General features: G+C 40.0%; 2 protein-coding genes across 2 annotated transcripts; both read left to right on the plus strand.

Annotated features, from left to right (window-relative positions):
• The first annotated feature begins 10,744 nt into the window (after window positions 1-10,744).
• Window positions 10,745-19,681, plus strand: LOC104487665 (cysteine-rich venom protein TEL1). Its single transcript, XM_086743469.1, has 8 exons — window positions 10,745-10,919; window positions 13,809-13,870; window positions 15,140-15,259; window positions 15,734-15,821; window positions 16,657-16,802; window positions 17,661-17,755; window positions 19,248-19,336; window positions 19,626-19,681. Exons 1-8 carry the CDS (start codon window positions 10,745-10,747, stop codon window positions 19,679-19,681), a joined length of 831 nt encoding a protein of 276 aa, XP_086599595.1.
• A 32,126-nt stretch (window positions 19,682-51,807) lies between these two features.
• CRISP2 (cysteine rich secretory protein 2) lies at window positions 51,808-59,374 on the plus strand. The gene is made up of 8 exons (XM_010123642.2): window positions 51,808-51,859; window positions 53,919-53,980; window positions 55,182-55,313; window positions 56,486-56,576; window positions 57,076-57,221; window positions 57,750-57,844; window positions 58,503-58,591; window positions 59,247-59,374. The coding sequence occupies exons 2-8, from the start codon at window positions 53,921-53,923 to the stop codon at window positions 59,372-59,374; spliced, it is 741 nt and encodes a 246-aa protein (XP_010121944.2). The 5' UTR covers window positions 51,808-51,859; window positions 53,919-53,920.
• The last annotated feature ends 12,715 nt before the right edge of the window (window positions 59,375-72,089 follow it).

A 72,089-nucleotide genomic window follows, 5' to 3' on the forward strand; every position in this document is an offset into this window, starting at 1 on the left:
TATTGCTTCCTAAGACAAACCACTGACTATTACATTGCAGCTGAATGACACAAGGATGTGCAACTACTGAAGTGTAAAAGAAAGTGCCAGGAACCTCAGAAGAAAATAAGACATTTATCATTCCTAGCAGTTCATGGAGATGGGTGAAGACAGTGATTAGCAAAATGGCAAAAGTGTAAAATGCCACCTGTAAATAACTATTAAAACAGTTGGTATGAATACTTAATATGAGTTGGGGAGGGTTTTCTTTGTTTCTTTGTTTCTAGATTTTTACATAGCCTTGTTTAAAGTTTTACTTAATTACTCCAAAATTTAAAAAAAAAAATAAAATTACACTTGGTTTCAAAAAAAAAAAAAAACCCAACCAAAAAAAAAAGTAAGTAGAAAGAAAAATCAAGATCTTGATTAAAACATCAAAATTTTTTGAGTGTTCAGAAGGAATTAAGATCCTTTGTTTAGTAATCTGTAAGGCAGATAACTGTGTCAAAGATCTCTGTAATCAATGAAACAGTGCATGCATTTCCAGAATGCATCTTGTCCTAAGTTGTTCAAGTGGGTTAAATCATGCTCCATTGACATCTTTTTCAGTGTAAGCTCTACAGGACATCTATTTCATTAGCTTAAACCAGACATCAGACTTTAACATATGAAAACTTTGTTAAAAAATAATCTCGCCATTCATACCTAAATATGGTTATGTTATTCTCTGATATATAAAAAAATACCATCTGTTTTGTGTAACTCTGATCAATAATAGGCCCTTGTTTAGTGAAAACTAATATGAAGAAACATTTGCAAGGCAACTGTAACTTATTTCAAGTAAGGTAATTTTGAGTTTCATGTGCAGATCTAGTGAATACAATGAAGCTATTGAACAATGAGACAATGGCAACTTCTTGAGATTACAAAAATATAGTAGAGAAAGCCCACCTTTGACTACAATTTAATTCCCAGATGTACTGTCATGTAGTAGCATTAGGGCATAAAGAATCTGCTCTGTTATTTGCTTTGCTGTGGGCTTTGAGCCAGGGAGTCATTCTGCCCAAGAGACAAAAGACGCTCTGTCTGTGCAGAGATCCCTGCATCTTCCCAACACGTTTCCTCATACATTTTGTGAACTGTCTTTCCCCTCCCCTCTCCCTCTGTTATGTTAGCTGTGAACTGCAGTGAAAATCTGTCTGTGACAGACACTTGCAGTACTTGGTCAGCTGTCAGACAAGCATGAGGTGAAAGACTTCAAATATGGCATCAGGCTCACAAACACACATACACACACAGAGAGAGAAACAGCCATCACTGGCTACTGCTTAGGTTCAAACAGGAAAATAAAAACAAAACACAGAAAAAAACCCCAAGGAAGAGAGTGCTCCTATATAAGTCTGAGATCTTGCAAACAAAGAAAGTGTGTTTAATGGTTTAATTAAAATCAAACACATAAGGTCTAAACTCTAACTGTAGGGTTAGTAATGACTTTATTCTATACCCAGAACTCATCTGTGGCAGCATCTACTGGAGGTGATCTCCACTTTGAAAGTTGTTTCCATTAACGCCAATGTCAAGACAACTAGAAGGGAAAAATACTCGATGAGAAGAAACCTGTGAACAGATGAATGGCCTAGGCTGACTCACAGAGTATGAACTATAAATCAGGTACTTACTTCACAACTGGCAATGCATTTTCATAAGTCTAGCACTGTTAGGGCCATGCTGTTAGGATGCTGTAACCTTCCCATCTTAGTTTAAGGTATGTTGCAGTGAAGTCACAGTGTTTATCTAATATGCTGGGGCTCCAAATGAAATATCCTCTTTGAGTCTTGTACGGTGACAAAAAACTGTTGTCTTCTCCTACTGCACCAGCTGCATCCTGTCTGTAAATGCAATGCAGCATGCAGGGAAATCAAAAGAAGCATCTCAACTGGATCCAGACTGAAATCAGGTCATGAAAGTCTTGTTTGTTCAAGATCTGACCAAATAAAGCATCTAGGCTAGAGTACACAAAGGCTACAAGAAGTTCCTTGATTTTCCTGTGACTCTGAGACATATTTTAGATTCATTAGGCTGCATCACTCTTTTAATGTAATCTGTAAACCTAAACCAACAACATGGCCCACACGAATATCTAATATTCCAAGGCATTACTAATGTCTCTTGATGCCTGTGGACAGCTGATTCTTACTGCCAGTGATTAGAGCAAGAGGCAGGACATGCAGGGCAAGTGTAGATGTGTGAACTTGAATCCTTCCATAGGCTCACTCCTAGTCACTGGAGAGATATAGGCACCTGTAGAGGGTGGTTAACCCTTTTCTAAGGTTGAGAAAGGATCTATTAAAGATAAATTGGATAAAATATATGATTTTTTTATTTTTATTAAGTATGGATTGAGTCTTAAGTTGGAGTAAATCCCTAACATTGAGACAGCTGCTCTCCATTTATTTCCCTGACCTTAGCTATTCTTGGCTGTGTAAGATGCCCTAGAATATCTGAAACAGCCACTCAGGGCTGTCAGATATTTCAAAACATTGATGGGAAGCTCCAACTTTCTGAACCAGTAGCTAATGCTAAGGCTATCTTACAGCATGTCAAGACAGTGTCAGGCACTGAAGCTGAGGTAACTGAATTCAACATCTAAAGAAAAGTGACGGAAGCAGACAGTGGGCTATATTCAGCTGCTCAAACTTTGCTTTAGTGTCATTTTAGAAAACATGCAGATACGACTTTCCCAGAAAACTTCTGGGAAATTCCCAGAGTTTTGAAGTGTAGCTGAGGCCAGGCAAGATAATTCATGGTGCCTGAAACAAGGATTTACCTTATACCACAATTATCATAAGTGATTCACTTGCCTACACACAGACATTTAGGATTATTTTAAATTCTGAAAGATGTCCTACCTGGCCTCCATCTGACACCTGGCTGTCTCCCATAAGTGCTGTATAATATCTGTTAGTACCATGCACATCTCAAATATGCTATGGCAAAATTGGCAACATACATCCATTGTTTCAGCAACAAAATCCTCTCTTGTATGTCTGCACTTCCCTAAGCATGTGGAGATCCAGCCTTATAAGTTGTCACCAGCCTACTATTGAACCACAAGTATCAACCAGCCAAGGCACAGAGCAATACAGTGCAGTATGGTGTGTAATCCAAGGCCGATAACCCTCATCCCCAGGCAGTGCTCATGGCTCCATGAAATGAGACATTTTTTCCTTCTTGCAAATGCTCCAAACTTGCTCAGCTTTGTCTACACTTACTACTGAGGACATACCCAATGAGGTTGCACAGACCATTTTGGTGGATGTATAGCACACAAGTTAAGATCTACATCATGCAGATCTCTCTTAATGACATTTTTTGTAAGGGAATGAGAAAGGAAGGACTGACTTTGTATACAGAAATTAAGTTCCACTTGTGACTGAGCCACAAACTTCCTGCATTTGACAAGTAACAGTTTTCCTCTTATTTTCTCCTATCATATCCTGCAAATAATATTACTTCCTCTTTTCTGAGATAATTGGGTGGACACATTCATTGATACTTATCAAACATGTCGAGAAATATCTTTACAACTGAAATGTTTAGAATCCTCAGGGCTTCATGCCAATGAGATAACAATCAGTTATCTCTTGACAATACTGAACTTTTTCACTTCTCTTCAACCTCTTTGGTCCTTCTTGTTTTCTTTATTATGAGCTCCAAAAAGCTCCTCTTAATCTCCACAAATTCAGTCTTCATCTAACGTCACTTCCTCTTCCACATTTTGGCATTTGTCATTCTCTTCCCCTTGCCCTGACTCTGAGTGGATCCTGCCTTTTCTTAATCTGTCTTCACAAAAGTGACTTTCCTCAGCATGAGAAACTGTAGAAAGTCACACACAAATGAGAGAGAAGCTATAGAAACTGCTAATAAACAGAAGAAAAGAACAGGAAAGACATCTCCAGAGATGTGCACGAACTTTGCACATGCTATTCCCTTCCTTCACTCATTCCCCTCAGCTTCTGCTACACCTGTTTATCGTAATAATGAGGCTAACTTTTAGTATGTCTTTCATTAATTAACTAAATACAAATAATGAAAAAAAGTAGGAAGAATGAAAAAATATGAAACTTTAATATGGCCATCCAATAATCAAAAGATAAACAGGTCCTTCTAGGACACAGCATGATTTTGTTTAGGCGTTAACTTCAGGATTAAATGGAACACGTCCCAAAGTTGCCTGTTAATTTCCAAAGCCTATGGAAGGAGTCTTGCTCCTTGTGCTAAATTTGCCCCTTAAAAAGGGCCTACACTTGTTCATAGAGATGATGGAAAGGTCCACAGAAGCTCTTTTTGCTCTTGGAGCTCTTTGCTCTCTTTCTCCTACATATTAATGAAGGGCATAATAAAGAGCAAATCATATGTTGGGATTCAGGTTTGAGTGGACAGTCTGGCTTTGCCTGTAAAAGGAGATGGAATACTTTAGGTCTCAGTTCCATTCATGTGATAACACATGCACCACCACAACCGGTGAAATTGGAATTCCAACTGAATTTTGGAATACACCTTTAGACGTTCTGTTTCCTTAAACAATCCTTGTTCAACAAGAGGTCAGAAATATATAACGGACATTTATACAAATCCACAGAATGCTCCTTTTCTGCCATGTTTTCCAGACCCAAAATGGTTATCACAGGTGTTCCCTTCCATGACATCTAACATGTTCTTCCTGACATTTTAAAACTGATAAGAGCAGGTATGCTGGGAATTAAGTGTACAAAAGACCTGAATAAGGCATTAGAGAAAAATATGGTATGGTAGAAGCATATTATACAGCCTTGTTACACTGCTAAAATAGTGGCAAGCAACACCTAACCCTAAACATGAAACACTTTTTTCAAATAGACTATGGGAATTTAATTTTATTTTCAGTTGTGTTTTTCCATGTGATCGCCTTAATAGAGTAGATCCTTGAAACATAATCCTTCTAAATAAAGGTACTGTTGCTAAATGCATTTGCTATGGCAGAACTCTGAAGTTACTAAATAAAGGAGTTGTTTAACCTTCTTCTACATCATCCGTGATTAGAGTTACTGGCTTTTGTACTCTGGCAGTACAGAAGAGCCTGGGTTTTGTGCTCTGCATGGCAGAGTTGAGGATAATGGAGAGGGAAGAAACAGCCATTAACTCTTGAAAGAATGAGTATTGTCTTTAGGATGGAAGCACTGTGCCTCCATGATAGACTTTGCAACCAGTCTGTTCCTAGAGATACTTAGTGGAGCCTTCAGGCTGAAGTTTTCCAAATGTTGTGCTTACTGGCACAATAATTCCGTATGTTTACTGGTAAAACTGAGGCCTTGGGAAACAAAAATGAGGTGAAAATGAAAACGGAGGCATCAAGTTTCTTTCAGGATTATTAATATAGTTCAGAATCTCAATAATGGACTCAAACTATTTATCAAGCATGTAATCTGAGGTTACACTGTTCGCAAAGGAATTACCTCCCTGAGATAAATGAAGATGATACACAGAAAAGAGCACACTTTTGTTCAGGGTAATAAAAAAAAATGATATGCTTGACTAACCGAGAACATTTTCATCATATGGAGTATGAGAAAAGAATGTCACTGATTATGTCTAAATACCAGTGGGAAAGCTGCCAGAAAGTCTCTTTGGCCTTTAAAAGCAATGCGTTTATTGACTGTTCCATTTGTGTAACAGGCATGAAACTCCAGATGAGCATTTGGGCAGTTTGTAGACGGCAGAAAATGAGTCAGCTTTACAGGACTGCTGAACAGAAGTGACTTTATGGTTGGAAAGGTGAAACTTCTCTCTCAAATGTTTTGAGATCTCTAATTCAGGTGTCTGTTTTAATCAGTGAACAGGAATATCACCCAAGGTTGGTCTCTAAGTGGGATCAACCTGGAGGTTACCTGGCACTTTAAAGACTAAAAATGAATTTTTAGATTGATAAACTTAGCTAAGATTAATCCTAATCTATGATAACAGTTATCTAATTCTTTCTACCTCTGATTTTCATCTAGTTCTTTCCACAGCCATGAAGTGGAACAAAACCAGGAACATCTAGATATTTTGAGACTGTCCCCCACATACAGGAATGTTTTAGCAGAGTGGAGTTTCGGAGGCTTTTGTGGCATCTAGACTAGGTCAGGCTCTCTTTGTAGCCAACATGAGCAGAACAATACTTTTAGAAACTAGTTTTCTTAAAACAGGTGTCTAAGGAAAAGAGAAAAGTGTCTTTTAATCTCTCTTGACTATTGAGACACTAGACAAATAGACACCTATTTTGTGCTAGATATGCATCATCTGGATGTCTAATGAGGGGTGAGAGGAATTTGAACTATGATTGTATAGTTTATAAGTGCTTTTTCTTCTCATTGTGGCCTCTAGGATGCTGTTCTGTGCTAAGAAACTATTTTAGAAGATGCTGTACAATTAAGAATAAATGGATGCTTTTCCTCCTAGAAGGTATATAGCTAGCTGCCAGATGAAATAAAAGAGGGGTACAGATAAGGGAATACAGATACAGAGCGACCTGGACAAGCTCAAGAAGTGAGCCCATGTGAGTCTCATGAAGTTCAACCAGGCAAGGTCCTGTACATGGATCAGCGAAATCCCAGGCACAAACACAGGCTGAGCGGAGAATGGATTGAGAGCAGCCCTGAGGAGAAGGACTTGGGGGTACGGAAAGCTCAACAGGAGCTGCCGATTCATGCTTCTAGCCCAGAAAGCCAACCGGAAGTTTGCATAATATACAAAACAGAAAGGAGTAGCTCATACACCAAGTGGTTGTGCTGCCATTCAGAGGAACCTCAACAGGATGGAGAAATGGACCAACAGGAACCTCATAAATTTAAGCAAACACCAAGTCCTGCCCGTGGGGAAGAATAGCCCTATACACTAGTACATGCTGAGGATCTTCTGGCTGGAAAGCAGCTTTGCAGAGAAAGACCTGGAGGTCCTGCTAGACAACAAGATGAATCTAAGCCAACAATGTACCTTTGTGGCAAAGGTGACAAACCGCACTGTGGTCTGCAGAAAGCAGAGCATTGCCAGCAGGTCAAGGGAGGTGATAATTCCCCTTTGCTCAGCAGTAACTGAAGTGCCATGTCCAGTACTGGGCTCCCCGGTACAAGAGAGAAATGAACATACTGGAGCAAATCTAGAGAAGAGCCACTAAAATGATTAAGAGATTGGAGCATCTCTCATACGAGGAAAGGCTGAGAGAGCTGGGTCTGTTCAGCCTGGTGAGGAGAAGGCTCAGGGTAGATCTTATTAGTAAGTAGAAACATCTGATGGGAAGACAATAGAACCAAACTCTTCTCAGTGGTATTCAGGGAAAGGATGAGAGACAGTGCACACAAACTGAAATACAAGAAATTCTTTTTAAACTTGAGAATTTTTTTTTTTTTTTTTTTTTACATTGAGGGTGATCAAACACTGGAATAGATTACCTAGACCCAACTGGACACAGCCCTGAGCAGCATGCTCTGTGATCCTGGCCTGAGCAGGAAGATTGAGCTAGATGATCTCCAGAGGTCCCATGTCAACCTCAAGTATTCTGTGATCCTGAAATCAACATAACTAAGGCCTCCAGCAAGAACAAAATTATGTGGGAGGGAAAATTTCATCTGAAGATAAATTAGGTCTGAAGTCTAGAAATGAAAGGCATGGGAATTCAGGCTAGAAGTACTTTATGAAAACAGACGTATAGTATCATTGGCGTCTAATAGCAGATGGATTTCTAGAGTCAAGGAGGCCATTTCTAAGTCTATGTTTATGCAATGCATTGTTTTGACATCAAGACAAAACCACTTGATATAGCCACCTTTTGTCATCCCTGATACACATTTTAGCAGTTAGTTTTTCTTCAGAATCTTGGGGGGAGGAGGAGGGCAGGGGGTGGGATGGTGTTAAGTCCCCTGTGCACAAGGAGGCAGTGGCCCTTCCACTAGAAAAGCTTTAGTAGTTTATATGCAAGTTTATAGTCTTTTATATACAAGTTTATAGTCATTTCTATAAAAGTTAAAGCCAAAAAAACCAGAAGGAACAGGAGCTCCATGCCCAGTCTGAGAGTTATGATATCATATCATAACCAAAAAGCCCAGTATAGGCTAGGATTTGTGTGGCTGGGGAGCAGCCTTGCTGAAAGGGACATGGGAGTCCTGGTGGCTAACATGACTTAGCAGTGCATCACTGTAGCAACAAAAGCAGATTGGTTCCTGGGCTGCATCCTCAGATCCTCGCAGAGATAAAGATGTCATCATCCCACCCTACTCACTGCTTCTCAGGCCACACCTGGAGTACAGTGTCCAGTTCTGGCACCTGCAGTTCAAGAAAGATGCAGACACACTGGAGAGGGTCCAAAGAAGTGCCACAAAGATGATCAATGGGCTGGAGAACCTGCCCTCTGAAGAAAGACTAAAGAAGTTAGGTCTTTTCTCCCTAGAGAAGGGAAGCCTCAGGAAGGACCTCATCACAGTATTCCAGGACTTAAAGGGTGGCTACAAAGAAGATGGAGGCTGTCTCTTCACAAGGAGTCACAGAGAAGACAGAGGACAAAAAGTACAAATTGTACTGGGAGAGATTTAATCTAAACATAAGAAATAAAATTTTCACAGTGAAAACATGCATTCATTGGAACAACCTCCCCAGGGATATGGTAGAGTCCCAGTCACTCGAGATTTTCAACATGCCATTGGCCAGGATGCTAGATAATCTCATCTAGGTTCCCTTTCCCATGGAAAGTTGGACCAGCTAATCTTTCGAAGTCCCTTCCAACCTGCACTGTTCTAGGATTCTATGATTCTTTGATAACAAACTATAGGAACAATTTATGAAGTGTCATGACAGAATCTCTATTTGCAGAAATGTTTTTAAGGGACAGAATGTTGTTCTGAATCACTCACTTGGGTTTTCAAACAGGTCTTTTGTTTGAATGGGGAGTTGATTCAAGAGGTCTCAGTGTATATTAGGCAAAGAGATGAACAACATGAGCATAATAGGACCAAGTCTTTACCTTAGGAACTATGGTTCACTGATCACTTGAATGCAAACTTTTTTTGTTAGTAACAGTTATAATGATTATTCTAGTAACGCTTTCTTATATAACAGTTAGAAGTTCCCACTGTAGTTAATTAAATTGTTGTACCTGTCAACAAGAAAATTAAGACAAATCTCATTTGGTGCCTTTCCAGTGTGAACAATAGAGAAGTCACACAACCTTAGAATAATTTTGGTTGTATAGGACCTTTGAAGGTCATCTGTTCTAACACTATGTTAAAAGCATCGCCAGCTTGAAAGTTAGATCAGATTGCTCAGCACGTTGTCCAGTTTTCTGTCTCTCCAAGTATGCAAAATCTACCAGCTCCTTAGTCAATCTGCTTCAGTGCTTAACAAGCCTCACTGTAAAAAAATATTTTTCTTTATATCTAGTCAGGGTTGGAATCTGTGACCCTTACCTCATGTCCATGTTGTAGGAGTCCATCTCTCCCTTTTCTCTTGCCAACATAGTGACTCTTTTCTAGGCTCAGTCCAATTTGTTAACATCTTTCTTGTACTGGGGACTCCACAACTGGACACTATTTCAGAAGTGCTGAAAAAAAAAGGGATATAATCACTGTTTTCGGTACTCTTGCTACGTAGTGGCTAACGCAGTGCAGCACATCGCTAGCCCTCTGTTGCAAAGGTGCACTCATGTTGACTCATGTGCAACTTGTCGTCCAACAACAACTCTTAAGTGCTTTTTGTTAGAGCTGCTCCCTGGGCAATTGGTCTCTCCCAGTTGTTTACTTTCAGATCACTTCTGTCAAATCACTTCTCCATCTTTTTGAGATTCCTCTGAACAGCAGTCTTATTATCCAACTTATTGACTGCTCCCTGCAATTTGGTGTCAACCACAAACTCGCTGACAGTGTGCTCCTTTCCATGTAATTACAAACCAACAAATCACACCACTACCATTTTGTCTGGTAGAGCCAATATACTAGTTTGCCAGATAATGAAAAGCAAAAGATTGTTTGGAAGGAACACTTCAGAAGGGACTGGGGTAGGAGCTGAGTGACTATGAGGAAGGAAAATCTGAATTTACGCAGAAAAATAGCAATGTTTTATATAAAAGTAGACAATAACAGCTGCTCTGGTCAATAGTTACTTAAGACTAAATGTGGATGGAAACAGTCAATGTGCACACAAATGTTCTTCTGATCTGCAGTGTTTCCACCCATTCTCATCTTACTCCATGTCAGCCCAATGTCAGCCCAAACTACTATATGCATTTTAATGACAGTGCACACAACTATCCTTTAATCTTTATCCAATAGTGAGTAAAAGTATCAATATCAGAAATATCCTTCTCTTCTTCTTTGACTTTTATACTACAGGATTGATGCAAAAGAGTCATAGCATGAACAGGAACTTGGCCCAAGACTTTTTTTACCCCCATGGAAAAATCAATAGGCAAGATTCCATCTTGGTTACCACCAAGTCAGTGTGGAGACACCTCAGTAGCCAGCTGAGTTATTTGCATTGCTGGAGATTAAGATCAAGTCTCACTACAACTGGATGCGTCAATCATTAGCAGAGAGCCTTTGTACCTGGCGTTCACATGACTGCACATTTCACATGCAAGGAGCAAGACATACAAAACCCATTTGGGAGTATTTAATTTCTTCCAACACAAAAAGTAAGAGGAAATAAAAATGGAACACAAGCAAACATCCTCCTTCTTGGAAGAATGTGCACTTGACGAATGCGCTGTTCTATCTGGTCACTATTGGAATTTTACAATCCCTGTGACCCTGAGTCACCTTGTCCTATCAGGAAACAGAAGAGCTATAAATCACCCTCCGGTGAACAACTCTGGTCACTTCCACAACCACCTGAAGAAGGACAGAAGAAACTTCCAACCTTCCTGGAAACAAAAGGTAGGATTTAGATTTATTTATTTGCTTAAAGTATTGCAATTTTTTTTTCATGTATTAAAATGCAGCTTGTTGTCAGAAGCTTTCTTGAACAATTTAGGACAGTGACAGAAAGAGGATTTTATTCAGTGTGAAATAAGGATTACATAGGCAGTAGTGTAACACAGCCCAAAGAAATGGGAGAGAAAATTAATGAACAATCAAAAACAGATGAAAACCACCTGTATGCAAGAAAGCAATATCTTGACAGATTATATGTACATGGAGAATGAGATAGAGACAGACTGAATGTATTGAATCGGATATATATTCAGTTCAGTATATTCTATTGCTATATATAGCTATCACCACTTACTTTCAGAGTGGCAAAATTACCACCTTGTGCAACTTACTGCTCTTGTGCAAGGTGGCTGCTAAGTAGGACTTTGTGCAACAATGCCGTACAAGTGAAATGACAGCTTGTATTATTCCACTTCAGGTCTTTTACAAGGATAATAAAAAATAATTGGAATGCTCTTTTGTAATAGATATTCAATTGTATGAATCATTTAGGATACACTTTTTTTTTTTTTTTAGGCGGAGGGATAAAAAAAAAAGTATTCACACAAGTTTTCTAAGCTCATACAAACAAGGGAAGATAAAGCACCATCTTTCAGTGGCAGATCCCTGTACACAGATGGAGTTATAGGAAAGTCAGTAAGACTTGGCACATGTCCTGATTTGTGTTTGATTGAGGGGGAACAGGGGAGGGGGACAGAGAGACTGATTTTAGGACCAGTGCCTAGAAATTAATGCAGAGCAATTAAATTTACATCTCATAAACTATAAGCATTTGGTTGAAATCAGTGGGATTGCCAAAAGTATGTTAATACCTTGGAGCAGGAAACCCACTGGGTCTTAAAAAGCATTCCAATGGCATTTTGAAACTTGTACTGTGTATTAAATTACCAATTATATTTAATTGTAAGTTAATACATAGAAAATATTACAGTAAATTAATACTTTGTGCATGTCTTTAAGTTAGCTTCTTCAGTCTGGTTTGCAAAATAGAAAGCTTCACAATTTCAATGAAGAGTTATTTTTCCATTGAAACTGAGAATTTGTTTTTACATGTTTTAGGTGCAAAAAGCATTATTTTCTATTTGCATATCATCACATTTTGCACTCAAGAGATGTATTTTTGCTTGTAACTTTAGTACAGCTAAAAATAACTCCCACCTCTATTTACTTTCTAGTTAGAAATGAAGTGAAAATAATAATTTTTCATGTTACTGGGAGCATTATCTTTTATTCCTAAACACCTAGGTCATATACACTGCAAAGTTTTGTAGTGGCTCTGAGAAATAAGTGGTAGAAAAGTTAGTAAGAAAAAACTTACATGGTCCTAAAGCACTTGAAGGAGGCATAGATGATGTTAAAATTAAACATAATTCACATAAGCAAATATCAAGAGCAAGAAATAAATGGCTTATACTGTAAATTATCAGAATAGTTCCCAGTATGATTTTCGCCTATATGAACTAGATTTTTCTTAAACTATAAGTGCTTGGAGGAAGCCACCCTATTTTCAAGACTCTGAGAGTTTAATTGTACAGATGTGGCCAATCTGTCCATTTTTTTTGCGTCTGAGCTACAACTGCCCATCATCCCAGTCCATTTCAAACGGCTTTGCTCTTTAGGAGAGTTGGAGCAGCATCCCTGCCTACAGGTGGCCACTGTACGTCACCTCCAGTGCAATGTAAGAAAGCTGGTGAGGAAAATAGGTCGTTCTGTACTATTTCTTACCCACATGTTCTCCATGAGCCGAAGCACCTTGTGTTTCATATAAACTGGTTGCCACAAGGTAAAGGGGCTTTGCCGAATATCGAAAGATTAGCAAATCCTATAGGCTTTTCCCTAGGAATAAACTAAAACTAAAACCAGCAAACCCTCAAAACCAAATAAGAAATTAAGCTAATAATATATCTCTGTGGCAACATGCCCATAAATTCCCTTGGCATGGGAGGCTGGGAAAAATGCCAAAATAAGGAAATTCCACTCTAGTCACCTGCTTGCCTGCCCAAGGTAGCTGAGCAGAAACAAGATGAATGTAACTCCTATGACTGATTGCAATCAGACACCTGAACTTTGAAGTGACCTACATTACCTCCTGGATCACTGTGGTGGGATGGTATGGTGCTTTGAATCTCCTAAGCAAGTAGAGTCTTGAAGTCCAGGATATGGTGGTTGCTTTTTTAATTAGAGAAGGCTCTCATTTCTGTTGCCACTCCACACTACCTGTAATATAATCAAGAGATGCCTTCAAAAAAATGAAAACAAAAAATACTTTCTGAAACAAACAAAGCCTGTACTGGTCCATTTCTGGTCCAGCCTGTTTTGCCCCATCTCACGTGCAAGGCTTTGTAGTGCTGGTCGTTAAGTAAGGGATGCCTAAACGTAGAGGTCTGCACGTGGGCTAGTGACTAATTCCCCTTTCAAACAATGCAGTCCATTCAAAGCAGGCAAAGGGGACTAGGGGAAGTTTCAGAATAACAGGTACAGAAACAAGCTAAAAGCAGCATTCTACCCCAGCCGTTCCACAGTGTGGCAACAAACAGAAAGCTTCCTACAGGAAGGGAGGCGCAAATGTCCTCCTGTGCTGTGAATTCAGATATTCAGCCAGGATTACAGCAGGAAGTATGAGATGTACAAAGCAGTTGATTCACAGAAATTTGGAAATGCAGAGGGGAATTAATTTTACTTTTTTACTTCTAAAAATGAGAGAAGGAGGAAAAGAAATCATCACCTTGCCACTTGAGAAAGAGTCAGGAAAAATACAGAAGATACATTACACGTTCAGAGAAATGAAAGCTCTCTCAAAAACAAATTAAATCCTCATTCTCCCCTTTTCAGAGATGATTTTACCAGTGGTGTTCCTGTGTCTCACAACTGTGCTGACTCCGTCCACTGGAGAGGTAGGACTCATGTTTTGTACTCAGAAACTCTGGGTGGGACCTGAGGCACTCGCGGTCTGACTGAATATGGCTTTTCCTGTGCACACTGAGCATAAGCAGAAAGAGTCTGATTAGGTATCTAGGATCTGCGAAGTATTTATCCTTGAAGTCTGTTTAATTTCAGAGCGGGAGACTGGTTCTACACATGCACATTAAACCATCTATAGGCTCAGTGTTTCTTATGAGTTGGATCAGAGATGACGATATTTTCCAGAAGCTCCCATCCACAGCAATCTGGATGTCCCAAAGATCCAGCCTTCTTTCTGTTAATTCCCCACAGTTTAGCAGGGAGTAGTTATCTAACTCTCTCCCTTTCTCATCCTGTAGGTCCTGAGCTATGTACCTCTCCCTTTGCTCACAGTCCCATCCTCTCAACATGTATCACTAATTTCCCTCAAAAAATGAGCTAACTTACTCAACACAAACTTAGAGTGGTTCCTCCCAACATATACTTAGTCTGAAGTTTGAAATTTGTTACTTCTGCTTCAGAAACACCAATGTGACTAAAGGCTTGACTACATTTCCCCCTAGTTTTTCAATTTCTGCTCTCCATGCCGCAGTCCAGAAGACTGATGAGAATGGTTGTAAAGGAGATGCTGAGTTCTGCATAAGGCTATTTTTTAATTAGAAAATACATGAAAAGTTTGAGAAAGGCTATCAGTTACAGCAGGAGTGGAAGAAAATCTACGGCATGAAAAACATAGGCACACTTTTTTGGTCAGTGGGATGTCCTGATGAAGAGGTCTGTGACAATTCTGTCATTAAACAGGTTCCTTCAATTAAAATAAAACATTGATAAGCAAGTTTAAAATGCTGAAGAAGGGGAACACCACATAAGTACATTCACGTCTTCAGCTGATTTTCAGATCCTGTTTCCCCAAACATCATGAATAGTAAATTAAGTCTGATTCAGTTGCCTAAATTTAAGAGTCTACAGGCACATGAGATGTTGCAGGATAATTCAACCTTCCACAGAGAGTTGGCAGATAAGATGCAGGAACCAGTGTTATTACTGCTAAGTTCTACACTATGGAACCACTGAAAGTGCTATTCCACATGGAAGCATCCCTAGAGATACTTAGGAGACAAAGTATCACAGTACCTCCTCCGTAACAAGGATACCTTGGTTGATATTAGTATTTTGCTATTTTAATATTTCCTAGACAGGATTCAGGATTTAGTCACATTCAAATAAAAAGAAAAAAAAAGAAATATGTTCTTTCCATTTAGGAGCCTCAAGGTTTCAATGCTCTGTCAACTAGCAAAGCAGACCAGCAGCAGCTGATTGTTGACAGACATAATGCCCTCAGGAGGGGAGTAAAACCAACTGCCAGCAACATGTTGAAGATGGTAAGTTGCGTGCTGCAAATCTCTTTTTAGTGAATAAGGGACCCTATGAGACATAGAGGACCGTATGCAAGATCACATTATTTTTTTTTAGCCACAAATTCACCCTCCAGACCTTTCCTAAGGATTAAGCATGGTTAGCACCAAGAGAAGCATAAAGCTGAGCAAGTGGGAAAAAAAAAGTCTGCAAAATTTGTGGTGTGTGAATTTCTTTTGGAGGAAAAAGAAAAGGAAAAGAGGAGCCACAGCAGTGTTCATTTCTTTCTGATGTATTCTTTATCAGTCATCAAAATTTCAGTTCTTCTCCTTGGTGTGTAGTAACTTTCTTCCTCCTCCCCCTACCCCACAAAAGGGGAAGAAAAGGATTTTGTATATGATTGTTTCTAATTTGAAGTGTAATTTCCAAATGTTGTTCCTTAACAAGGGGTTATTAATTGGTATATATCTGAATGACTAATATTTTCTTCTTTCATTAAGGAATGGAGCCCTGCAGCTGCAAGGAATGCCCAAAAATGGGCCAATAGTTGTACTTTAAGTCACAGTCCTGCTAACATGAGGACAACCAGTAAGTGAGGCATGAGTAGTAACTGAATAATATCATGTTATTGATGTGACCAGTTTGGTTTTTGTTTTGGGGTTGTTTTTTGAGACGTCATTTCTATTCAACGTGCATGAGACAAAGGTAAAATTCTAGATATAGATCTGTCCAATAAGTGAGAAAAGTTCACTCATTCTCATCCCAATAACTATATAACTATCTTGGAGGTTCATGTAAACACTTCAGTCTTTGGATACTAAAGTCACAACTGTACTACGTTAACACACATTGACCTCTGTCTATACTGTATGTAAGGTGCGGATTGTCCTTCAGTCCTCATACTTTTTTTGCTAAAAACCAAATCCTCTGGTTCTTGCTAAAGTGAACCCCAGATAAGAACTAATGCATACACAATAGGGCTGATCAGGGCACTAGACTTGAATAAAAACAGTACGTGAATTCATGTAATGGTGTAGACACCTTCCTGTGTACCAGAAATAAGCTTTGAATTATTGGGATTTTCCCAAGATTACTGAGTTGTGACCTGAATCATGACTGGGTTGTTATTTTCAAATAGCAAAATCATAGTCATGAATCTGTGGTGCACATGTGCAGGTGTATCTACAGACATGCAGAAGGTCTGTCAACAACCAAACTACCAGCCAAACAGGCTGGCCATGCTGCAAACTGGTCAAGTTACACCTTCAGTATTGACAAAGGGTGATGTCACTGAACCAGAAAAAAAAGAATACCCTGTTACCCCATCTGGGGTGAGAACTACCCTGGAAACCATACTACCTCTTGCTGTCTTTTTCTCACACATGTAGTTTTTATGCATTTCTCAGTACCTTTCTCTTTTCAGCTGTACCATGTGGTGAAAATATCTTCATGTCATCCGCCCCTTTCCCTTGGTCAAATGCTATTCAGGCCTGGTACAATGAGGAGAAAGATTTCGAATACGGAACTGGAGCAAAAACCCAAGGTGCTGTGATTGGCCATTACACTCAGGTAGATATAACTTTTTTATATTTCAGGTTGAATAAATAAATATTTATGTGTTAGCTAAGCAACATTTACCCTCTCATTATATTTAAAGGGAATGAGCACAATGAAGACATGAAAGTTGTTCTGACAAAACAAGATGAACACTTTCAAAATAACAGATTCTGAGCAACCTGATCTGGTTGGAGATGTCCCTGCTCCTTGAAGGGGGATTGGACCAGATGACCTTTAAAGGTCCCTTGCAACCCTAATGATTCTATGATTCTAACAGTATTAAAATGAAAATAATAGGTTAAGTGTCTTTACAGAGTAAAGAATAAATATACTGGTATTACAAAACTTCAGGAAGAAACAAAGGGAAGAAACCTATTTGTTTGTTTAACGTACGAAAATTGCTCAGACACTGGAAGAACAGGGTTATTAAAGTATTAGGAAGGAAATGTAAATAGGTTTGTTACTGTCTACAGAGTTCCATTGACTCAGAGATTTTCTAGTTGGAAAATGGCTTATGATAACTTCCTCTTCACCTGCATGAAACACAGGATATAAAATTGTACATCATGATTCCTACGTCCTCTTCAACAGTTTTAACTGAACAGAAACATATATAATTGAGACAGTTTAACTCAAATGTTTTATATACATTTGTGAAAACTATCATTATACCCTAAATGTTATTTTATTCAGGGGTGAAAGCAAGAAAAAAAAAGCTTTTACTGCAAGGTGGAACTTATATTTTATTATAAAGAGTAAATAAAGTGACTTAACTTGGTTGCAAATGTTTCCTTAATGCATATTGTACTTAAGAGATTTTTCAAATGTTTATTTTTAATTCTGCCATTATTTTTATTCTTCTCTCTACAGGTGGTTTGGCACAATTCTCATCAAATTGGTTGTGCTGTTGCTTTCTGTCCCAACAGTAGATACAAATACTTTTATGTCTGCCAGTACTGCCCTGCGTATGTATTGATTCTGATTCTAGAATTTCTTATTACATTATCAAAATTAGTCAGGAGACGGTGACATTTGTAACAGGGCACATCACCCATAGCTGAGGAATAGATTCAAAGAGTATCCTAGGAATAGGAAAAGATAGAAACATAGTCATCAAAAGAACTGTCAAACATGCAAAAGTATAAAATACATAAAAGTGACTCTTATTTTCAGATAAAATTTAATTTGCCTTAAAATCCTAATTTTTGCAATAGTTAATGACAAATAAATGTCCACATTCTACTTGAAACCTGAGTTCAGAAAGGCATATCAATATGTACAGTACAGTGAAAACTGCCAGTAATACCAAAAATTTAGTGGGAATTTTAAGGAAGAGTGATGATTTCATAACTGCCTAAAATTAATTTTCACATTCACATTGTAATATATTGCAGTGGGTTGACCTTGCCTGACTGTCAATAGCCCACCAAGTTGCTCTATCACCCCCACTCCTCAACAAGACAGAGGGAGAAAAAATATGACAAAAATCTCACGGGTCAAGATAAGGACCGGGATATCACTCACACAGGGAAAACAGACTTGACTTGGGGAAATTAACTTAATATTTTTGCCAGTCAAACAGAGCAGGTTAATGAGAAATAGAAACAAATCTAAAAACACCTTCTTTTTATTTCTCCTTTCTTCTCAAGCTCAACTTCTCTCCTGATTTCTCTGTCTCCGCCCCACAAGCACCCCAGGGGGATGGGGAATGGGAGTTGCAATCAGTTCATGACACATTGTCTCTGCTGTTTCTTCCTCCTCATATGCCCCTCCTGCTCCAGCATAGGATCTCACCCATGAGAGGCAGTCCTTACAAACTTCTCCAACGTAGGTCCTTCCCACAGGCTGCAGTTCTTGACAAACTGCTCCAGCGTGGGGTCTATTCCAAGGGGTGCAGTTTTTCAGGAATAGACTGCTTCAGCGTGGGCCCCCCATGGGGTCACAGTTCCTACCAGCAAACCTGCTCCAGTGTGGGCTCCTTTTCGTGGCATCATAGCCTCCTTCAGGAGCATCCACCTGCTCTGGCATGGGGTCCTCCAAGGGCTGCAGGGGAATCTCTGTGCTGGTGCTTGAAGCACCTCCTCCTCCTCCTTCTTCACTGATCTTGGAGTCTGCAGGGCTGTTTCTCTCACATATTCTCAGTCATCTCTTCTGGTTGCTATACCACAGCAGTTTTTACCCTTTCCTAAACATGTTATCCCACGGTCAGTACCGTTGCCACTAACTGGCTTAGTTTCAGCCATCAGCAGGTCCCACTTGGAGCCAGCTGGCACTGGCTCTGCAAATTCCCCCCCACCTCACTGCCAAAACCTTTCCAGATAAACCCAACACATCTATAGAAATTGACATATAACCAAAGACTGAGTGTAAATTAATTTATGTATGCGTCCATATCATTAAGTGTTATTCTCAGCTATAGTGACTTTATAGGTTATGTTGGTAATGTTGATGTTTCAGGGGGAATCTAAGAAGTTCAATTCGGACACCCTACAAAAAAGGAGAGCCCTGTGGTGATTGTCCCAATGCTTGTGATAATGGATTATGCAGTAAGTTTTAAACATTTTAATTATGACTCGGGTAAGGGTGATGCTTTAAAAAAATCCCCATTAATTTATGCAAATGGAAAGATTTTGAAATTATTTATTCAAATACTGGGCCAAGAGTACTATTACAAAGCCACACTTCAGCATGCTGGGTGCTTTACCTAGGTGGGATGAGTTGCAGAGTGAAATCAAGGAGGAAGGAGTTTATGACAAGGATTGGCAAATATTAGACAGTAGTTGGTGTACCTTGGGACACGGATACCCTCCACTTCGAAATGTTCATATGCCCTAGATACCTTCATTAAAGATGATGATGATGTCTGGGTCTGTATATGGAAACTCTCATGAATACTCCCTAGTATAAGAAGATGCATTGACAGCAGTGAGGTTAAAGATATGTTTATACTAATGGTACCACAGAAATCTCAGGTCAAGGTTTCCAGCTGCAGTTCATATGCTTTTCCATATCTAGGAGAGGCAATTCTCATCCTTGAATCTAGAAAATGTCAGGGAAGAAGGGAACTTCCTTATCTTTTTTTCGTCTTCTTTTTTTGAACAATGGTAGCTGATCAAGTGGCAGTAGCAACACACTTGATAGCAAGCAGCAAATCTGTGTTTTAAGAATTCAAGCATGAAATAAAAACATATAGGCTGAGTTTCATAACGCAAGACTTAACTTCAAGTCTAACTTCTGTTACACAATTAGCCTAATTCTCATCATAAGCTGCAGTATAAAGGAAGAAAGCTCCAAAACACCTTGCCAGTTCAGTAAGAAACCTCCTTGAAAGAGCTAAGGATTTTGTATGTGTAGTCAAAGGTTTCAGATGCTGCTGTGGAGTAAATGGCAACAAAGAGGAAAGAATTACAGAGGAAGGAAATATTGATGAAAAATTATTCTGAAAGGAAGTGCTGCAGGTTCCCGTTTACCATATATTAATTTTGTGTTTCCTTTTCAGTCAAGCTTTGAAAGTCTGAAGATGTTTATTCCAGCTGCTTGGCAAAGTCTCCTGGATGTACCCATAGCTTCGTCAAGTTCACTGCTCTGCTTCCTGCCAATACAAAACAGAAATCAAATAAGAGGCTCAGCTTTTCCCTTCCTGAACATCCATCTCCTCAGTGACTTCTTTCACAAAAACAGATTCCATCCTGCCTTTCCCACATATGCAGAAGGACTAACTTCAGTCCAGTGACTCACAGGAGAAAAAGCTGTAGAAGGATATAAATATTCTATTTGTATAATGGTCTAGAACATAGTGGAGACCTTAACGGGAATTTGGCATTTGGATATCAGATATATTTAATGGTTAGCTTCTCACATCTTTATTTTCCCAAAATGTTATCTACGGAGCATTATTTACAATTCTGTGGGTCCATATGTTTCGTATGTTCTTATTATAGATGTATAGTCCTTGGTCATACAACTAGCCTTAACTTGACCAACACTGTGAACTACTGTACTGCTAACAGGACCAGAAAATTAACAGGATTACCTGAAATATGTAGTTCTCAAAAGGAATTAGGAGAGTAGCGCAGTTTCTGCTAGAACTGTTCTGGTTTAGACTCTATATCTTTTGCTGACATACATTCTACTGTAAAATGCTCAGTAGTATTCAAATGTAAAAAAAAAAAAAAAAAAAAGGTGTACTTCATTTAAAGTAGTTGTCCTACTTATAGTACAAGACTGCACTTAGCATAAATACAGGTAACCAAACCTGCCCTTTAATGGAAAAGAACTGAGAACATTACTTAGTTCAGAAAAATAGATAGCCTTTGGAAACTTTGCTTTCAATAACAAGCAAGGTTGTCTTATAAAATTATTTTTTTAATATTTGCTTTTGCTATATCAATCATTAAATTACTCATTCTTCACTGACCAATTCATTGTACTTCTTCTTTCTTATTATCATGAAATACAGTTCACTTAACTTCCACTGAGTGACTTTATTAGCATTAGGTCTTGAAGGGAGCCTGACTCTTTAGCAGTGTAAGCAGAAACAGTTCATATGAGAAACTAAAGATTTCCTAGGCAAAAACAGAAGTCAGGCAAACAATTTTTCTTCAGATTGTTTTTCAAAGAGAATGACCATTAGCATAAATAATATGCAATACTTACTTCTGTGACCTTTGGGAAGCAAGTGTTCTACTGTGCAGTCAACAGTGGGACTAAATATTATTTCAGTCTTACCTTACAATGGTTTCACATTCCAGCCCTCTTTTAGTAAGGAAGCTACTGTCATAATTGAGATTCCAAGTCCCAAAGTCTTTGGCATAGAATTATTTCAGCACACACTTCTGACTCATTCATTTCAGTAGCAATTTCAACACACATTTCTGACTCACTCATTTTGGTGGCATTTCTTCTAGTATAAAAGATGAGCATTAAGTTAAAAGCCTGGTTTCACAATTCAAAGTGCTTATTGTTTGGCTTTTTTTTTTTTTTTCTCATTCATCTCCACCACAATTTCCCTCCATGGAATACTGACCTCTCATTTGAGTACATCTCTACTAGTAAATTAAGCAATGCCAGGACGTAGATGTGGGCACTGGCACATGACTTACTATACTCTTAAATAGGTAGCACAGATCCAAGTAAGAATGATGGTAATGCAATAGCTAATCCAGCGATGTTATTATCTAGGCATTGGCCAGGGAGGTGGTGGATGTCCCATTCCTGGAAACATTCTAGGCCAGGTTGGACGAGGCTCTGAGCAACCTGATGTGGTTGGAGATGTCCCTGCTCCTTGCAGGGGGGTTGGACTGGATGGCCTTGAAAGGTCCCTTACCCCCTACTCCTAAAAAAGTCCATTTACTATCAGTGATGGATCTAGAAATCTGTTTCTTTCCATCGTAACTCAACACAAGAACTGATTTCTCAGTCACTGACAAGAAGAAAGAAGTAGTGTATTGAGGTAAAAATCAGCCCTCATACACCTCAGCCATGAGGACCCAGGAAACTAAAGGTCAATAAGCTTAATTTATTGATATCTAGGAAGACAATGGAGCAAATTGTTTACCAGTCATTGTGTAATCAGTAGAGTATAAAACACCAGCATGGATTCGTCATAAGCTGATCTTGCCAAACTAAATTTTCTTCTTCACTGAGTGATCTGGACAAGTGGATGTTGTTTTGGCTTTGGCAGCGTGTTTGACAAAGCTGCAAAAGACATTTGCAAACTAGGGACACTGCTGTTCAGATGAAAGTAACAAGACACTGCACATACACGCTGTTGAACACACATGTCCGTGATGCTCCTGTGCAGGGGGTAGAGACAGAGGCCTTTGGCAATGCAGGTAGGTGTCTGCACAGAGGGACAGTGTCCACATTCAGAGCTAGTTGCACAGTTCTCACATGTGATGTCCATGATTTTCCCCAGCCACATGTCACAGTCACAGTTGAAGGCAGCTTTTGCCAATAATAAGGAAGATCTTCACTGAATACTTTTCTTGGGTAAAGGAGGGTCAGATCCATATTCCTATTTGCAGTAAGCACATTTAGGGGGTTTTCTTGGACAAAACCAAGTTCTAGGTTCCCAGATTACTTCCAACGAACATTAAGAGCCAATTCTCTTCTAAGAAATAGGCCAGAATTTTAATCCATTACAGTTTACTATAAAATGAATAACTGATACTTCGGAGAGACAAGATCTGAAGATGTATAACAATTGATAGGTCGATGATGGTATGAACAACCCTTGGAGCAGGAAACCCAGGGTATCTTGTGCTGTACTAATGATAAATGAAGTTACTTCTGTTTGCTTCAAGGTGTTTCATATTATTTTTCTCTCCAAAGGGAGATCTCTTTGATGGGTGAAATACAGAATGTTTTCCTTACCTATTCCAAACAGCATTTAACTTGGCGCTCACAGTGTCTTCTTCACAAGCTTTGACTTTGTTGCAGACTGGTATTGTATCAGGTCTCCTGTTCTGATGCATTCTCTCACTACAAAGTAAACTGGCAAAAAGTAGACCTCCACCAACACCTGGCATGACCACTTTTTTATGTGGGGTTCAGCTACAGGTTTTTTTTGGGCATGAGAAAGGTTTAGTGACTGACTCTGGTACCAAACGTTCCTGCTGCAGTCAGGCAGGTAAAAGACACCAAAGTTGTTATAACAAGGCCAGGTTGGACGGGGCTCTGAGCAACTTGATCTGATTGGAGATGTCCCGGCTCCTTGCAGCGGGGTTGGACTGGATGGCCTTTGAAGGTCCCTTCCAACCCAAACCACTCTATGATTCTATGATTCTATATATTTCATAACATATTGCAAGGCAATGTGCCTTGTCCCTGATAGCTCCCTGGTCACTGGGGTCCCCACATCAGATTGTGCGTTCCTCCTAGCACATCCTGTTCCTGGATTGATTCACCTTTCAAGGTGAACACCTTGCAAACCCTTCCCACCTTTACCAAGGATCCAGAGCAGACAAGGAGCTGCCATGGGAGGCCCTCACAGAAAGGGGTTGTTTCCCATTCCTCCTTCTCATCTGCTTCTAGTGGAGCTCCCTGGTTCACTATGGAGAGGAGAGGAGAGGAGAGGAGAGGAGAGGAGAGGAGAGGAGAGGAGAGGAGAGGAGAGGAGAGGAGAGGAGAGGAGAGATGCAGTTGGAAGGGGCCTACAACGATCATCTAGTTCAACTGCCTAACCACAAACTGCTTTAGAACTAGTTTCTCTCTAAACTGCAGGAATACTCCCACTAGTGTAATGGTGTAACAGGAACAGTGAGACTTTATCATATGCACACTTCAGCTAAGACAGTATCCCATCTCACCATTACAAAAGCAATGTCTTTTAATGGCAGGTAGAAAATTCCTGTGGCAGGTAGAACTGAGTTTACTCTTTCCCCAGATTTTTTCCAACAGTCACATCATCATTTCAGTGCTGAAACAGAAACTTTAATGTCATTTTGAAAACGTATTGTTGTTAGTTATGAAATTTCTGGATGTTCTTATAAGGTATGCAACCTTCTGAAAGCTGTAAGACAGATATATTTTAGACACTTCTCATGCTGTAGGCCTTGGTTCACTTATTTTTCCAGAATTTGAAGAAATGTTCTTGAATTCTGCAACGTAAAAGCACACAGTAGACTTTTAAATGTGTGCCTAGAGCCTTGATTATTTGACACCTCAAAGTGTTACAACAATGTTTCGGGGGTGAGGATGGAAAAATGGTAAAGTCTTGTTAAGTGTGGTGGGTTTGAAAATTCCCTCCTGAAATTGTGGGTTGCTTCTAACTTAGACTATCTCCTTGCTGCACGACGCAACAACTTTCCCAAAATTCAAATAAAAGATATCACGCATGCTTTATAGTAATGTTTGTTCTCTGTGAAAGGGAGTTGAATGAAACAAAGTGTACATCAGTCTGAACAAAATAACGGCAAGAAGGATCTCTGATTTTTAAATAACATCCTCCTCACAGAGCTAACTTTCCTTAAGCCAATGAATGCTTTGCATTTGTTGGCATGTGGCAGGACAGTGATGTTTAACAGTGCATCTGTACAGCAAAAGAATTAAAAGCAAAGGGTAAGGAAGGCAGTGGCTATGGGTGGGAAGTGGCCATCTCATCCACTGTTTATTCAGCCTGCAGTGCAGATCAGAGAGGGACACGTTCAACTTTTCTTATTTATTTAAGGAATGTAGTCCTACTGCTGCAAGAAGTCCTCAGTGCTGTGCAAATCAGTGCATTTAATCCCACAGTCTTCAATACAGGAAAACAAGTAAGTCAAAGAGTTGGGATGGTCCGTCTATATGCATTCACAGTGCTGCATTGAAATAATTCTTTGAGTTTTCCAGGGCTTGTTGTGATCCTCCATTCACATCCAGTTGTGTGCCACACCTCATTCCGGTGATTCTTACCAACACTCACATCCCTATGGATAGGACTCTTACTTCTACCTGAAATCAGGCTCAGTTCAGAGACGAAATTTTCTTCTTTGAATAACTGCTCTTTATCACTTGCAGAGTGGTCAAGTGTTTCACATAAGGGTGTGAAAATAAAGTGCTTAACCCCATTCTGGCTCTGTCAGCTCTATTGTTAAATTCTGAGGATAATTTATATCTATATCTCTGATTGGTTGCATTGCTTGTTCTGCCTAGTTAAGGAATAATTATTCTCTGAACATTAGACAGGAGTTTGTGCAGCACCCTTCAAGCCAAGCTGTAAAACGAGTTTCCATCCCCTCAATACACCCTTTGTTATGAGAGTCAGTACACCAATCAAGTACACAGTCAGTACACAGATCAAGTCTGGCCTTCGTTTTCTGTATGTCTTGTACTCTAGAAATCAATTTCATAATCTACAACAAATCAGACCCTTCAAAAAGAAGTTTAAATCAATCTCATGGAAAGCAAGTACCTTCCACAGACTTAAATATAAATGCTTAGATGTGTCCATTCTGGAAGGTGGTTGGAAATATTTAATGGAAAGGATCTAATTTCCTAGTCAGTCTTTGTCTTTTGAGAGTAATTTCTCACGGTACTTCTCAGTATGAATAAAGACCTGAGCGAATAAAGGTAAGGGAAACCTATTGCAATAGTCTTGCGACATCAAGTATTCTGTAATAACTGTCCATCAACATGCTCTTGTCCTGTAATAAACATGGGATAACAAAACACACAGTGAAAAAGGAATATATTGCCTCCTGTTTTCCACTGTGCATGTGGAGAAAGAGCAGACATTTGAGGAGTCATAGTGGGTAGATATTCATCGCCACCTCTAGCTTATCCTGAGATAATTTGATTTAGATGCTTGCATGCTCAGGACCTAGACTTTTAATGTTATTTTTGGGGGACTTCATCTTTTTTACTTTTCTATGGCTATACCTTGTGCTGAAGATCTTTTCCTATCAACCGTGGTTCACTCTGGCTAGCGGGTGAAGGAGAGACCGTGCAGTCACAGGACAGACTCACACCATGACCATCTAGTACTAACAAGGACCTGCATTTCCCTAATCCACCCCTTCTTCTCCCTCCTCACCAAATCCAGATCTGGTTGCCATAAGAAGTAACCAAGATAGATTTAGGTGCCTTCAATGGAAGAGTCCTGCTGCTTGATTAATTGAGTTAAATCAGCACACTAACCCAGCAAAAAACCTATTCTTCTAGTTAGTTTTCTCTTAGATGGGATGACTCCTCTCCTCTCATCACAGCATCAAAGCTAATACAAACCAGAAGCTCAAGCAACCGAACGGATCTGACTTGCCTACAACCTGTGCCTGTCCTGAGCTGCTAGCATTAAACGCCCACATCCACACAAAGACAGAAAACTTCCTGAGGCGTGGGGAACGGCGAAACAAGAATTTGTTTCTAGTTTAAATAAGTCTTAAGATCCGCTGCTGCAACACTCTAACAAAACAGAAAACAGGTCAAAAGAAGCACTCGTTAGATGAAACCCTTCTGCAGTGTTAGTGCTACCATTTCAGTGCCGGGGGAATACATCGTAGAGTCTGTCATGTATTTATCGCTCAGCTTATCAGAGGATTGTGTCAAAGAAAATGATAAGTAAAAGATAAGTTAGTCTGAGACTGACAAGACCATGTTGTCTAGGTTGCTTGAACAGCAACGCAGCAACATGTTAACCAGCATCATTAGCAAAATTGTGAATAGGAATCGCGTGCCTGATGGCACTTGTGAGGAGCAGCCACCATCTAATGAGTGCCACGGGTCTTTGGTTAGTGCCGCGTACTGCCAGCTACATCTGTGAAACAAGGTGAAGATAAAAGATAAGGAATAATAAAGTAGGATGTCATTGATCAGCTTCTACAAAAGTAGCATATCAGTAGATAGCATTTAATAATACATCGCCCCAAGCAGCTCTGTGTCTGAGCCTGATCTCATCTTCTGCATAAAGCATCTCCCTTGGGCCCAAGCTGCCTTTGTTCACTTTATGAACTGCAGTGTCGGACCTGCTTTGCCATTAGTGGGTGGTAGCAGGAGGCCCATCCTGCCAGGAGGTGATACACAGATTACTTTTTTGCTGCATTTAAGGAACTAACAACACATAACAAGGCCATTCGAGTTAACCCATCACTTATTGAGGTGTAACATTGGCAGCCAGTCCACCTGTTACCCATTAATAAGAAACATGATTACACAGGTTAGGCACTGAAGACATCTGTTAGCCAAAAGATACCACACAGCTCCTGGGTCAACCAAAGCAAGTGAGCTTACCCATTAAAACGTCAGGAATACCAATATGGGCGGTGGGCTCGATCTTGGATTACTTTAGCCATCTACAGCCAGTTTAGTCACACTGACAGTATGACTTAATGGGGACAAGGGAGGAAATTGGTAATTTTGTGGAACAATGTACAGGAAAGTCAACATTTCTTCTTCAACAGGGGCATTATGTGTTACTCTGGGTTGGCAAAGATCTACACATAGGGCTGCTGGGTACTCTATAGGATCTACAGAAAAGCAAAGAGATATTTTTAGACTATCCAGGGCAGCTGACTTCAACTGACCAGAGGGATATCCCATACCATATGATGTCATGCTCAGCAATAAAAGCTGTAGGGAAGAAGGAGGAAGGAAGGGATGTTTGGAGTGATGGTGTTTGTCTTCCCAAGTAACAGTTAGATGTGATAGGGCCCTGCTTTCCAGGAGATGGCTGAACACCTGCCTGCTGATAGAAAGCAGTGAATGAATTCATTATTTTCCTTTGGTTTTGCGTGCAGCTTTTGCTGTACCTGTTAAACTGTCTTTATCTCAACCCATGAGTTTTGTCACTTTTACGCTTCTGATTGTCTCCCCCATCCTACTGAGGGGGAGTGAGCGAGTGGTTGCATAGGGCTTAGCTCCCTACCATGGCTAAACTACAAAAGCCATAAAAACTTATCAGGGTAGGAGGGTTGAAAGTAGATGATCTTTAAAGGTTCCTTCTAGCTCAAACTATTCTATGACTCTATGAGATGTATTGTTTCACGTGAAAATAAGGTTTTTTTTCATACCATTATTTACAGTAAGTGTGTCATGTAAGTGCACCGTACAGATGAATCAGTGTACGAACTCAGTTCTGGGGAAGCAGTAGGCATGTTTTGAAGACAAAACAGTGGTTGTGCAGCACGCCTGGATATTTCATATATACGGAATACATACGGTATGTGTAGTACTGTGCATCCTCACAAACAGGTGTTGTGTGACTGTGCAACTGGGAAACATGTCAACAACTGCACTGCACTCTAAAAACAGCCCTCAGATCTAGGGCAGGAATGAGTGATGTGTGTAGACACCAGAGCTATGAAGGTAGTTACGATTAGCTAAGCAGCTGAAGAATTGGAGAGGTGCAATTTTGTGTTGCTTCTCACAGAAGAAACACAACACATTTCAGTTATTCTTACAGACCATACAGAAACATCATCAAGCAGATTCCAAAAGTAACACACTGAAGAGAACATTAATCAGTTGTGAGTAGATTTTCCTTCTGATGACTTTGCACTGCTGTTTCCAATAAATGTGAACCATCTCAAGTGTGTCTTCCTTACACCTGTCTGTTGCAGTCTAACACATTCTACACATTCTGTTGCAGTCTACTACACATGTATTTTAGAGGATACATGCATAGCACTGTTGGTCAATCACTGATGATATTCTACAGTAGGAAGAGTAAATACTGCCCCCATGGCATGACTTGAATTTATTCCTAGTTTTAGACCTTTTTCTAGATTTTCCTCCAAACCCTTTCCATCCAATCTTTTTTGCTTGTCTCTATCTATATGATAGGCTACAGAGATCCAGAACACAGGTTTAAGCACAGATGTGATATTCTGTATCTTTATAATCTAGCTAGATGAACTAGCTAGACATTCTTTGAATTTGAATCCTGAATCTGTCTCCTCCTGAAGCAAAATTGCAGATTTGTAGGAAACCTCATCTTCTTGATCTCCCTTTGATTACGTTATGGATTATGAGTTTGGCCCAGAACAGGCAGTGACTGACTCATTTGCTGGAGCACAGTAACAGGGTGGAGAGGTGTCATCACAAAACGATGCAGGCAAAGAAGTAATCTTATAACAAAGTGCATTTGTATCTAAAAGCTGCCTAGCTTTTTTTTCTGTGATTTCCTCTGTTTCCAATGAGACCAGCGGGTCGCAGCCACGTGACATCTGTAGGGCCAGTGAAGACCAGTGATTTTGTGAGCACCTCTTCCAGAGATACAACCAGATGGGAAAAACTGAGACAAAACCCATGCCAAATGTGTCCAAAGGAAAAAACACAACTGAGGGGAAAGGATTGCAAAAATGCGTGTTTACACCTGTGTTAGCCCAGCCTGGCTCTCCCTTGTTCTCTCAGCTGGGTTCAGGTTAACATAGATGCTTCCTTGGTGCAGACTTGAGTGTGACTGTCTGATTTCAGACTGTTCCGTCTCAGTGACTTCATAAGAAGGGAAAAATATTTACCTGTTCAGTTTTAGAGTTGCTGTGAGAATTTGACATGATGCCAGAATATGTAAAGCATTTGATGTGTCATATTTCCAATGTCTACTGACTCTGTTCATATATATTTTGGTCAAATTACCAAAAGAATTTATTTCCTCTTTAAACTGCCTTTGCCGAGTATTTCAGTAACTAAAGAATGAGACTATCTTTAATAAATCCTTAGGAGGTAATTCAGCCTTGACAGAGCCTGTTAAGGAATGTGTTTTAGCCTTATATGCCTAGATAAAACAAAACTCTAATTTTCTCCAGCATTTTTCTTCAAAAAGCTTTGGCTTCCTCATGTGGATTCCCTAAAAACTACAATTTTTCTTCTGTCATCAAAGAACAAACTACATAGATTCTCTTCAATGAAATATATTACCTTAACTACAGTGACATATTTCCAAAAATTGAGGAAAAAAGATGAAAAGGGCTCAAAATCCCTATAATACATGACTCGTGATAGGGACAGAGTCCAGCTAAGCTAACAGGCTCTTCAGTGTCTATAGATTTGACTACAGATATTTGAAGTTTATTGTATATTTACATAAACTCCCAAGCATCAAAGCTACAGAATCCACCCAAGGTACATCAACTGTCAAAGCGATTTGATTTTTATATCCATGAACTAAGATAAAATCACTGGACAGTGTGCAGAGGGTAGAATACTCCATAGAAAATGCTGAAAACTGGTATCAGCCCCAGTGACACAGGTGGCCTCCTTCCTCCTCAGGAGGAAGGCACAGTTCCCTTCAATCCCAGGTTAAACCGGGTCATACCCTGGCCACATCAGATGCTCTGTGTATGAACTGATTGACCATTTATTTTACGTGCGTAAGCCTGACACATCTGGCATGCTGAAGGTTTGCTGTGCATGATCAGGTAGCAGTGGAGGGTGCCAGACGATGCACATTGTTGACAGACGTGTGACGGGGTGAATCCAATCCTGCGTTTTTCCGCTTGCCGCCTCGCAGCTGGAATTGTACCGTGCACACCAAGCTATGCAAACCTGCTCGGAAACTTGCCTTCATTAAAAATATAGGAGTGCCCTCTGGTGGAAAACTGAACATCTGAAGCTGAAATTTCAGTGTCACTAAAAATTACCTTTTTCCTCACCTGCAAAAGCATGCAATTTGTTGCTGATAAACCAAAGGAAACTGCAAGTTTGTGACAGTTCTCACTTACATCACCTGGAAATAAGAGAGTTTACTAAAACATTGCCCCTGGTCAGGCAACCTGGAGGTTTTGGTTTTTTATTCTTAAAAAACCCCTTGATTTAGTTTTCATCTTCTTTCCTGCTTTAATAAAAGCCTGGGGACATAGCTTGTCTTGGTGTACTAGGGATTGATGTTTCGTCTCCCAAAACTTAAAAGGACTGTCTGCTTAACACTTACCAAGCGTAACACATTTTATGTTGAATATATAATTTTGGTGGAATTGTAACATTCTGATTTAGATAACTAAACTTTCTCTATAGGTATGGGAGAGTTAGGCACCACCAAAAGAGCATCCTTCATTGTCAATATACCACAAAAACTACTCTTGCAACTACTCTTCTGCTCCTCTCCATGTTTTTTGGACTTTGGTAAGCATCCTGTGCACATATGTCCACAGTCATAAAGGAGGTCTAGACCTAAACAGGCAACTTTCAGACCTCCACATCAGGGTAGAAGAATGTCCTCTGTTGGTGACAAGGGAATGTCTGTGCTTGTTTAATAGCTCTAGATTCCTCACGCTCGATGAAGAGCACTGTAAGAGCAGGGAGAAAAACCTCTCCTCACCCTAACTGACTACTGTCAGCTTAGCCTTGTGATAGAGAAACGGTTTCCATCTAGCAGGATCTCTCTCTGTTGAAATTATTTATTTAAAGCTAACAGTCACACACGTAGAGTTTGATTCTCCAAGACGCTCAGTCTTTGGTTTGAAAATAAAAATTTATGTGCTTAAACTTACATGTATGCTTAAGCATTTTTCTGGATCAGGGCCCAAAGCTATCAACCACTTCTGTCAAAATTGTACTGAGAAACCAGTTCAGATACAGTGAAGCACTTGCACAGTTACGATCCTTCCCTCAGTCTTAGTCATCATTACCATAGCAGAACAAATTACTCAAATGCATGGTATCATGGAGTACAGATATACTGCTAGCATACCCAGAATGAGGTCATTCCAGAAAAGAAATAACACCCCATTTGAATATCTTGTAAGTATAGCAACAGGGCTTTATGTATCCTAAGATATATTTTATATATATATATATGTAAAAAATAGATCTTAGGATGTTTGGAATAATGCAGCACAAAGTAGACCGAAACAAGAATTCAGTTCCCATTTTTCAGGTTTATGCAAATAGAGGTGGGGGTTTTTTTTTGCTAATTTCTACTGAAAAGGGAGTTGGAGGATGTCCATGCAAAAGCACTATGACAGGTTTCAAAAGCCAGAAGACTGTAAAACCTGATTGTTATGTTTGGTAAGGGCTTGGTACCTGTTTTTCTGTAGATGGTAATGACAACTGCAGCACTATTTTAAAATAGTTCTCCTTGCTTTACTTGTATGTAATTTCCTTCTTAAAACTCATTGCATTTTTTCAAAATGTTGTACTTTCAAAGGTTGTTAGGCCAACTCATGGAAGAAAAATCTGTCAAAGACATTAAATATAGGTACATTCTCTCTAATTCAAGGAATCCAGCAGAGGCTGGGAGATAGCCTGGAAAGCATCATAACTTTATCTTGCCCTCCAGTTCTTCCTAACAGTTTGCTTCCGGCCTTTCCTTCAGAAAGACAGTGGGATTAGGCTGACTTTTGGCTTGACACACTGGTGTCTTTTTCATATTTTTATTAATTTATCTACCTAAGCTCAGAATCACTAGGACAGTAAGACAGCTGAAAGAGCTCTGTGAAAAAATAATGTCAGCTCTACCTCAAAGAGCAAAATTATTGCTTGTCTTTAACTTCAGGGCTCTGAAGACTTCCTTGCAGACTCACAAGGCTCAAGACCAGTTTGAGGTTACAGCAGAGCTTTCCCTGTGGCTGGGATGCTGAGAGAGACAGCTGGTTTGGAGAAACTGCAGACCTTTCACCTTCAGAGAGCAGGATAAGCAGGCAGGTGCCATTTAATTCTAATTCTCAGAGTGGGCTTATGTGTTACATGATATGTACATATGACTTCCAGTACCTAAAGGACCCCTACAGGAAAGATGGGGAGAAACTCTTCAGCAGGGCCTGTTGTGACAGGACAAGGGGTAATGGTTTCAAAATAGAGGAAGGTAGATTCAGATTAGACATTAGAAAACATTTTTTACACTGAGGGTGGTAGAACACAGGAACAGGTTGCCCAGAGAGGTGGTGGATGCCCCATCCCTGGAAACATTCCAGTCCAGGTTGGCTGGGGCTCTGAGCAACCTGATCTGGTTGGAGATGTCCCTGCTTCTTGCAGGGGGGTTGGATTGGATGGTCTTTAATGGTCCCTTCCAACCCTAACAATTATATGATTCTATATAGTAAAGAGATTTGGTATTATAAATAGCAGATGAGTAAGTATAAACAACTGCTGACAGTACATGTTCAGTGCAGCTTTTATAATGTTTGTAGAGAATAATATAACAATACATCAAAGATAAGAAAACTCGGAAGAAAGAAATGAGTCAAGGTTTTCCCTGAAGAATACAACCGAGCTATAAAGCAATCACTGTTTGCATAGAATAAGATAACTGTGTATTATCAACAAAGACTGTGTAGTGCTAATGATATCCAATCAATTTCCACAGAGGAAGAAAAAAAATTAATTAGTGATAAAATAATAAAACAAATATTCTTCTGTGACAGGACTCTTTTTTTTTTTTTCCTGGCACTGAGCCTGTCTTCAAGCAGGGATTTCCATTCCCTCAGACCCAACAATTTTTTTTAATTTTGTCTCTGAAGGAACAAAATCTTAAATGTTAGTCGTTTCTTCATGTTAATTTAAGGCTATGCGTATAATCATAGAATCATAGAATGGTTAGAGTTGGAAGGGACCTTCAAAGGTCATCTAGTCAAACCCCCCTGCAAGAAGCAGGGACATCCCCGACTAGATCAGGTTGCTCAGGGCCTCATCCAGTCTGGCCTTGAACGTTTCCAGGGATGGGGCATCAACCACCTCTCTGGGCAACCTGGGACAGTGTCCTACAACCCTCAGTGCAAAAAATTTTTTCCTAATATACAATCTAAATCTACCTCCCTCTATTTTAAAACCATTACCCCTTGTCCTATCACAACAGGCCCTGCTGAACAGCCTCTCCCCATCTTTCTTGTAGGCCCCCTTGAGGTACTGGAAGACCGCTATCAGGTCTCCCCAGAGCCTCCTTTTCTCCAGGCTGAACAGCCCCAACTCTCTCAGCCTGTCCTCATAAGAGAGGTGTTCCAGCCCTCTTAATCATCTTTGTGGCCCTCCTCTGGACCCTCTCCAACAGCTCCATGTCCTGATGTTGGAGGATCCCAAGCTGGATGCAGTACTGGTGATGGGGTCTCACCAGAACAGAGTAGAGGGGCAGAATCACCTTCCTCGACCTGCTGGCCATGCTTCTCTTGATGCAGCCCATGATGCGGTTGGCCTTCTGGGCAAACTGAATGAGAAAGAAAATATCATACAGTTCATCACACTGTAACGCATGAACAACTGGAACTATATTGGTTTTTATTTAATATATAATATTGTGTTTAAAGTTTTATTTTATGTTATTTTATTATTTACTCTGAGAGACAAGGGAGGGAGTGGGGGCTGCAACTGTCTCCCAAAGCCAGTTCAGCAGAGACTAAATTCAGCAGAGGCAAAGCCAATTTAGTCCAACAGCTGTCTGGAATGCTTTTGGTCTATTGCATTCGGCATTTGGGCTTTTCAAAGTTTCTTCCAATTCTATTTTTCATTTGAGCAAGTACCTTCAAAGTGAAGTGTAAGTTACTTTTCATTGCTCACCATTTGTTTCTAAGTCTTAAAGGAAAAATGAAAAGCATCTTCTATAAGGAAAAACTACTAAGTGGGGTACAAAAATGACAAATCTCCAGGGGCTCATGGGATATTGTCATCATCCCATGAAAAAATAAAGCAGCACAAGCCAAGACTGTAATTTTAGTTGCATTGACATGAAATTGTCCTATAGCGATATCACTGTCCCTACTGGGAGTAGGTCTGTATTAACACAGTAAATCTGTGTCACTATAAAGCCTTTCTATCTGTATGTCAATGTGTACAGATTTAAAGTTGCCATCAGATATCACACCCTCAGTAAATCTACTGAACTCACACAAAAGCTTGCAGACTTGGGCTTGCAAGGAGGTGGGAAAACCTCTGTCATGAAACCCATGCGGTTGTATCCGCAGATTAGCCATCCTACGTGCTACAATTAACGGTCAGTGCAAAATCTCTGCTTAGTGGAAACGGTCTCCTAAATCATTTTGGGGATGCACCACATTGAACTAAAGCATCTATCACAACTGGCTACGCTTTGGACAGGGACGGGTCAGGGAAGGATCTCATATTTGCTGCCCTATGGTGCCCTGCGGAGAAACATGTCTCTGCAGATGGAGTCTGGGATGGCTTACTGGGAATGTTAGGCACAGATGGTAGAATCATAGAATCATAGAATCACATGGTTGGATGGGACCTATAAGATCATCTAGTCCAACCGTCTTCCCACTACCATTGCTGCCACAGCTACTAAACCATATCCTGTAGCTTCTCATCAAGCCGCCTCTTGAACACTGCCAGGGACGGAGACTCCACCACCTCCCTGGGCAGGCCGTTCCAGTGCCTTACCACTCTTTGAGAGAAAAAGTTTTTCCTCAAGTCCAATCTAAACCTCCTCTGGTACAACTTGTGGCCATTTCCTCGGGTCCTGCTTGTTGCCTGGAAGAAGAGGCCAAACCCCTGCTCATCACAACCTGCCTTCAGGAAGCTATAGAGTGCAATGAGGTCTCCCCTGAGCCTCCTCTTCTCCAGACTAAACAATCCCAACTCTCTCAGCCGCTCCTCGTAAGACTTGTGCTCCAGACCCCTCACCAGCTTTGTTGCCCTTCTCTGGACACGTTCCAGGGCTTCAATGTCTTTCTTGTAGTGAGGGGCCCAAAACTGAACACAATACTCAAGGTGCGGCCTCACCAGTGCCGAATACAGGGGGATGATTACCTCCCTGCTCCTGCTGGCCACACTATTTCTAATGCAGGCCAGGATGCCGTTGGCCCTCTTGGCCACCTGGGCACACTGTCGGCTCATGTTCAGCTGAGCATCAACCAACACCCCCAGGTCCCTTTCCTCTTCACAGTCCTCCAGCCACTCAGCTCCGAGCCTATAGCGCTGCATGGGGTTATTGTGGCCAAAGTGCAGGACCCGACACTTGGCCTTGTTGAACCTCATGCCATTCAGCTCAGCCCAGTGATCCAGCCTATCCAGATCCCTCTGAAGGGCCTCCCTACCCTCAGGCAGATCAACACCGCCACCCAACTTGGTGTCATCTGCAAACTTACTGAGGGTACACTCAATCCCCTCGTCTAGGTCATCAATAAAGATATTGAACAAGATGGGCCCAAGTACCGACCCCTGGGGGACACCACTTGTAACAGGCTGCCAGCTGGACTTGACTCCATTAACCACCACCCGCTGGGCACGGCCCCCTAGCCAATTCTTTATCCAAAGAAGGGTATACCTACCCAGTCCACAGGTATGAATATCTCCTCTCATTTGCCCCTTTGTTTTAAACAAGGGGAAGACAAAAGGGACACCTTAAAACAGTATTACTCTACAGGTTTACCAAATCAGTCTCCTCATCCACTTCACAAGAAACTTCAGCTGTCCTTGCATATCTGACTTGTGTCCAGCAGGTTGAGGGAGGGGATTCTGCCCCTCTACTCCACCCTGGTGAGACCCCACCTGCAGTACTGCGTCCAGCTCTGGAGCCCGCAACATCAGAAGGACATGGACCTGTTGGACCAAGTCCAGAGGAGGCCATGAAGATGATCAGAGGGCTGGAGCACCTTTCCTATGAGGCCAGGCTGAGAGAGCTGGGGCTGTTCAACCTGGAAAAGAGAAGGCTCCAGGGAGATCTTATAGCGGTCTTCCAGTGCCTAAAGGATAAAATAAGAAAGATGGGGAGAAACTCTTTAGCAGGACCTGTTGTGATAGGACAAGGGATAATCGTTTTAAAATAGAAGGAAGAATAATCAGACTGGACATAAGGGAATTTTTTTTTTTTTATAACGAGGGTGGTGGAACACTGGAACAGGTTGCCCAGAGAGGTGGTGGATGCCCCATCCCTGGAAACATTCAAGACCCGGTTGAACAGGCCTCTGAGCAACCAGATCTGTTTGAAGATGTCCCTGCTCCTTGCAGGGGGGTTGGACTAGGCTTGTAATAGAAAAGTACACATACAAATATGTATGTAAATAGTTTAAGCTTTGGATTTTACACCGAGAATGAGTGTAATCGTGTTGCTTTGCAATCCCAGCTGTGAGCTCACCCTAGACACATGCCAGGGTTCAGCTGCCTGTGTTCCTGGTGTCCATGGCCCAAGTGTGGACTCTTAACTCCTATTGCCGGGAAAGAGTAGAGAGAAAGTCTGTAAAAAGACAGCAAACTAAAAATAGAGAGGTAAGACAGTTGAGACAGGATTGTTACTAGCTTAATGGTTCAAAAACGAAAATATCAACATGGAAATGTGTAAAATCCTAAAAGTAAAAAAACAAACAAACAAAACAAAACAAAACAAAAAAAACAGCCAGGGAGGCAAGTCAGGAGATAATTGGGAATAAACAGGCTTTTGGATGAGTCATCAGAGCCATTGGTTTCCACAGAGCTGGTAGACACTGGTATCTCAGCACCACTGGAAATCCACTCTAACGAGCCAGAGAGGCCCTGGGTGCCTGCCCCACAAGCAAAGATCTGCAGGGTTGTGAGCCTAATAGCGTCAAAGCTTGTCAGACCATAGCCACCTTTGCATATGATAAAAGTCATATAAACCAATAAATAATTGCTTCATATTTTGTAACCCTTGCTTGAACAGTTTGTACCTGACTAAAGATACCGGAGCAAATGGACCCAGGAAAAATGTCATAGCACAAGAGGTGACTGAACAAAGAATGGAGCAGCTGGAAGCATCCACTGAACCTCCCTCCAAACTACCTGACCTTCACCCTAGGCCACACATTTGACCAACGTTGTTGTCACTAGTTGTCAGTATGCATGGTTTTCACTGTGTTTGCTCAGGCCTTTCACAAAGGAGTAAGGGACAAAGAAAGAAAAAGAACATTTAGGAAGGAAAATCAATGAAAGGAGCTGTAATTTGCTCTTAAACTCAGACTTTCAGATGGTGACGTTCTTTTAAGGTAAATATACATTAACTTGTTTATTTGATAGGCTGAACAGAGCTTGTGATTCATTGCTTGGCATGAAAAGTATTCTTAGAGCAGATGAAGAAATGTCCTGGTTGTACAACATGGAATATTAAAGAAAAATTACTTTGGCAAACAGAAAGTTTCCTGGTAAACACTCTCCAGCTCTGTGGGTGTGGTACTTCACTGACCCAAAGTGTTTGCTTTCCACAGAGCAAAGGACAAGCAAGACAAAAGTCTGTGAGGCTGTAATCTGCAGATCTGTTATACGAGAATGTCATGATGTAAGATTTTTTTTCAGTTTCTTTCCTAAAGCTGCACAGATATGGGGATGCCCCAGGTAGCTAAGTTTAAACATCTAGACATACAGGGGGGGAATGCAGTAAATCTTCATGTAGATTATATTCACTACAACAGAAGACAGGACAAATCTATCTGCAAGCTTGAAGACAACAATGAGATAGCAGAGATGTACTCAGGTCTGATGAAATCCAGCACCAATACTTAAGGAACTAAGTGAACAAATCTTTGAACTGTGAACAACCAACTTCACAAAGGCAACCATCTCATGGAAGAAGTGATTTAGAGTTTTTGGAAGATGAATATGGAACTTCTGTCTAAAAAGGGAACTAAAGGGATATTTGAATTGTTGTAACTTAGGACCAGGTTGGTCTGGTTTGATTCAGGGAAATTTCCAGACAAAATTTTTTGAAAAAGCAATGCATAAATCCGTAAAGGCTTTGTTGAGAACAAAACACATCTAATATTTCAAAATTCAATCAAGCCAGCCTGCAGATGAAGAGGACTCATGGTAGCTAAGTCCTTAAAAGGGAACATTTACATTTCCTTTTATGTACATAAAGCAGAAATGTGAAACAATTTACTCTGCTGCTCTGGTATGCAAAGCATTAGTATATAAGATAAGAACCTGCTTGTGTTCAACTGGAGAGAGGCAGAAGAATCAAGGCTAAAGCACAATAATTACATCAAGTGACTGGATATGGTAGAGTAAATACAATCAGTATGAACTGGAAAAATGATGGGTGTTTTAGCTTGCAATGGCACTGTCAGGTTCTGATTTCAGATGAGAGGAAGGCCCCCTTGTGTTCTAGCCGACCTCAGACGAGTCTGGGAGGCTAGGGGTGGCTAGACCAACCTCTCACACACCGGAGCGTGGTGTTGTTCGTATTCTCGGGAACAGAATTAAGACTCAAAACGGAGTCAAGCGCCAGGTAACTTTATTAACCCGACAAGAAGTTTGTAAATGCAAGAGAAAAAGGAGAAAGAAAGGAAGGAGGGAAAAGAAAAGAGTTTCAATTACAATAGCTACCACCACCGAGCTGCAGTGTCCCAACCGTCCAGTTCACTCCATGGGGGAATGATCCGTCCGATGTTGGTCGTTTCAATGTTGATTCTGTGGATGTTGGCTCCGTCAATGTTTATTCCGTCAATGTGTATTCCAGCGAAAAATGAAAATTCCGTCGATGTGTATTCCCTTTTTATGTTGGTTGTTTTCATTGTATTCCAAGAGCTGGTTTTCCTATCCACACCCCTCACCTGGCTGTGATATGTATGCCCATTACCGGGTGATATGCATGCCCATCACCGAGTGATATGCATGCCCATTATCGTCTCTGGGCGCATGCTGGGGGGGGCGGGAGGGTAGGGCTAAATTTCTCAGAATCAGCTCTGCATTCAGGTTCGCAGGACAACAGGAGTTGGCTTGCAAGATAACTGGAAGCCATTGTTCGGGTGGTGGTTTGATGTTTTGACAATGTTGAGACAAGTATTCGACACAGTCTTTTACAGGCACTCATACCTACCATATCAGTAATACCATATAAGGGCAAGAGTACCTAGGGAATGTTATCAGAAATATCAAGTATTTGGATAACTCGAAGCAAAACTAGGATCAATTGGGGAAATGCAATTAGAAAAGAGCTGCTTATCTGAGAGGAGTCTGAGCAGAGAAAATGGGGTGCAAAGGCAGTAAAAAGATGCACTCAATCTCAGAAAAATTGAAACAGAGGAATAAAATCAAAGAACAGTAGTCAGGGAGTCTTCTGGCAGCAAGAGTGTGGACACCTACAGACATCAGTGATGCCAATCTGTTGTTGTGAGTCCACCAGCACAATTGAGGGTCTCCCATTGGACAACGCCTTGTACTTTGCATCAGGTCAACATCTGATATGAGAGGAACAGCATTGCATCACAGTATTTATGGAATTGTAACTTAGTAGTGGATCTACATGATTAGTTAGATTCAAGAATTATAATTAACAGTTGCATAGTTGCACATAAACACCTGCATAGGTATATAGCAGTCCATCAGTATTAGTAGCTTATTGTTTTGTTAGTTGGATTATGGATTGGTTTTGGTTTCTTAGAGTACTGATTGAGATGAATGACTGCTCTGCTTATTACTTTGAAGTGTGTTCACTAATCAAAAATACCTTAATCAGTTTGCATAAGTTACATCTATAGAGTCCGATCCAAAGGCAGAATATCAACACTCAGATGGATGATTGACAAATTGAATAAACCGAAAGCAAAAGAGGAGATATAGTTTGACTTTAACAAGACTTTTGATAATGATTTGTATGTCATTACGTATAAAGAAAGAAACTGTTTTGTACGTTAAATATCCATGGATCACAGAATCATAGAATGGTTTGGGTTGGAAGGGACCTTTAAAGGTCATCTAGTCCAACCCCCCTGCAAGGAGCGGGGACATCTTCGCATCTTCAACTAGATCAGGTTGCTCAGAGCCTCATCCAGCCTGGCCTTGGGAGGACACAATTGAAGGGAACGCACAGTTAAAACTCGGAAAAGTTTCAATTAATATTTCAGTTTGACATGAAGAATTGACATCAGGTAAGGACCCTGAGGGCTCCCATGCTGCATGAGCCAATCACTATTTTCATTGTTTACTCACACAGTTGAACAGGGAGATCAATTCATAAGAATTTTTATAACTGATCTTGGTTGAGTTTCCACATCATGTATAGTGTGGGACTGGAATTCAAAAAAGAACCTAATAAATTAGAAATGTTATCTGGGCTAACAAAAGATGAGACAACACAATAACAAGATATATGAATGCAAATTGGAGGATAATGAGCTAGAACACCTGGCAGAAATTGACCTAGAGGTTTAAAAATTATGAGACATGAAAACCAGTATGATTTGTTCTGGGATGTATTAACCACCATCCTTTTAGCAAGACCTGGAAATTAATAATTTCATTCTATTTACTACCAGTAAGTCCTAAGTTGATGTACTGGTATTTCAAAGACATTTATAATATATCGTTACGTAAATATTAGTGCAATGTTGACTCAATACATAACAACTATACTGCACTTTCTGGAATTCCTAGCACAGTTTGTTAGAACAGCAATGTGTGAGTTCAACTTTATGTTGGGCTAAGTAATTTACATGATAACTTAAAATATTACATGGCTGCAGTAAGCAAGAAAGTTACTTCTTTCTTGTAGATATTTGAAATTTGCTCTTTGGTGGTTTTTTGTTGTTGCTGTTGTTGTTTTTTTTCTCCTAGAAATTTACAGCTGTAATAATCCCAGCAGCATCATTTCTCCATCTAGAGCAACACTTTACCACAGGCAATGGGAATTTTAGTGAAAATACATTTGGCCCACGCAATATATCAAGACCTTCCTCACTTTCTCAAAATGGTTGTGAGACTGATAACTTTCAGAAAAAAAAAAAATAGCAGGAAGCAGTCTGAGCAACTAGAAAAAAAAAAAAAGGATTTATTTATTCTTTCTTTCAAAGGGAGAAGAAGGAACCAGAGCTTTAAGATTTAACCAAAATACTTTGAATGGCAGGGTTATAAATTTAATTGCACTTGAAATAAGAAGCCTGAAAAGTCACCATTCTGGCATTCCCATATACACTTTCTCTATTTTTTTGCATCCAGTGCATTATTTCTCCAAGATTATGAGATGGTTCTTATACAAAGTGCTTAAAATAATTGACTGGAGGTTATTTTTCAGATCTAGATACAGACTATTTCTTTCTTCTACCAGATCTTTACAAATGTTGACATCAACCCTATTCCCACACCTCCCTCGCCACAGAGGAACTGAAAGATGTCCAGCGTTGTACTATAATAAAGTATCCTCAAAGAGAAATACGAATGTGAAGCATTATTGGAAAAGAGCACTCAAATGTTTTGCGGCGACTTCTCATTGCCAGCAGCGGATGTGAGGAAAAAAAACTTGTCTGCTGGTCTAGGAGCTGATTGTCAAATTGCTTGTTTAGCTGCTCAATGTGTGGCCAATGCATAAAATAGAGCAGAATTTAGTGCTAACCACCTGAGCAGCTCACTGTCAAGATTTCTCCACAAACCATAACTGCAGGTGAGAACAAATTCAACAGTCGTTGAGCCCCGTTTCATAGTTGACTTTGCTTTGAGTGTACCTGTGTCTTACTTTTGCATGGTTCTCTTTTTACACCCCATTTCTTTCTGCTCCTCCTCACTGATTCCTGCTTGCTATGTTTTGTTCTACCATGTCCAACATATACTAGGTAAACCAAATAGAAAGGTAGTCCTTGTTCCAGTTTTGATAGCAATAAAATACTGCAAAATGTCAGAACATGGGACAAAGGCAGCTACTTAAATGAGACATGGTCAGTAAATGCACTTGAATTTGGAACAGTGGGTGAAACAAAACCATCAGACTCACATCTCTGAAAACAATTGTTATGAGCCAGACGAATTTATTAATATAGACATGATTTATGAGACATTAGTCACATAAGGAAAGCAGAAGTTTGGGAGTATTTGTTTATTATGCTTCTAAAATTATTTCTGGCTGCTGCAAGTTGAATTTTGCATTATTTTTTCCTCTCTGCAGATTAATTCTGGCATGACTGGTCCAACCTAAACTTCCTCATAGATGGCAGATACTTCCCGTTCATTACACTTCATTGCCGAAGAGTGAGAGGTGAGATTCAGTTCTCCTGGATTGATATATCTATAATGCAGACCAAATGCTACAAATTTCTTTTACTGTTAGCTGACAAAAAAAAAGTGCTTTCAATCCCAGATTTATGTGGTCTGGTTTAGGATGAGACATTCAGGCAGTACACATCACATCTCAGAAGTGATTGTTTTTCTCCAGTGACTATGAAGGGAACTAATTTTAAATGAAGACAGCTACACTACAGATATATACAATTTAGTAAGTTGAATTCTACCCCAGTTATCAAAAGACTACGATTGGTACATGTAATTATAACAACAGTATTGCAAGCCATGAAATAAAAGGTACAGACATACATACTTAAAAAAACAGGGATGCTTTGAGTGCTACTGATCTCATCTGCTTCTCACCTGGAGATTGATCTCAATCTACAAGTTTGGTTTTTAAAAAAAAAAACTATTCTGGGTTCCTCTCCTTGATGGAACTAGGTCAACAAAGATGAGAGAACTTCCAACACAGTAAACTTGCTGAAATGTAGACATCTTAGCATGACCCAAGACACCCCTCGTTGTCTTATGTAAGTGTTTAATTCAGTTGGATATCCAGAACCTGCTGAGATGCCCCAGAGTGTCCTGCCAGACCTGCAGCTATGATTTGGAAGCGTGTAGGTCTTGCATATGTCTTTTGTAACATCCTTAGCACTTCAAAGGTGTCTTGGACATCTGGTTGTATACGAAATGGTGCCAAGTGCTTCCCTGTAGGCTGCTGCATTTAGATTTAGGTCTCCACTTAACCTAGAAGATCTCCTTCCCACTGTTGGGATACCTAACCTACATTTTAGGTACCCTCTTTTAGTTAGACACAACTGTATTTTATGACTTCTTTCAAAAGACTCTATTAATTGATTTATGAAGAAATGTATGTATTTGCTTTTCCCTGCCTTGATCATAGGAAAGCACTAACGTAAGCACGTGTGCTTAGATATCGTTGATACTAGTGTAAATAATTGGATATTTTCCAATATCAGAAACTTGTAAAAGACGTGTATGAGTTTCAGCCAGGAAATACTTATTTTCTCACCAATTATTTTTCTGCAGTTCATTACAGAACAGAATGTTCCAGGCTCTGCTTCCTGGACTTTGTGTACATTTTCTATGAGATCATGTCTTTCTAAAATGGAAAAAAAACATTACAGGGTGCAGAACCCAGAAATCTATGCCTCATTTTACAGCATTTTTTCTCAGGGCCTTTTTTATATGATTAAATACTCCCTCTTGCTTTTTTTTTTTTCCATCTAGCCCTATTATTCCTGCATGTCAGACTGTGGAACGGCTCAGCTTCAGCAAGGTATGTGGAGACCCCTCTCAGTCAATAGGTATGTAATATGCCCTCTGGTTATATAGGTTAGATCCATCTTTTATCAAGTAGTTTCCCATTTCAGAGTGTTATAACTTCTATGCTGTTACAAAAAAAATAAAAAAGGTGAGAAGTTGCTCCACGCACAAGCTTGGCTGTGGCCAAATGCAGGTGGTTCACTAATTACTATGAGTCAAACTGCAATTAATCAGCAATATCATTTCCAAACGATTCTTCATGCTGGGATACTGTGATTTCAAATGGAGATTATCTTAATACTTCTTTTCACTGCTCCAAGTGTTTCTCATTTGCTTACTGCAACCAATCCAATAGTATCATCCATGCAGGACTTACTGACTAGCAAATCAGATTTTCCTGTTTTCTTCTATGTTTTAACATGTTTGCAGTCCCAGCAAGTTGAAGACATCTTTTACTAACTGATTACTGTTACAAAAATACCAACCTTCTTTCCATGCCATCTACAATGAAGTTTTGGTATACTCCTATGCCAAGTTTGTGAGAAGGCTAAAATTCTTACATATGGAATGAATTTAGGGCTGATACTTCTTCAAATAATTCAGAGCAAGAGTCTCCACAGTCATCACTATTGTTAGATTAGAGAAATACCTCTTCCCAGTAAATACATGCAGCAAACAAAAAGACATTAATGAAAACTTTCACTATTAGTTAGAAGGAAAGGGTTATATTTTCACTTTCCTTTTTTTAAAAAAAAAAATCACTCAATAATTCACCTATATCAAAAGTCAGTTTGGATTCTGAGAACGTTGTTATTTGTCTGCTTTGTTTCCTGTTGGTCAAATTTATTCCAGAAAATGGAATTGTTCTAAAACAGCCGGACATAAGTTTTGTTTCGTTTGGTTACATCAAACTCTCACAGAGGAAGACATGTCTGAAAAAGAAGTTTTGATCCACATGAGGTTTCCATACAGAAGTCTCCTGTGTTCACCTTCTTTATATCCTTCCATATTGTTGTTAACATTCACTTACAACAGGCATTGGTTTATTTACTTTATGGGAGAAACGTGATTGAAGGGATGTAGCTTATCTGTGTCATTGACCTCTACCTGACAGTTTCACTTATTCTAATCTAACATTTTAAATGCTTTAGATATATTGCTTCCCAAAGGTTACTTTAAAAGAGTTTTTTTAGCTATTCACAACAAATGGTGATGAAAAAGATTAGCTCAAATGCAAATGATTTCACAATTGAGTTGTCCCAGGAGTTGGAATGAATTTTATCCCAGATTTCTTTCCTGGAGCCAGATCCTTGATGTCCCATAGTATAGATTTAGAAAATCTTTCTAATTAATTATTAGATCTAAACTGTAGCTGAAGTGCCCATCTGTATGCAGTTAAAAAAGAATAATGTTACATTTTTACATTGCCCAGCTTTGCCACATTTCAGCAGAGAAGATTGAAAAGAGCATGAACACATGCACATATTGAACTTTGATATGAAACGTGTATGATTTTAATAATTGAATCATTTGCTAATGCATTTTCAACTTCATGAAAATGACATCTACCCTTCAAAAAAATTCCCTTTTGCAATTTCATACATTAGACTTTAAAAACAGTTTTTGAATGGTAAGACTGAAAGGAATGAAGTTTATTACCCAAGAAAACCATGAATTCTCCTCACTGCAATCTTTCAAGAGCCAAGGACTTCCCGCTCTTCAAGAAGGTAGTCAATAGGACCTCCTGGGAAACTGCCTTCAGGGACAAGGCTGCAGAACAGAGCTGGCAGATCTTTAAGGACACTTTCCATAGAGTGCAAGAGCTCTCTATCCCCAGGTGTAAGAAATCAGGCAAGGAAGGTAAGAGACTGGCATGGATGACTAGAGACCTGGTGGTCAAACTAAAGGTCAAAAAGGACACCCATAGGCAGTGGAAGCCGGGACAAGTATCCTGAGAAGAGTATAGGGATGCTGCTCAGTGTGTAGGGCTGGGGTCAGGAAGGCCAAGGCGCAGCTGTAGCTGAACTTGGCAAGGAGTCTAAAGAATAATAAGGGCTTCTACAGGTATGTCAGCCAGAAAAGGAAGGTCAGAGAAAGTGTACCCCTCCATGATGAGCAAGATTGGCAAGCTGGTAATGACAAGGAGAAGGCTGAGGTACTCAACACATTTTTTGCCTCAGACTTCACTGGCAATCTCTCTTTCCACACCTCTCCAGTGGATGGACTGCAAGATGGAGACTGGAGGAACAAAGTCCCTCCCACTGTAAGAGAAGATCAGGGTCGTGACTACCTGAGGAACCTGAACATACATAAGTCTATGGAATCTGACAAGATGCATCCAAGAGGCCTGAGGGAACAGGCTGGTGTAGTCGCAAAGCAACTCTCCATGATACTTGAAAAGTCATGGTGGTCCCCGGTGACTGGAAAAGGGGAAACATTGGACCCATTTTTAAAAAGAGTAGAAAGGAGGATCCTGGGAACTACAATCTGTCAGCCTCACTTCTGTGCCTGGGAAGATTAGGGAACAGATCCTCCTGGAAGCTATGGTAAGGCACATGGAGGACAGGGAGGTGATTTGAGACAGCCAGCATGGCTTCATCAAGGGCAAATCCTGCCTGACCAACTTAGTGGCCTTCTATGATGGAGTGACTACATCAGTGGACAAGGAAAGAACTATGGATGTCATCTATCTGGACTTCTCTAAGACCTTTGACACAATGCAAACTATTCTATGGTTCTATGACTCTATGTAGAAAAACATCTTTCAGGCACAGCCTATTTATAACAGATTCTACTCTAGTGGTAGAATGGAGGAAATAGGCCTCTCAAAGTTTCTGGTTGACAATTTTTAAAAATTATTCCATTATACTGTGCTTATGCAGAGTTACTGTTGGTCTGTTTAGTTTTTGGGTTTTTTTTTTTCTTTGGTTATGAGTGGTCACATATGCAGTGCTTTCAGGTTTCACAGTGTCATGAAAGACTCACTGCAATCACTAATGCAATCACTGCATCTTCTAGGCACCACCAAAAGTTGAATTCCTTTAATTGGGAAAATCCTCTGGGGAGGATCTAGATCCAGATTTTTTGCTTCAGGATGAATACTTTCATAACTTAGCCGCGGTCCAACAGACAGGTCCAACAGCCGCGGTCCAATCTAGCAGTAGATTGGAAGCAATGACTATGATTTGTGCATTGCAGTCAGTGCTGTTTCCCTTTGCTTGAGAGATCTGGGGCTTTGCAGAAGCAGGAGAGTTTAAAAAAAATAATATCCCTGTGCTCAAAATATCTAGCAGCATCTCGTCCCCTCCCGCAAAGGGGAAGCATGTAGAAGGGACAAGGTGGGACTACTTGTTAGCGCGCTTAGCACACTTCATGTGCTCTTAATTCAAGCCATGTGCCTGAGATCTCTGACTTCATATGGAAAGAGTGACCTACTGGTTATATCAGCCTCATCTACTGACTACTAAGAGCTTAGATAATGAGTTTGAAGTAGATGTTTAACTTCTCAGCAGCCAATGTAAGGGAAGTGAATCCTGCTTCAAATCTGGTAGTCAAAAATTCAGTCAATAAAACTAGCAAATTAACACATGCTCTGTGGGACTTCCCTAATATGGTGATTATAAGAAGTGATAGATTAGCTAAACAAGGTAGACTCATATTTGCCCATGGAAAAATAAAACAAACAAAAAAAACCCCAAACTTTTCGTCTTTATTAAGAGTATTTTTTTGTGTGCGTGTAACAATATGCTAGAGTTATTATGGAGAGACAATCATAGAAACATAGAATCTTTAAGGCTGGAAGAGATCTGCAAGATCATCAAGTCCAACCATCAACCTAACACCACCATGCCTACTAAACCATGTCCTGAAGTGCCACGTCTACATGTTCTTTGAACACCTCTAGGGATGGTGACTTCACCACTTCCCTGGGCAGCCTGTTCCAGTGCCTGACCACTCTTTCCCTAAAGAAGTGTTTCCTAATATCCAACCTAAACCTCCCCCGCTGCATCTTGAAGCCATTTCCTCTTGTCCTGTCACAAGTTCCTTGGGAGAAGAGACCAACGCACGCTTCCATACAACCTCCTTTCAGGTGGCTATAGAGAGCAATGAGGTCTCCCCTCAGCCTCCTCTTCTCCAGACTAAACAATCCCAGTTCCCTCAGCCGCTCCTCATCAAACTTGTGCTCCAGACCCTTCACCAGCTTCGTTGCCCTTCTCTGGACATGCTCCAGCAACTCAATGTCCTTCTTGTACAGAGGGGTCCAAAACTGCACACAGTGTTCAAGGTGTTACCTCACCAAAGCCAAGTACAGAGGCACAATCACTTCCCTACTCCTGCTGGCCCCACTGTTCCTGATAGAAGCCAGGATGCTGTTGGCCTTCTTGGACACCTAGGCACACTGCTGGCTCATGTTCAGCTGGTTGTCTACCAGCACCCCCATGTTCCTTTCCACGAGGCAGCTTTCCAGTCACTCTTCTCCAAGCCTGAAAAATAACCTGAAAAATATTTATTCACAGTAGTGTTAAAACTACAAGTCACTGACATACTAGGTACCTAAGCATACAAAGCTCAGCAGCAGCCACTAGAAGGATGGGACTAAAACAATCTCAGGATTCAGAAGTCTCTTTCCAAATCTAGCTAGTAGGCAGTGGTTTGGGTCTTTCTCACCCGCTCTACATCCCTCATCACTACAGATCTTACTAAACCATGTTCATCAGAGGCTTAAACTCAGCCAGCCAAGTCAATGCAGCCCAGCCAATGAAGAGCAGTTGGCACTGCCCATCCACAGGTCTGCCTCTCACAGCGGACCTGAAAAATCACCTGTAGGCAACAGTGCCTGAAATGTCTCCTTTGCAAAGTGAAAGCAAGTTTCAACCCTTACAGACTGCAGTTGTGCCACAGTGGGCAGTGATCTAATCAGTGCTTCTGCTTGGACTGAAAGATGGTGGAGAAAAGCCATGGTGAGTAGCTTTGCTCTCCAAAGACTGTGGGCAGACACCAAATGGTGTGCTTCTCTGAGGAGAGTGTATTTACTCTGTCTGCTCTCCATGGTGGCTGAATACACATGTCCTCCAGTTCAAGAACAGTGCTGCAGTATTATAAGGGTACTGTAGTCAAAATTTCCAATTTGCAGGTCATCTACACCCAGCATCTCTAAACTTTGGTAGTCCAACAGCCTTCAGAAATAGCTTCTGCATTTATCTGCCTTGCATTTGCCTGGGCTAGCTTTTTTTTTTTGGCCTTTTTATTTTTTTTTTTGGTGGCATCTACCCCCATCTGATAGTAAGTCTTTCAATTATTACCCTGTTGGTTATCTCCCTAATAAGAATTTTGACTTACATCTGGAGTGGAAGATGAGTTGGGTTGTGTGGAAGGAATTAATCATGTTCTATTTTGCAAAACAAAGTTGGCTAAATGGATGAGGTCTGAAAGGTGTTTTGTACAGTTAAGAAAAAGATCTATGCAAAGCCTGAACCACACAGAACAGCAAGAATTTAAATAAAAAAACATTAGTTAATCTGTCATTAACTACAGTGGAACTGAAGAATTGAAGAAACTGGAATTTTGCCTTCATTGCTTGAGCTCAAATCAGAGTCTGATAGTTCAGGTCTATAGAAGGGCTAGAAGAAGAACTTCTACAGTCCACTCTTTGGAGGTGATTTTTTTTTTTCCTAAAGAATCTTCCATAGATTTATCTTTAAAGAAATACATACATTTGCAGAAACCCATGGAATTAATTGTTTGGCATTTTTAAAAATTAAATTACTCCACCCCTTCAGGTAATCCACCTAAGAAAAAGGGAATAGATATGCTAAATTGCTTTCTGTACCATGATCCCGGATGTCAGTTTTACTAATCTTTGTTTTCTTCCCAATTATTTTACCCATAGACCATGAATTGTAACATATCTGACAGAAATCCTTTGTAGAACAAATAGATCTTACTATTTAAACAGGTGTGGTATGCTTTAAAGAAATACTCACGGTAGTATTATTTCATTTTAACAATACAAATAAAGCTAAAGTGACTCTAGCAAATTAATGAAAATCACTGACTACAGTGGATGGAGTACAATAATGGAACTATCTCCCAGGACATTGAGTACCTAGAGGTGCTAGGTTGCCTCCCCTCACCATCAATAGAGATGCAGGCTTAACAACTACGATAGGCAGTTTTTTAGGCTTTCCTATGGTGATGACCCTGATCTCATCAAAGTTGTCACAAGCACATTATATAAAAAACCACCCTTGTCCTTATCTCAGAACATGGAAGGATGTGGGAGACCTTATCACAAGTGACTTCCCTTAGTGCTGCCCGCTATACAAGTAAAGAACAAAAGCAGCTCTGTTAGAAAGGAATTATAATCTGGTATTAAAATACTGGCAACAGTGTATAGCTGCAGAAATACTGCTGAAAATGGGAATCAATGAAACAATATTGAGTTTACGACAGACAAAGCAACTCGTACCTTGACCTATCATAACGAAAATGGTGCTCAGTGTGCAAGGCGTCACAGCAAAGGCAAGGATGAGGAAGGGAGCTGCAAGAATGAGGAGATGTGCAGATGCTTTATGCCTTCTGAAAGCCAACAGGCAGTATGGAAGGAAGCAAGGCAGGTTGTGTTTAAATAGAGCAGAGTTGAGTATTGAGGATCTGTCAAAGCTGACTTCATGATATTACATCATAAATGAGTGGAAGCAAAGATTCTGCGAAAAGGAAAGGTGAGCTAAATGATGCTGCACTGGAGCAAAAAAGCAAACACATCTCTTCAGACTAAAGTGAGAAGATGCACGTCTTTAGCCATTTTGCCAGTAGGTTACTCTTGAGCAACACACGGGGTGAATTGTGTGTACAACGCTGCCTAGTGCCACAGCATTTTCGCCTCAGTGAGCTAACGTAATATACATTTTATTTAGCAAATGCAAGTTCAGGAACCACTTGGAAGAAAATATTACTGTGTTTGCCAAAGTGCAGGTCATTCTGTGCATAGCTACGAAGTGAGTTGCTGACTTACGTCTCTGCCTCAAAATATTTATTCCACTTTTTTTTTTTTTTTTGCCAGAGCCAGAAAAGACAATTGCAAAGCAGCCATCCCTAAACTTGAGCTTTCCTTTTGTGAACACCACATCAGTGCTGCAGCTTGTCCATTGGACTACAAGTATTTTGACAAAGTCAAAGTGCTGCTAAAAGATAGACCTGTTATCTTCTCTCTTTCCTTCCCCTGGAGACAAGAAAAAAAAAAAAAAAAAAAAGCCAGAACAATGCAGTTGCATTGGTTCATTTTCAGTCACCTGTTTTTTAGGAAAAGTTCTTTCCTCTAAAATATCCAGCCCCAAAGCTGATGTCGTTTATCAGAAATAAATATTGACAAGGAAAGAGAAGGGAACGCAGATATATATACAACTCTAGAGTGAAGAGAGCCTCTAATTCCTGCCACTCTTCCTAAGATACAGGAGGACTCTGGCTGGACAAAGGTAATGTATGCAGAATTTAATTTCAATATTAGAGATTTTATCCATAGAATCACTTGGTCAGTATTGATTGGGCACTGTGTTACAACAGCTAATGTAGTTAATATCTAAGTTCTACCAAATGTGATAACTAAAAGAAAACTTCTGCTTATAATAATCCCAGAGGAAGAATTTAAAAATAAACTATATCTGCTGCTTAGACATCACACCTCTCACCTATCTGGGTGACAAATGGCTTCGGTGAAGTCTAATTCTCGTGTTTCTTTAGATCAAAAGGTAATAGTTCAACTGACTTCATTCTTCAAATGTGAACAAAAATTAATCCGTTTTGCAGAGGGTGCTCAATCACAAGAAATGTTTTTCTAATGTCATTTGAATTATTGTTATGTTGAATTTTTTTCACTTGAGTATTGGGATATGCCAGTACAGATGAACTCACAATTCTGCAATCTATAAATGTCAACTATCTAAGCTTTCAGGTATATATAGTATTAAAATATTTATTATATCTTACAGTATGCAGTAAGCTGATTGTGTTTTCTTAATGCTGAGTGAAAATTTTTTTTCAAAATGAAAGTTAAAGACGTAAACTCAGAGCAGGTAGAAAAGACTTATATTAAAGGAACTGGAACAAGAAATATTCCCACTCTCGCAAACTCTCAAACTCACTACACAATGAAAGTTTTATCAGCTGGCAGAAAAAAAGGCTCTGCTGAGGACTGAAGCACCAGGACCAGACACAAAAAGCCTGGAGTGTATTTTTCAAATAGAACTTTATTTCTGGCTTTTTACCTATGGATTTTTTTTTTAAGTTCAAATAAATTTGCATGCAATGATGTCCAATTTTCAAGCAGAGCTACATAAAAGTGCTTTGTTAGCATTTGCCTTTTCAGAAGCCTAGAAGTGATTTAGTGGATTGGATACTATTGACAAGGAAGGATAATTGTATCTGGGAACTGTCATCTTCTGACTTTAAAAGTAATGCCAAATATATTTACTCAAAGAGACAGACTCGATTGTACAGTCTGACAATCGAAGGTGTGTAGTAGTACTTTAATCAAGTTTAATTCTAGAGCTAGAAATGTCTTATGTTTCCAGTTGTGGCACTTTCTGTGTGCGAGGACAAAATAAATCCTTAGTGGCCAAAGATATCCCTTTAGTTTAAGAATTTATTCTTCATTAATATGATTGAGGTCTCTGTCTCTACCTCATGCAAGTGATTTCCTTATGCAATCATGGGAAAACAAGATAAGATTGAATAGCTGAATGAAGTGAAGTCTTTGGTATGATAGGATATGTCTTGTCTGTTTTAAGGTAAACCCTTGAGCTCAAAGTAATTTCTTGGGATTTTGCCACATCTTTGCTCTTTACCGACTAAAAAGACATGATATCCTTTATATCCTCAATAATACATGATATGTAACCTTTACTTCTAACATGTAGAAAAAATATGCCATGAATGTGAGGGAGTTTCAGACTGTGTGTGTATATACTGTGGTATTTGCTTCTATGAGGCATCTTAGCAGCCAGAGGGCAATAGCCAATATTATTTCATTGAGATTTTATTTATTTAGGTGTAAGGTGTAACTTGAGGCTGATCACCACCATTTACTGGAGCCATTATGATGCTGTTTTGATGGGAAAACAGGAAGCAGGAAAGCAGTGGAGACAACAGTTGATGCGTTCAGTGCTCCACTCCACAATACCAGTTCCCAATACAGATGATGCTTGCTTGAGCAGAGCACCAATGTGACCGTACTGAACAAATTAATGAGCTTTTTTTTTTTTTTTAATACAGAGAGGAAAAGATGAAGGAAGCACCCTGCTCAATGCAAGGTGGAGTCTTCTCTCTGTACGAGGTAGTGGTGCCCATGCAGCATCCTACTCCCATTTGCACAGTTTCAGCACATTCAACTGTACTAGGTGTCAGCAAAAATAATCTGTGAGGCAGGCTTGACTTTGCAACAGTTTTGTGTCTTGCTTACATACCACATTATACCACAAACTAATCCAAGGTTAATGGATTTAGGGGATTGTTTTTTGTTGTTTTTTTTCTCTGTAGAAATGGAAATACTTACAGCAATCGTTTTCCTGGCTACTTTGCTACACCAATCTGATGGACAGGTAGGAGCATTCATCTATTCAAAAGAGCCATATCTGAGCACAATGTGAGGGTATCTGACATGGCACAGTCTCGTCTAGTGATCTCTAGAGCTTTGCAATTCAGAGTTTAAATTATTGTTAACATGTTAACATAAGACAACAAAGATGAACCCTTGCTTTTCTCAGATTTTTGTATTAAAATATTCCTTCTGCTTAAAAAAAATATTATTCTCTTCACAAGAATAGTTTTAAAAATACATTTTCCAAAAAAAAAAAGTATGAGCTGAAGTTATTCTAAAATAGTTTTTCTAAGTCTCAGAAATCTAATCTTCACCTCTCTTTAGAAAGAATGAGTCTTGTAAGATGTTGATATCTACCACATAGGCACTTGAATATGAGCTATTTATCAAGACCTGCTTATTAATGAATGAAAATAAACAAGTACTTCAGGGATGCCAATCATCTCTTTCTTCAGTAAATCTCTGGTGAACTATGTCCTAAGTTGCTTGTTTCCTTTACCTGAGTATACCAGCAGCCTAAAATAACTGGCTGAGTTGTTATTTCTACAACTGTAAGTTTCTTAAGTTAAACAAGATGTACAACATCTCTTGGGGTAGGTTCATGTTGGCCAAACAGAAGTGTTTCAGTGCAGCTTGAGACTCTCCAGAGAATCTAAGCCATTCATGGGTGGCTGTACAGACAGTTATACCTTTCTGGAGCAACAGTCTGAGGCTAGGTAGGGCTCTTTGGGCATTAGGTGCTATTTTAAGCCACTGACTACAGTCTTTAAAACCTAGAATTGAGCTCTGAAGGCAAAGCAGTGGAATTAATTCATACTACTCAGACATTTCAGGACTGGGTCTCTCTAATTTTATGCTTTTCTCCTTGACCATAAACATAAACTGAGATTTTTAGTGCACGCAAGAGTTCAAAGCCAATCTTGAGATTTAGTTCCAGAGCTAAGCTTTCTCCATGTTTGATGTGAAACCATCTGAAGGTAGAACCCCTATCCACAAATTTACTCAGGATCACATCTCCTAATGAAAAATGCAGCTCGAATCATGGAAGTAATACCAAAAAAAATTCAGTAATTATAAGAATAGAAGAACCAATAAAGGAAAGTTAGGAATTTCCAAGAAGCTTTACTTTGACAAGAAGCTCATAATTCATCTTGCTTATTAAAATTCTGATAACTGGAGCCTTCATTGTTGCTGTTTTTCAGGCCTTTCAGTATAAACAAGTGGGCATTTCCTCCTTTCATAATTCTAAGTTTCAAAACCAAAACCAAATCCTTGAGAAACACAATGAAATACGGAGATCCGTAATTCCCACAGCCAGGAACATGCTGAAGATGGTAAGTTATGCATTGCAACTCGTTTTCTTTCCACATCATTAGCAGAAGATTGTAGCTTTGTAAATAACCCACACTCAGTGAAGAGAGATGGCAGGAAAGGTGCTCTGGGTGATGAAGAAATTAGAATTTTGTCCCTTTGTCTCTGCAGGTTTCGTGCTTAATTTTGCACATCTTGGTGCTGCAAGCACCTGTAAAATCATTGCAAAGGTCTCAGAAGGGGCCACAAGTGCTGTTTGAAACCTCTCTCTCCTAACCAACATGCCTTAGTTTCTCCACTTAGCAAAACTCAATTAAGCAACATCTGAGATGTTCCATGTCTAGGGTTGTCTACAGGAGCTACAAACACAGGCTTGTCACATCAGGCTGAGAGAGTTGGGGCTGTTCAGCCTGGAGAAGAGGAGGCTTCGCGGAGACCTTAGAGCGGCCTTCCAGTACCTAAAGGGACCCTACAGGAAAGATGGGGAGAAACTCTTCAGCAGGGCCTGTTGTAATAAGAAAAGGGGTAACCGTTTTAAAAATAGAGGGAGGTAGATTTAGATTAGTTATTAGGAAGAAATTTTTTACAATAAGGGTGGTAGAACACTGGTTGCCCAGAAAGGTGGTGGATGCCACAGCCCTGGAAACATTCAAGGCCAGGTTGGACGAGGCTCTGAGCAACCTGATCTGGTTGGATATGTTCCTGCACCTTGCAGGGAGGTTGGACTAGATGGTCCCTTCCAACCCAAACCTTTCTTAGATTCTATGATTCTATTTATTGCTGTCAAACCTACATTAACATAACCTGCACAGTGGATCACAAGCTCTTGCTTATGTCTGCTCATTACAATAAACAGAAAACCTTTTCAGGGAAAGTATTTAAACTGGGGATAAGGTACAAAATGTGGTGATGGCTCTTGAATTATGGGTAACACCCCTTAAAAGAAGGGAAACACATGCCCTAGACAAAGGAAAGTGCGTGTAAAGCAAAGGTGCAGCAGGAGCATCAGTGGCAACATGTTTGTGAATCTACAATGTCAGATCTGCTTAGCTATTTGTCCTCAGCTGAGCTTGCTTTGCCCATCACTGCTCCCATCTCTGTTGCCCCAGGTATTCTTTGTTATCCCTATCCAACTAGCAGATGATCTGCACTAACCTATGAATGACCTGGATACGTCTTCCTTTGTGTCTTTCAGGTGTGGAGTGAGAAGGTTGCCGCAAATGCTCAGAAATGGGCAAACAAGTGTGGGATGAAGATCAGTCCAAGAGAGCAGAGAGTCATTAATGGTACCTGACAAATGTGGAGTCTAAGTTGATGGGTTAATGATAATCTGCAGATGGCCCCTGCGCATGTGAACTAGAAATAAGGACAATTTTAATCTGTTGTAAAATATCTTTTGAGGATTATTAAACACATAAACATCATCTTTATTTGCAGCTTGAGAGAGAGGGATGCTACATACCTGCCCTATTTTCGTATCTGTCTTTAAGTGTTCTCTTTTGACTCCTGCTGGAGACAACAGTGCAACAGATGACTTGGTATGACTAAGTACAGGCATTTTTGTGTAATATTTTTTAGTCAAATAAGTATCTGTGACTGAAAGCTCACCAAAATCAGAGTAACATTTCCAGCAGCTTTCATAGCTGTCCTCTCCTTAAATCACAGGGCAAATAGGTTGGCATTGTAGAGTTTTTTTTAGGATGTAGCAACAACCCCTCTGCCCTACCTCTCACCCTATGGCTTGCCTCTCTCATAAGCAGTACAATAGACTTACTTCTACTTCAGGTTTCACCTGTGGTGAGAACGTGTTACTATCATCTTACCCAAGAACATGGCCTGAAGCAATTCAAGCCTGGTACAGTCAGTCCTCCAATTTCAAGTATGGATTTGGACCAACTGCAAAAAATGTCAATATCGCGAGCTATACCCAGGTATGGAGAACTGAAAGAAGCTGCAATGATATGCTAGAATTACAGGAGTACACTTAAGAGAGCTGTGAGAAATTTATAATCAGAAAAAAAAAATAGCACATCATTCACATCCTGATCCAAAGATGACTAATAAATTAAAACTCTGTTTAATCTAGTTCTAAGGCAATGGAACCAATATTCTGGAAGAGCTGTACAGAAGAGAAATGTTATTCTGTAAGAAAAAAAAAAAACAAACTATAATTTTAATTTAAAAATAAATATTTTCTATATAGGTGTTGAAATACCTGATTAAGAAATACTGTGTTCAAAAATATGTGGAAACTCATGACTAACAAGAGAACACGGTTAACTAATTTTTCTAGCCATTCTTTCTGACAGCTAAACTGAAAACTTAAAGAATGGACAAAACAAAACAAAACAAACAAAAATTAAAAAAATTATCTTCTAGTTCTGTCAGTTTGCAGGCTCTTTAATAAGAATCCAGCAAAACATGACTTTGAAATAATGTGTTTATTTTTTGTTCTACAGCTAATCTGGTACAACAGCTACCAGATTGGATGTGCAGTTGCCTACTGTCCTAAGAACCAGTTCAACTACTTTTATGTTTGCCAATACTGTCCCTCGTAAGTACCACCCTTTTACTCATTTAAGATGTGATAATTCTGGACATGTTTTCAAAAACTTGTGTGGTCTATTGGTCATGTGTAGGATAAAATGACTAGAGTTTATTTTAACCATTTTTAATTTTGAAAACACTGATGTGTATTTAATAACAGGTTAAATAGTAACAGGTTTTTTTTCACATTGAAATAGATATTAGGGATATTTTAGCACATAAACAAAGAAAGTTCTGTCACTGTCATCCTATAACTTTGACCACAAGCAAGAAAGTCAGATCCAAAGTGAAAGCCAACAGCAAATGAATACTCACAGAGGTAAAGAGGATGCATCTCAGAAGGCAGCTGCTGAGGTTATTTCCTTATAAAGCACAATCACTTGAAAGCCATTAGAAAAGCAGAACTAGGACACACATCAGATTTTTTTTTAGCTGATAATGATATACAAATGCAAACAATCAATTAATTTTCTTTCCTTAACCCTTATTGTCCTTCCTATTTAAAATCAAAGTTTTTGTACTCTATGAATATCAGAAACTAAAACATGACTGCCTATGAGAAAAACCTCTGGATGTCTTTCACTGTGATAAATAACATAAACTCTGTTAATGGCTCAGAGCTGCATTTTGATGTTGTTTTTTGTTGGTTTTCTTTCAATTTTCAGAGGAAATAATGCAATGCAAATAGCTACACCTTACAGAAGTGGACCAAAATGTGCAGACTGTCCTGGCCACTGTGACAGAGGGCTTTGCAGTAAGTGGATGTATTTTCCTCCTTACAATGAACATTGCACTGCCTTAGATAATAATGTTTTCCTTTGTAGTATTTTACTTTTTCACACTTACCTCTTGCTAATCTGGAGGAAAGATCCTAGAACTGCCCCTTTCCTTTCCCCTTGGAAATAACAGTGGTTAAATATGCCACCAGAACAGGCACAATCTTGAGCAGAACATTGGACCTGATGACCTCCAGAGGTCCCTTCCAACCTCAACCACCCTGTGATAATGGGTAAATTGTGTTGCTTTTGAGCAATAGGTGCATTATCACACCATCAATCTGTCCTCTTCTGGAAAGCTCAAGAGAAAATGTTTTGATGTACATCTGCATCTAAGGTCACAAACAGATTGTCAGGCTTCACACATCCCTATGTACGTGAAGGTCTGCACAGGCCCCTGGGTTCTGCAGACTTCCATGTGGAGGAAGTCGAAGCATGTGAACTGTAAGATACCACCTTTCTGACCGCATTCCCTTTGCTATAATATTTAAGGAATTTTAACAGTAGAGCAAAAGTACAAAGAATATATAAACTTGAAAATTTGGAATTTTTGGAAAATGCAGAAGTATCAGATTAGGGCTTGGTTTTCAACAAATAATTCATGGGGTTTTTTTCTCTCTTTCTTTATTTCAGCCAATCCTTGCAGGTATCAAGATGTGTTTGGAAACTGCAGAAATCTGAAAACCTTGTTTGGCTGTAATCATTCAATGGTGAAAGGAAAGTGTCCTGCTACATGTAGATGCACCACTCAAATCATATAATGTCCTGGTGGATGTCGTTATAGCTGCTGTGGGACTTTCTTCTTAGGAAAAGGTAGAACTCACTATGAAGTATATTCACTCTCAGTGCATCAGCTGAGTTTGACTTATGGGTAATTTTTTTTTCTGACATCTCACCACTATTTTGGTCCTAAATAAGTCTAGTAGCTAAAAAAACCTCTGATGTTATTTTAGACTTTACAGAAATCATGCTTAAACTACTAATGTGTTACTTTGTGGTGTTCCTTGCAGTGGATCATCCACTGATTCATTTCTTTTGAATGAGAAATACATTTTTAAAACACTTGAGTTTTTTTGCAAGATATGCTAAATTCCGCTTAACTTTCTTCTGTTACCTTTTCTATGACTACAAATGGAATTATTCCTGCTAAATAAATACATGATTTACCACTGGTTCACAAACAGAGCTTTTGACTGAAGTTATTTATGTTTCGAATTTTTCATTTGGAAAATTCCTTACGGATATTTCAAGACTCTGATAGTTTATGTGAGTAGGAATAAGACTGGAAAAGAAAGACAAGGCAAAAAAAGGCATGCATTACTTTGTACAGAGAAAATAAGGGGCTTACTCTGAATCTGCCAAATTTGCCCTGTGACCCAAACACAAAGCTTCTGATACATCTGTGTAGGCAGGCGATAACTGATAATTTTTTTCATATGGTATCAACAATCAAGAAATAGTGAGCTTTTTAAAAGCATTCATACAAAGAAATAGGTACAGATATTCCTTCCCATCCTCTCTATGAGTAAGTCAGTCTCCCACTCGCTTGGGATTAATATTGCAGCATGTAGAAAAAAAAAAAATACAGCCAGCAAAAAAATCCCAAAAGGCAGTGGATCACAGTTCCCAAAAATCTCCATCAAAATATGTGATTTACTCCAGAACTTCCCAGAAAAGAGTGCCAATTCCTAGCAGTGCACACCTCCAGGTGTGCCTCCAAGAGGATTAAGTTCAGCTGAAAGCCTTAGATGTGCCTTCTCCCACCTCTACTTGCAGTCAGACCACCAGCTCCTGCCTAGGAGGAAGTCCAGCTGGATCTGCTGCTCTTGGCTGCAGTGCCACGTTGGTTTGTGTATTGCTTCTAATGATGCATTTCCTTGAGTAAGGTTTTTCATTTCATGTCTTTCCAGGCTCTTTACAATGCAGGGCACGATTTCAAAGCACTGTGTATCTGTATTGACCCAGAACTGAGGAACTAGATTTGTTACCTGTCAGTGTCGTTGGTTACTTGGAGAATCTTTTTGACCCGTTTAGTGAGGGGCATTATCACAATTGTGTCTCTGACTGACAATATTATTGCATTGATAAAACAGAATTTCAGAATCATCTTACAGCTTTTTTTTGTTTACATATTATAGGTTTTATCTCATATTTATATTTCTACCTCTAATAAAATGGTAGATACAAAGGAAACAGCAGCCCTTGATGCTTACAGTTTATAAACTTTGACAGATGTTAAAAAACAGACAGACATCTGGAACAACATCTTCTCACTGAATAGAGAAGCTCCTTCCTCCAGACATTTCTCCCAAGTGATACCTCCTGGTGCCATGCAGGATGCACTAGGGTGTCCCACCGGACCACCAGCTGCTCCTCAAGACAGGTGCTGGTCTCCCATGGGTCCTGAGTCACATATACCATCCCTGAGCAGGACTGATCCCACTTACCACATTCCTTTGGTATCTTAGACCAGCAACAACCCAGTATCCATAAGACTGCAATTCTGAAGAAAAACGCAAGAGGGTGAACCATACTCAGACATTCAGCTGCATAGGTTTTTTGCTAGTGTTATGAAGGGCTGCTTCTCTTACTAGAAACTGAAGCTCTGGGCCTGCCCTGATCTGTTTTCAACACTTGCCAGCACAGAATGTCTTAGCTAATATTGGATAATTAAATAATCACTACACATAGGAACAGTTTGATAGTGGTTTCTTCCCTTCCATTATTTCATGCTGTTGGACAAACAGTTTACACTATCAAATTAAGGTAATTTATATTCCATTATGTCAATGGCTAATTCTGGTAGCCTTGATTTTCTATTGCCTGAAGATCAGTTTCAACATCATGACTGCATGCTACTATTTAAGGTTCCTACAACCACAGTGATATTAGCAGAAAGTGTAATTCAAACAAAAGCTGGGTGAAAATTTCCTGAGAAACCCATGTTTTCCTCAGAAAATACTGTTTTATAAAACACCTGTTCTCTTATAGGAGGATTCATAATTTTGGCAAAACTCTCAGGTGTTTTCTGAGATATTGTCCAAGATTTCATTTCTGCTTGCAGCCAAGGAGATGAGGGTTAAAACTCCTTCCATGCACACACTTTCTTTTTCCTCCCTCTCTCTCTGGCCTGATGAATATTTAAAGAGGAACGATTTTATTATCAGAGATTTCTGGGACAGCTGCCTCCCCAAAGAGCCAGCTTTTGTGCTCTGGATACCCAGCTATGTTTTTTGAGATTAGCAGTCTCAGGAGCTGGAAGGTAGCTTCTACATCATGAAGTGCCACCCTGGAGCATCATGCATACTGTCGGGTATCCAGGCATTAACCTTCTTATTTTCCTAGGGGATTTAAAAAAATTTTGCTTCCCTATTGATGTGGAATAGGTGAAATAGTAGGTAAGATGAAATGTCACATGAATTATCCTGTTTCTCTGTACAGACTTCAAGGAGATCTTGGCTCTCTCCACTTAGTTGTTGATGTCCCTGGAAAGGTTAAGATACTTCTGAGTATGAACTTCCTGTAGGCAGGTGAGGTACAAGCAATACGACATTTTTTGAGATGCAGTGTGTCAAATAATGCTTTTTTCCATTCTCTGACTGAATTTTCACAAATTTATTTTTTATACTGGTGCCCTGAGAGTTGTTTCCTTTATGGTACTAGCATATGCTTTTTGATAGGTGCTACTGTTTAGATGTCCTTCAGGGGAGAAACTGATAACACTGAGAATTTCTTACAATTTCCCTTCTGGTTCCAGATATACTCACAAGAAGCACATATGCTGAGAGGTGATATGGAACAAGTATAAGTCTTATCTGTGGAGAGTGATGTAAGAGCTCTTAAGGAGTTAACTTACATGTCAAGGACTTTAAACACGGAGTTTTGAACAAATGTTGTAAAGTAATAGTCTTGTGGCTTGTAAAGAAAGAACATTTTTTATATTTCAAATACATCAACTGCAGTAGTCACACTATCTAATTTGACTGCTTGAGAGTCAGCCTCTGGGCTAAGTAAAACAAAAGGTCTTTCACTTTCAGTATCATAAAGTCTTGCTGAGAGTTACAGGTCTAAATCTTCCTTGTTTTTTTCCATCTATCAGTGTGAAAGAGAGTACAACTCTTCCATAGATCTTGCCTCACTCAGGTCCTTAACATATCACACCTGCAATAACAGCAGATTAAGCAACTAAAGCTAAGACTTTATAGTAAATGGAAAGCAAGGATTGGAAACCTTGACATGCCATTAGAAATTTGTGTTGTCAGAATACCCAATTAATGCCCAAGAAACAAAATTTTAGCAAGATGCTTGAGCAAGACCAAGTAGCAAAGGGCCATCAGAGCCAGGACAGGACGAGGATGTTCCCCACCCCTGGGCTGCTCCCAGCTCTTCTAGGCCAGGCTGCCACAAATCGAGTTTCTTTAAATGTAAAGGTCACAGCTAAACTGTGAAAAACAGGAGATGGACTTTCTCATTAAGAAGCTATTTGACAGCTACTGTCTCCGCTTGGGGCTGCAAGCAAGACATTTAACCTCCGTGCTTCGGTCTCACCAACTGCAACGCAGAGATAAACTGACATAGTCAGAGCAAGGAAGATTAATTAGTGAATGCTGAGAAAGAGCCTATGAAGCACTAAGACCTGTTAATTACAATATCACATTTGGTAGCCACACCTCCCATATAATTATATCTCAGTTTAACCACAAGTCAAGAGGACATGGGGCACCGGGAGATACAAGTGAGGAAATTACACCCCCTCCCACGCTGACCTGCCGGTGGTGTCTGAAGGTTCATGGGCTGGTCACTGGGCTCAGTCATCTGAACTTGGGTCTGTGCAATGCAGCCATGGGGCTGTTCCCTAGGACTAGCAAAGATATGCTGACACGCGCATCAATAAAAAGTCTTGAAGAAAGGCAATGTTTAGGAAAAGTTGAGGTAGCAGATTGGCATGGAAATAGTGTTGCATACACTAAGGAAATTGCCTACATTAACTACTTACTCTGTTAGTAATGAGTAACACAGTGCTCAGCACATGTGTAAGTCAAAATGGCTCTAAAAATGCTTAACATCAGAGTTTTGTTTTTGTCCAGAGTAACGGAAATTATGATTTCCAGCCAAATGTCATTTTTCTCTTTCTATTTTACATCATTAACACTGCTTCTTTGCTCTCTTCTCCCACTTCTGCATAAAAGGAGGAAAACCCAAGCACTCAAACTAAAATCAAAGTAAGGCTTTTATTTGTTTTGATGAAAAAATTTTAATAGAATACAAGGGTTTTTTTCATTGACTTTGGAACATGGATTTTTATTTTAGGGCATGCATAACCATTCACCTACCTTCTTCAAACAGTCCTTTCCCAATCTAAACATATTCCAGAAACCTATACTGAACATAACAAAAGAATATCTATTAAACCATGTTAATTTTATTCAGTGATATACAGCATTCTTTGTGTAGGTACTTATGAGAACCTGACTTTTCCACAAAGTGATTCCTGGATGGCGAAAAGCTTCTTACTTTGGCAAAAGTCGAAACGTAGACCTTGTGATTTTTGTATAGGATCAAAACACGGAGGAATATGGGAGTTGCAAAGCTTCTGAAGCACAGATGTTACACAAAGCCAATAGTTTCAAAGCAAGAATGGATCCACCTCTTGTGCACATGTGAGTGTACAACTCTGGTCATATAACAGAGACTTTCCTCCCTCCCTCAACAGTGTATCAGAAAACATATAAATATCTATTTTTTTCAAAGCAGACTCTTAAGCTAGTGTCCTGGTTCCAACTAGGATAGAGTTCAGAGAGGCACTGGAGTTAGTGGTCCCTATGGCTGGGGCACCCAGCTGGGATAGGTTACTAATCAGCCAACAGCTGGGGTAAGTTTACCCAAACTGGCCAGAGGGCCATTCCGTCCCACGTGGCACCATGCTCAGTATATAAGTGGGGAGGGTGGGCGGGAGTCTCCTGCTACTTGGGAGGAAACTGGGTGTTGGGATTTGCTGTGAGCTATTGTACTGTAAATTACACACTTCAGTATTTTCTGTTATTAGTTTTGTTTGTTTTCTATCTCAGTTTTATTTCCTTCTGGTTTGTTTTTTTTTTTTTTTTATCTCAACCTATGAGTTTTGCCTTTTTTTCTTTACTAATTCTCCTCCCCATCCCCCTGCAGTGTGGGAGGAGTGAGGGAGAGACTGCATAGCTTGGCCCTGAACAGGGTTGAACTATGACAGTTAGTGCTTTGTTTTCAGTAGTGGTGTCCTGCGCGTGTGTCACTGTTTCTTATGTAAGATGTTTCTCAGTGTATTGGTTACCATAAGTGGCAAATCTCCTCCCCCCCCCCGCCTTCTTTTTCTGTTACACAAGGAGTAATGCAAAACTGTGTTTGACTAAAAGGAATAAATCTGGAGAACTGAACTTTTTCAGGAACATTTAATATCTTGTAAATTCATCACATGGAACAGCTTAATCATCCAGTTTAACCATGAGTTCTACATTAACATTGCAGTATTCATCCCCAATCTGGTTTACAGGCAATCCCCCTTGAAATTTTTTTCACTCCTATGCTTGATTTCATACATATTTCCTTAGACTGAGGAGAAGTACATAATGCAATACTGTTCAAGTGCATTTCAAATGTTAGAATGATTTACAGGAATATCTTTGTCAACTCACAGATGTGAAGAATTCTCACCTTCCAACATTTCTGTATTGGCAGAGGTTCTACTGGACAGAAGCTTACAGTAGCAAAACAAATCCTTCATCAGAGATTATTTTTTAATATTAGAAAAATATTATCAAGAGAGATCTTTTACTACTAGAAGCTGTGTGTCCAGCTAGGAAGGAGTTGGAAGGATGCTCCATTTACATATGAATACAGATTTCTCATCTACAAGTAGACTAACTCAAAATCAAGTTCTGTTTTCACCACCTTCATCCACAAGGCAATGGAAGTCTAATGACACAAGATTCCAGCCATAAATAATTCCAGTAAGCAGAAGAGTCCACAAATTGGTTGTGACAAGAGCGTATGTCAGAGAGAGACAGTTAATATTTGGCAAGATCTAGATGAAGATCTGGGAGCAACTAGTTTGGACATGCTCTAACTCTTCTGGAAGGGTAAGGACAGCATTCTTTCTCTGGGTTCAGGGCAATATCTGGGTGTCTGAGACAATGGCAGGAAATGAGGCAAACACCTCGTGTCTGAAAATTTGGTAAATCTGGACATGCTTTACTCGCAAGCCTTTTCAGATCAAAGGCAGTTTTTGAGTCTCCTCCCTGCTATTTTTTCCAAAATAGGCACTATTGTTGCAACTTGGTGGTTATCTGGCAGGCTTTCCTGGAATTCTGTGGTTTCGTGACTGTCTGGAGAACTATTGTTGCAAGCTAGAGTTTCATTTACCACTTGACGTACCCGGAGGAGGAAGCTCAACTCTTTACCTTCTCCTCTTCCTCAGGCACCAATACTGAGCTGATTGTTTGCATGCAGAAATGGTGCTACCTAATATGCTGTTGTTTCAGCTAACCTTGTTCGTAGGAGAAATTAAAGCAGCCCTTGTTTAAGACACCTATTTATTTTTATTACATATTTGGATTTAGCTATAAACAACAGACAGAACTGTGGTTATCTTCAGGATGTGCTAGGAGTAGTCAGGCCTAAAAAGCTTTTTCCAAAGCCCATTGGACACAATGGAGTGAATGGGTCTCTTTGACACCTTTCAGTGGCACACAAGATGGGATATGTTTCATTTGCCAAAACATACACCCAAACTTCTCGCTGCCATTCACAGTGAATTTTCTGATAAATCTACCTAAGAATGGTATTTGACACTGAGAACATAAGAATAACCCGACCAGCTGTCCTGCAGTTCCAAAACAAACTTCTCAAAAGTCAGACTGATGCTTTGACACACTTCATATCACACTCATCTCAGCCAGTTGAGGACAGTGTTTCCAGATAAGGCACCGGCGCTGGAGCATAGCAGACAGGGATCCTGGTGCCCAACTTCTTGAGCGTCCCCTAGAAAGGATTCTGGAATAAGTCTGGGCCTGATCCTCAGACTGTGGAGGATTCTTTCCTTTAATTTCTCAACTTTGAAACAGAAATCATGTTTTCTCAATTTAATAATATACTATGCAGCAAAACTAGTTAAAGTCTGTGAGAATTTCAGGTGTGATTCATCTCTCTTAACTTTAAAGGCCTGCGGAGTTAGGTTTTTTTCATATTTGAAAGAGAGACAGAGAATGAAACAGTGAGAGAGAAATAAGTACATTTTACCTATTTTGGGCAATATGTTCTAATGCACTCCGAAAATAGCTATTTCCTTTATCTCTAATAAAGGGAACACCACCTCTCAGAGATGAATTTAGACATCAACAATGTAAAGGCTCCTTTCTGTAGATGCCACATGCAATTAAAAGCTAGGAACTCTCCATTCGCCCTTTCAGTGATACAAGAAATGTATTATGGCAGAAACCTTAAAGATATTTGAAGTGTGCTACTAGTTGTCCTCTTAGTCTTCTCTAGTTCTAAATAAAATTAAAACTTTAAATTGCTCTTTCTGGGTCATTGGGTAGAAGCCATATATGCTGCAGGTGAGCAATGTACCTTCTTTAGATGATGGTAAGTTATCTGTCCGGTTCTAAGCACCTCAATCTGGAGATTTTTTGTGGTCAATGAGGAGGAAGAGAAAATAGTCCAAAGCTAGCTGGATGAAGCCTCAGACCGTAAAGGAAATCAGTATGCCTGTTTAGACTAGATGTTTAACATTTACTTAGTTTTCTGTGACAATGTGGGATACAGTCAACAAGAAGCGACTCTACGGTGGAAAATCTGGATATATTGATTTCAGGATGCCACCTTACGGTGTATCACACATTTCCAGAAAACAGCAAGAGTTAACATTATCTTATATTATATTGGTGAGAATTGATTTGAAGTTCTGTTCAAAACTCCGGTTATTTGTCATTAAGAGAACTGAAATTAAGCTCCAAAAGAAGACATTAACATGAGTGGCGTCCCTTAGGGGTCCATGTTGGGCCCGGCCCTGTTCAACATCTTTGTCGGTGACATGGACAGTGGGATAGAGTGCACCCTCAGCAAATTCGCTGATGACACCAAGCTGTGTGGTGCTGTCAACACGCTGGAAGGGAGGGATGCCATCCAGAGGGAATTTGACAGGTTGGAGAGGTGGGCTCGTGCCAACCTCATGAAGTTCAACCAGGCCAAGTGGAAGGTCCTGCACCTGGGTCATGGCAATCCCAGGCACAAATACAGGCTGGGCCGAGAACGGATCGAGAGTAGCCCTGAGGAGAAAGACTTGGGAGTGCTGGTGGACAAGAAGCTCAACATGAGCTGGCAATGTGCTCTTGTAGCCCAGAAGGCCAACAGCATCCTGGGCTGCATCAAGAGGAGCATGGTCAGCAGGTCGAGGGAGGTGATTCTCCCCCTCTACTCTGCCCTGGTGAGACCCCATCAGCAGTACTGCATCCAGCTCGGGATCCTCCAACATCAGGACATGGAGCTGTTGGAGAGGGTCCAGAGGAGACCACAAAGATGATAAAAGGGCTGGAACACCTTTCCTATGAGGACAGGCTGAGAGAGTTGGGGCTATTCAGCCTGGAGAAGAGGAGGCTCTGGGGAGACCTGATAGCAGTCTTCCAGTACCTCAAGGGGGCCTACAAGAAAGATGGGAAGAGGCTGTTCAGCAGGGCCTGTTGTGATAGGACAGGGAGTAATGGTTTTAAAATAGAGGGAGGTAGATTTAGATTGGATATTAGGAAAAAAATTTTTACAATGCAAGTTGTAGAACACTGGAACAGGTTGCCCAGAGAGGTGGTGGAAGCCCCATCCCTGGAAATGTTCAAGGCCAGGTTGGATGAGGCTCTGAGCAACCTGATCTCTTAGGGGATCTCCCTGCTCGTTGCAGGGGGTTTGGACTTGATGACCTTTGAAGGTCCCTTCCAACTCTAACCATTCTATGATTCTATGATTCTATGTTCAGGAAAACAGTCTGCAATATCAGAAAAAAAACCAAAGAGCCCACTTGATAAGAAGAAGCAAAAGCTGAAGGGGGATATGATTATTGTCTATAAATATCAGAAGGGTTAAAAAAAGTGTAAGAACAGCTTGAGCTACCAGATATTTTTATCACAAGAAGAAGATATATACACTGTATGAACAAATTTAGTGAAGAAATCTGTTTCTAAGCATTGAAACTGGAAAGGTCAGCATCAGCCCTCCAACTGAATCAAGAAGGACATAAAACTTAACTTTAACTTTACAAATAGAGGGTACAACATTCATAGAAGGGATTATGTGATAAGTTACCTAGAATTCCAGGAAGAGTCCTCATTGACGTAAAAATTCCATGTGTTCCTATACAGTCAAATGCTGGGTTACTGAAGAAGTAAAAAATGTCAGTCACAATAAATAAAATGTTGGAAGCAGCCATTGTGCTTCTTCCACAGATTATAGCGGTCTAGGTGCTCATGAGGAAATCACCTCATAAATGGGAACGGAGAGAGGACACAATGGGGAAAAAAAGAGACATATATAAAGAACCAGGAGGCAAAAGTGAAATGAAAGCAAGCACTACAATGTGAAGGTCGGAAGACAAACCATAAGACAAGGGAGAGGCCATCCAAAAATTTAGAAAGTTTGCTAGGCAGGCAAAAATCACCAGAAATATAAATGACCATCTAAGCCTAGTATTTAATAACAGGCATTGAGGAGGTTTTAGGGTACTGAGGGCACTCACAGGCTTTAATGGCACTGACCAGACTCCCTTGGAGCATCTCCCACCACTTGCCCATGGCCCCAGGAGCACCATTTTAGCTTGGTCTGTCTGATCTCAGTGTACCTGTCTTCAGTCTTGTTTTATGCCCTGTCTCCTGGATGTGCCTTGGACCATACTTTATGTAATCAAAACATAAGGATGGGTTCTTTTGAAACACAACAGCTATCCAGACCATTTTGACGTAATATTGACCATAATATGTCACAAACCAAGCTTAAATCTTTGGAGCTCACCTTATTCCAGCAGCTTCTCACTAACAGTCATTGCAGATCTAGCTAGACAGAGCAGCTGAACAAACCAGTATGAAAAATTTTTATCCAGCCTTATATGAGTTATTTAGTGCTGGTAAGTATATGTTTTAGATGTACCTGGAAAGCGTCTAAGAAGAATATGACATCTAATGAGCTATGGCATGAAAACTTGTACCTTTCACGGGTCAGTGTGAACATTTCAGAGACTGGACTTTTCCACTGAAATAATTTTTCCTCGTATGCACATATTTACTTGCTCTCAATGCATTGTTGTACCTCCAGTACTGGCTTGTCCCGGAAGGGGTGTTTTATTTTAGATAGTAAGTTGGGTTGCAGTTGTTCATTGAATTTGTGCTTGGCCCATTGCAAGGAAATAATAAATTCATCTTGTCAGTTCAATAGTGCAGGACTACTTCTGGGTGTTCAGTGATTTAGTATCTACTTCCCGGTAACTAGAAAACAGTCATGTAAATTAATTATGAAGGTCACAAATAATTTCTTCCATTTGGTCAGCATTCAAGTTACAAACAAAGGAGACAGTATTTGCCTAACATTCAGACAACTGAAGGAGGTATTAGCTTTACACAGGAAAAAAGAAACAGCATGGGAATTCCTTGTAGAAATTTTTTGATGTACTGATTGTTCTACACACATTTGCAACTTGTGCCATGGTTGTGCTGGTTTGAACTTGTGAATTAGTGTTAACGTATGTACAGAAAGCACAGTTTATGTTGTATTTTAACTTGTGATGTGGCTGAGAGTTTATAGTGCTCACTGAGCCATTGAAATCAAATATTTTCTATCTCTCTGTCTTAACAAATCTTCATGTAGGTCAGACCAATTATTTCATGCATTGTTACTAAATGGCACCTTGCTGCTGTGCCACCAAGAACATTACAGCTTGGCCCCTGAGAGGCTCATGTTTATAAAAATGATGAAAATGGCACACGTAGCAGGAGGTCGTCTAGGATCAGCTCCCTGGAGCTCATTTCCTACAGTCTCAGTCTACAAACACCCTCTCCGATCTGGCTGCTATGGATGGGTTATTGTACAAAAGTAGCACTGGGAGCTATATTAGCTGGGTAATTGAAGCTAACATATCTTTTCATTGAGGAACATTCCCTAACCACCCTCTTTGATTCTTCATGCATGCATTGCAATTATTGCAGTAAACTAGCTTTATGCAGCTCACTTCAGATTTCTGTACCATTTGTGTACTCTGCAAGATTTAGTGGAGAGAGAAGTACTTAACCTTCTCAACAGGAGGGCACGGTGAAGTGGAAGAGATATGAACAGGCCCTCTCGCTGAAATGGAAAGCATGCCAATTTTCCTGTAGTCATCACTCCAGCAATGTGGTCTTTCTTAACAGAAAAGGCAGCACACAGGACTTTTGCAGGAATAGCACAGCATTGTACTGAGGAAAGTTGTAACTGTAAAAGACCATCAAGGCCAAAAAAAAGGAAGAGGATTTATAAAGCTGAAAGGGGTTTATCCAGCTTTCAGCAAAGAAGGAAATGGAAATCACACACGACATTTACAGATAATGGAATAGACACTGTAAAACTCAGAAACACAGAAAATTAGTAAAAAACTTGATATGAGGAACAAAAGATCCTAGGCCTCAAGACAAGGATTGTAACGCAACTCGTCACCGACAAGGCAAACAGATGAACACACTTAATGTTGTGGTTACATCACCTAACATCATAGATCTATAGAGTCACTATTTCTCAAAAGCACTCTCTTTTTTTGCCATTATTCCTCACAGGGAAGGAGATCTCCACCCATGTGCAAACTGAGGCACCTAAGTTGATAATTTAAATTATTACAGTGGTACATGTGATCATTTGGAATTAAGCAAAGCAAGGGAGAAAAAAAAAGCCACTATGTAAATGTAACTGTTAGGGAAGAAAATAATTTGTAGAGAAAATTTGTATTACTTGCTACATAGAGTAACCTATAAGGTATCCCCCGGAGCCATCTCTTCTCCAGGCTGAACAGCCTCAATTTTCTCAGCTTGTCCTCATAGGAGAGGTGCTCCACACTCTGATAATCTTTGTGGCCCTCCTCTGGACTTACCATGTCCATAATCATCTCCCTGTGCTTTTTCAGAAGCTTACTACCTGCTTGCCTTTGGAGCAAGATGTAAGTAAGGGACTTCACACTGGCAGGAACAGCATCTCTGTAAGAGCCATCTCAAGTACCCCAATGTGATTAAGCACAGAAGGGTTGGTGGGGAGCAAGAGAAACATTTACATTAACACGAGAAAGGACAGACAATAGGCATACATGATTTATCACTAACATCTTTTGCAAGTAGCATCTGAGACTTAGAGCATTCACCTCATTTATACTATTTCTAATTGCTTTCTCAGGATAACAGGTAGAGGTGTTTGTAAAGCATCCATCTTCCCTGTGGTAGTCCCTTTTTT

The sequence above is a fragment of the Chlamydotis macqueenii genome, chromosome 3 (genome assembly GCF_036417535.1).
Source record: "Chlamydotis macqueenii isolate bChlMac1 chromosome 3, bChlMac1.mat, whole genome shotgun sequence".
In the NCBI taxonomy this organism is placed as follows: domain Eukaryota; kingdom Metazoa; phylum Chordata; class Aves; order Otidiformes; family Otididae; genus Chlamydotis; species Chlamydotis macqueenii.

Bases quoted from the DNA above. Each gene is read 5' to 3' on its own strand.
- CRISP2 (XM_010123642.2), top strand. From the start codon at position 53,921: ATGGAAATACTTACAGCAATCGTTTTCCTGGCTACTTTGCTACACCAA. The intron at 57,222-57,749 runs GTATGGAGAACT...TTTGTTCTACAG, and splicing joins ATATCGCGAGCTATACCCAG to CTAATCTGGTACAACAGCTA. The intron at 58,592-59,246 runs GTAAGTGGATGT...TCTTTATTTCAG, and splicing joins CTGTGACAGAGGGCTTTGCA to CCAATCCTTGCAGGTATCAA.
- LOC104487665 (XM_086743469.1), top strand. From the start codon at position 10,745: ATGCGCTGTTCTATCTGGTCACTATTGGAATTTTACAATCCCTGTGAC. The intron at 15,260-15,733 runs GTAAGTTGCGTG...TCTTTCATTAAG, and splicing joins CCAGCAACATGTTGAAGATG to GAATGGAGCCCTGCAGCTGC. The intron at 17,756-19,247 runs GTATGTATTGAT...TTGATGTTTCAG, and splicing joins GTCTGCCAGTACTGCCCTGC to GGGGAATCTAAGAAGTTCAA.